This window comes from Myxocyprinus asiaticus, chromosome 15 (genome assembly GCF_019703515.2).
Source record: "Myxocyprinus asiaticus isolate MX2 ecotype Aquarium Trade chromosome 15, UBuf_Myxa_2, whole genome shotgun sequence".
In the NCBI taxonomy this organism is placed as follows: domain Eukaryota; kingdom Metazoa; phylum Chordata; class Actinopteri; order Cypriniformes; family Catostomidae; genus Myxocyprinus; species Myxocyprinus asiaticus.
Window position 1 is genome coordinate 5,196,376 of NC_059358.1, and position 72,089 is coordinate 5,268,464.

General features: G+C 39.1%; 1 pseudogene; it reads left to right on the forward strand.

The window, feature by feature from the left end:
* Positions 1-17,251: 17,251 nt before the first annotated feature.
* On the forward strand, positions 17,252-55,103 carry LOC127453245 (eukaryotic translation initiation factor 3 subunit H-like; annotated as a pseudogene).
* Positions 55,104-72,089: the final 16,986 nt, after the last annotated feature.

Consider the following 72,089-nt stretch of genomic DNA (forward strand, 5'->3'; position numbering starts at 1 on the left):
TCAAAGGTATAGCCACAAGATGTAAACAATATGAATGCTGACATGATTTTATTCTTTGTAAAGTTATCCAATATTGCAACTTTGTTGCCATGATGACGTAAAGCCATATATCCTAAAACGACAGCAAAACCCCTGATTTAAACAATTTTACAGCTCAAATAATACACAAGTTTTAACAGAAGAATACATTTGAAGCTTATAATTTTATAAAAGCACTTACATTTCTACCTTTAAACCCTAAAAAAAAAAAATTTAAACCCTTAAAAAATTCACTTCCATTGTAAGATCCTCACTGTAACCTCGATTTTTTCTTCTTTTTTTTTTTTTTTTAAAGAAAAGGGAGGGACAAGCTTAACTTGTTCTGAGCTCTGAATATTCCTTGAAGTCAGAAAAATTCTATTATTGAAATTTTCATATTTAAGATTTAAGATTAAGTATCAAATATATTCTAAGTTACTAAAATATTTCGTTGGCTGAAAGGAATTTATGAAACAAATATAGACCCATTAAAAATCTTTTAAATTCATACGATAGCTTTGTGTGTGGAACAGACTGAAATGTAAGTTATTACTGAAAATCTTGATGTCAACCCTAGCTCTTTTTTTGCACAATCATAAGACAAGTAGCAGTGTCCGATTCATACAGGTGCATCTCAATAAATTAGAATGTCGTGGAAAAGTTCATTTATTTCAGTAATTCAACTCAAATTGTGAAACTTGTGTATTAAATAAATTCAATGCACACAGACTGAAGTAGTTTAAGTCTTTGCTTCTTTTAATTGTGATGATTTTGGCTCACATTTAACAAAAACCCACCAATTCACTATCTCAAAAAATTAGAATATGGTGGCATGCCAATCAGCTAATCAACTCAAAACACCTGCAAAGGTTTCCTGAGCCTTCAAAATAGTCTCTCAGTTTGGTTCACTAGGCTACACAATCATGGGGAAGACTGCTGATCTGACAGTTGTCCAGAAGACAATCATTGACACCCTTCACAAGGAGGGTAAGCCACAAACATTCATTGCCAAAGAAGCTGGCTGTTCACAGAGTGCTGTATCCAAGTATGTTAACAGAAAGTTGAGTGGAAGGAAAAAGTGTGGAAGAAAAAGATGCACAACCAACCGAGAGAACCGCAGCCTTATGATTGTCAAGCAAAATCGATTCAAGAATTTGGGTGAACTTCACAAGGAATGGACTGAGGCTGGGGTCAAGGCATCAAGAGCCACCACACACAGACGTGTCAAGGAATTTGGCTACAGTTGTCGTATTCTTCTTGTTAAGCCACTCCTGAACCACAGACAACGTCAGAGGCGTCTTACCTGGGCTAAGGAGAAGAAGAACTGGACTGTTGCCCAGTGGTCCAAAGTCCTCTTTTCAGATGAGAGCAAGTTTTGTATTTCATTTGGAAACCAAGGTCCTAGAGTCTGGAGGAAGGGTGGAGAAGCTCATAGCCGAAGTTGCTTGAAGTCCAGTGTTAAGTTTCCACAGTCTGTGATGATTTGGGGTGCAATGTCATCTGCTGGTGTTGGTCCATTGTGTTTTTTGAAAACCAAAGTCACTGCACCCGTTTACCAAGAAATTTTGGAGCACTTCATGCTTCCTTCTGCTGAAAGATGCTGATTTCATTTTCCAGCAGGATTTGGTACCTGGCCACACTGCCAAAAGCACCAAAAGTTGGTTAAATGACCATGGTGTTGGTGTGCTTGCCAGGCCAGCAAACTCACCAGACCTGAATCCCATAGAGAATCTATGGGGTATTGTCAAGAGGAAAATGAGAAACAAGAGACCAAAAAATGCAGATGAGCTGAAGGCCACTGTCAAAGAAACCTGGGCTTCCATACCACCTCAGCAGTGCCACAAACTGATCACCTCCATGTCACGCCGAATTGAGGCAGTAATTAAAGCAAAAGGAGCCCCTACCAAGTATTGAGTACATATACAGTAAATGAACGTACTTTCCAGAAGGCCAACAATTCACTAAAAATGTTTTTTTTTATTGGTCTTATGATGTATTCTAATTTTTTGAGATAGTGAATTGGTGGGTTTTTGTTAAATGTGAGCCAAAATCATCACAATTAAAAGAACCAAAGACTTAAACTACTTCAGTCTGTGTGCATTGAATTTATTTAATACACGAGTTTCACAATTTGAGTTGAATTACTGAAATAAATGAACTTTTGCACGACATTCTAATTTATTGAGATGCACCTGTAAATGAATCACTCTTTTGTGTGAAATAATTTATCTAGTTCACAAAACTTTCACCAGTCAGATGGATCAGTTTCTAGAAATCACTAACTCAATCCAGTTATTTAAGGGGAAGATGATCAGTAAATACTGATTTAAGTTTTGCAAAAGTTATCTTTTGTCTTCAGAATACTTCGAAGTGATATGAGCTACTTTGGTTATTTTCTTTCTTTTTTGTATTTTTGTATTTATTTATTTATTTATTTGTCATTTTAGATCTTGACACCTCCAGTGTCCATTCACTTTCATTACATGGAACAGATGGTCTTGAGAAATTCTTGATTCTTCCATATAATCTTTTGTGTTCTACAAAAAAAAAAAAAAAAAAGTCAGACAAACCGTTTTGCCATGTCATGAGGCTGAGTAAATAAATACATTTTTATTTTAGTTTGACGTGTGGAAAATGTAGTTGAATAAAAATTGCGTTGGAGCTATACTGTATGTATTCTAGCCTAAGGTTCAGTCTATCAGTCCTGGCCAATAATAAGCAATCGATTTTCAAGACAAAACTTTTATGAATTACAATGTGTGGCTGAGCTGTCTGTCACCTGAGAACTTGGTGAATGTAAAAGAGTGCAATTCCAGACACCAGTTATTGCTCTTATATTTGACGGGCCTGTTTGCTGAAGGGAATTCATGGTTGCCCTGACACTAAGAAATCAGGCCCTTTGAAAGGCAATAAATTATTCTGCTGCCTGACACAAGCTCTTATTTCCTGTGTCAGTCTACATAGAAGGGCTAATGGTGGATTTCGTCAGGGGAAGAAATTTTCCGGCACAGTCACTGACAAATCAAATGTCGCTGTGCGTCCAGGTAATGACGTCTTTGCCCGCCACTCAGCTTGTGTTTTACACTCAGGGTTTGTCAGCGGAACCCAGTGTATCAGGATATTAATGTTTCTTTCTAAAGGTAGTACAACAGAGTTAAACTACATAAAGTTTGTAGACAAACTTTGATGTTGGCTTGAAAAGCTTGGCCTGTACGTTTAAAGTAGTTTTAATAATTTGAAGGTTTTACAGGTCAGTCAGACAGACAGAAAGAAAGAGTTTGAAAGATTGAAAGCTAGCTTGTTTTAGCAAGTAGCTGGGTGTTGCTAGCTTGTCCCTAGGCATTGCTAGCATGTTGTTATGCATTGATAGCATGTTTTAGCAAAAATGTGTCTCAAGACACCTTCATTCTGCTCTGTTCGTTGCGCTGTCTTTTTAGTGTAAGAATGCGTTCGGCCTGAACAGCCCTTTAGTCATCTCAGATGGCCTCTTTTACATGCATCTTTTTTTTTTTAACCCAAGTTATTTTTAAGAATGTAGCATTCCACGATTCTGTCCGTGTTCTGAGAACACATCAGACAAATCACAGGATGCTACTCAAGTGCTTGTCACACACAGAAGTCTTTATATTATACACTTGCAATGAGGACTGTTTTAGCTAGAGCAACAATGGCATGCAACAGTCTGCAATCCTTGCTTTGTGCATTCACCCAGCTAAATGAGACTTCAGCTTGTTGAAGATCAAGGGAAAGAATAATCGTTGTGAAATAGCCACGTTCAAAAGGCATTTAGACTGCTCAAAGGGAGAGTTTTGAGGGAGCGCCCTCGATCTGGAGTGTTTTCTACATTAGTTTTGCAGTGTTGACAGCATAAAAAGAAGTGGTCAAACTGTGACTGGTATTAAAGGGTTAGTTCACCCAAAAAATTTAAATTCACTAATTTACTTACCCTCTTGATATTCCAGGTTTGTATGACCCTAACCCTAACCCACATTTGAAGAAGAATATCTTAGCTCACTAGGTCCTTAAAGCGCAAGTGGATGGTGATCCGACTTTTGAAGCTCCAAAAAGGACAGACAGTCAGCATAAACGTCATCGATACGACTCCAGCAGTTAAATGAATGTCTTATAAAGCGATACAATTGATTTTAGTGTAAAAAAGATATAGATTTATGTACTTTTAAACTATAAACCATCTCTTCCGATCAGCAGCAGTATGCACGCATAACACAGTCATGTTGGCAAGTTCACGTGAGAACTGATACATGTACGACACACATGGAAGAGCAACACTGTTTACAGGTGAGTAGGAGGAACACTGTACAGGAGCTTCATTGGTTTTGTTTTAGGTCTGTATTTGTATCTGTTTGTTTACTCACAATGGTGCATATGCGTGCTTATCCAGGATGTCTAAACCGAGAGAGGAACATGAGATTACGTGACATGCCAACGCGAATTCGTCACACGAGAGACCACGTGAACTCAGCATTCTCGTAAATGTGTATACAGCTCGTGACTGGAAGCGATGAGTTATAGTTAAAAAGTAATTAAAATGTATCATTTATCTTAGAAGACATTAATTCTACCACTTGAGTAGTATGGATGACGTTTATGCTGACTGATTTTTTGGAGCTTCAAAGGTCTGATCACCATCCACTTGCATTTTAAGGAACTACTGAGCTGAGATATTTTTCTGTTTTTCTTCAAATGTGTTTAGCAGAAGAAAGAAAGTCATACACACCAGGGATATCATGAGGGTGACTAAATAATACGAGAATTTTCATTTTTGACAATAGCATATGGATGACTTTTAAGCTAGCACACATAGATTAAAAGCCACAAAATTCTATTTTGGGGGTCTTTAAAATAAATTCCACTTAGTTTGATCATTTTGTTATTTTATGCGAAGATATTTGTGCATTTTTGATTGTCGGTTTAAATGTCCAATTAACTTTTAGGGCCACTGTATTTATAAACAATGTATTCATTGTTGCAATGCATATTCAGTGTTTCATTTATTTCCTTTTACACTGGAGAGTATTGTAAAAATTCCATAAAACTGGCCTCTTGTCCTCACCTCATTTAGTATGGCTATTTTTACAGGGTTTCATATCAAGGAAGTGTCATTGTGAAGCTTCCATGGGAATACAAATTGCACCTTGTGCTGAATGTATTGCCTCACAGTACCTATCAGATTTTACAGGGCTGTAGGGATTGTTTACTTTATTGACAGAATTTTCTTTCCTCTGAAAGCAGGGATGAAAGAGTTTGAGTGTGTGTGTGTTTATTTTGAGGACAGAACATTTGAATCGCTTGTTTGGCTTCAATTTAGTTCTTTAAAATGTCGCCACCTCGTGCATTCACTTCGAGGAAACCAAGCAAGAGTTTCAGAACAAATTGCATCTGAGTGTCTCATTCATATTCAGTGTTGCCTGTCAGAAGCTAGCAATGATAAATTTACTTGTTAGGCCTTGTAGACATGCATGAATTTGCCAACTGCAAACGGTAATGTGGAATTCATTCCACACACACAGCTCAGGGACTTAACTGTGGATACGTAAGCTGCCAGTCACCTGTCAGCAAAAAAATATGACTAAAATGGGCGTGGAATAGCAAAAATGAAAGCACCGCCAGCACAATGTTTTGCATGATTAGAAAAAGTGCCCTTCTCTGGGGAATATCATCACTTGTCATTGAGTGCTGAGAGCACTAGTGGAGCATGTAAGAGAGATGGAAAAGAGGTCTTACACTTTTATTACACTTTTAAGCTGGGTCTATAGTGCAAGGGCAAAAATGAGTACAAAATTAGTACATTTTTGCCGAAAGTGTCATAGAGGCACCACAAAATGATGTGGTTGCTTCAGCAATTGCATTTTTCATCTCGCTTTTGCTTTTATGACACTAAGGGTGCTTTCACACTTGGTTTGATTGCTTGGACCAAACCCGAGTTCGGAAAACAGCGTTCACATCATCCAAATGAACTGAACTTTAATGCCATTCGAGTTCGCTTGAAAAGGTGTACTGCTCATGTGAACTCTTGTACGGTTCATAGATTAAAAACACGATCGTACCAAATCGTGTAAGTAAACCGCTTTTGAGGACGTACAGTATAATCCGCGTCTTTGCAGGCTGCCGATCGCAAATATTATGGTATAAGGCATTTTTGTCTCCAAAAAACAATTCCATCTAGAGAGCAGCTCACGTTCTTCCATGCATCCGCGGGCTTGCGACAGACAAACATTCATCACATTATTGCACATTCAATACATCTCTGAAACGAACTCGGGTTCGGTTTAAAAGTTGTCTCTGCATATTAAGCTGGGATAGGAGAAAGTATTTTAACACAGAGAAAGTTACATACTTCAGCTTTAAATTTCATGGTATCTGGCTGTTTAAAGGTGTTCCCCATAACATGATAAATAGCCAGTGGCAGAGCTTGCTTTTTACATTAGTGCATGGTTTCCATTTAGTGATATTGGGAACCAGTTCCTAACATTATAGAAATGTTGATTTAGGTTTAATTTTTAATAGCCATTAACAAACATTCCCAGATATTACAGTGTGGTGTTTTTGTTACAACCTATAAAGAACGTGTTGTAATGGTTATATCTTTATAGCCATATATTTTCATAATGTTCCCAGAATGTTCCCTGGAACGAAAAATTGTTAGGTGTTAGGTGTAATCTCCAGAAATTAGTTAAACTCAGAATTTCGGGAAATGGCCTGAAATTGTCCATCAAATATTGATTTTTATTTTTCTATTTACATTTATCTAATTGTCCCTAAATAATATCACTAAATGTTATCACTGTATATTCCAAAGCCTTGTGTGCTAGTTGGCCATGGCCACAACACCCACTGAAGCTCCACTGTAGCATACAACACACTGGAAAGCGAGTACATGCTTTCAGGTTAAAGTTTTGTATAAGACTGGAGGGGCAGTGCTTACATGTTCATGGACACACTGTATGTTCAGCCTGTGATGATCAATGGCATTTGCTTTATTTCGTTTAAAGTGTTGGATATTGGCCTATTTAATTCCTCGTTAAAATACAGTAAATGACTGTCTCTATGTTTCTAAAAGTGCATGTGCGAGAGTGTGTCGTTTTGTCAAAGTGTGTGCATATCTATAAGACTGTGTGTGTATATGACTACAAAGTCTGGCTAATTCAGATGAGGGGCTGTGCCAGTTATCACACAGGAACACAGCCAGAGTGAGTGTATGCATGTTTTTGTTTCTGACTGTCTGTATTTTAATGAACTCTGCCTATCGCTGCAGTGCTGCACGCTACAGTAGCTCTTCACACAGGACAAGTGTGACATCAACCTCACCACCACCACCCTACAGATTACACACCACTCACACACATCCATATATTAACATTATCTTTGAAATATCACACAGCTCATACATGCATTAAACATACACACCCCAGAAATGAAAGCATCTGGCTCGTCAGCGCTGATTAAGGTTCAACTTTACCCGTACAACTGGAGATGTGCATGGTGATGTTCTCAAAAGCTGTACATGACGGTTAAAAGAGAAGTGGACAAATAGTGGTCAAATAAACACATAATATTACGTTACAAATACATACAGTGTAGAGGTCGACGATATATCGGATTTACTGATTAATCGGGGCCTATAGTTAAATTTTTTATCTCTCGGCTGTCTGAAAAAATCAACTCCGATAGTTTACGATAGTTATTTTTGGTTTCATTTCTCCATGGCTGGCGCTGGAGGGTTCAACAGTCTGAATTCCTTTTATCTACAGTATAACAGCGCCCTCTAGAGGTTAAATAAAAAACAATCACATTAGCTGTTTGAATGGTCAGAACAGTGTTCCAAAGTCAAGGATGTAAACTGCGTTCCATTCCACTTGTGAATTTGTGCATATTCGTTGAGTTTTAGTTTTTTTCTGGGATAGAGGTGCATCCAATTTGTTCCAGTCAGATTATAAACATGTGCGCTCCGAAGAGGTTTTGTGTGTGTGCGTTGTGGAAGTCAGGACCAGATCTGTAGGAATCCTCCGTAGAAACGTAGAATATTGCCCAGCAGATTTGAAGGTAATCACATTCCCGAAATGCAGGCAGAGACGAGGAATCCTCCATTGAAGATTTGTGAGCGCAGAGAACAATCGTACAGCAAGCTGGAAGGTAACCACACTCCCGACACATGGGCAGAGATGGGCAACCAAACAGATACACGAGACAGGACCAACTAGGCAGACAGAGTGAGGTAAATTACTTCACATCAGACAATGATCTAGCAAAGATACTGAGAACACGAAGGGTTTAAGTAGAGAGTGAATTAGAGGAGAACCAGGTGTTGCTAGCATGCTAATTAGTGCCATGATCAGTGTTCCCCTGGGAACAATCAATGTTCCCATGGAAACACTGATCATGCATGCCTGCTTCGCCTGCAAAACTTGAGGGAGAGAAAATAACAAAACACACAGAATAAACCTACAAACTCATCGGAACAAAAAACTGGTTTTATTTTAGAGACGTGAAAAACGGGGTGGATGCGTTTGAGGTATGGTGGTAATTTGAGACGGACCACCACCAGCCTAATGACCTTGGCGATGGGAAACGGCCCAATAAACTTGTCCCCTTACTTAAAGCAGTATGGGGATTTAAGCATTTTCATATGTTTCAGTGTGGGCAAGCAACTGTCACTTGGCATGTCACATACTGCACAATAGAGGGGGTATAGTGCAGGGGTGGGCAAAGTTTTTTGGTACAGGAGCTACATTGGGCTTTAAGTAGTACATGGGGGGCCACATTGTATTCCTTTTGAAATATAATGTTCTGCATAGATTTAGTTCTTGTATCTTTTAAGCCCAGAATTAATTGTGTTCTCATTCTGATGCATGATGCACAATTTTCTGAAGTGTATTTGTGACGATGGGAATATTCTGCCTTAAGTATTGCTCTATAAAAGTTTTTACTTTTATATCAGGCATTAGAAAAACTTGAAAAAGGCTGAGCATAATTATAAATTATTTTATCATCTCTACTTCCCTGGTAATTTATTTTTCAAATTAACACACTCTTTACATCAGGGATTGGTATCATTAAAAAATGTACAATATTATTACATATTATTATTAAAAATGTCGCTGGTTTATTGTAATACATTAATACATTAAAAGCTACTTAAGTTATCCAGCCAAGAGCAGTGAGTGGTTTTCTCATTTTCTTGTTATTGTTGTTTGATTAATGACATACTAGACAGCAGCAGGTCTATTAGCTTACATTCACACTTCAAGTTCGACATTTTGATACAAATTTGCATTTTGTCCCACTGTTTACGTTCACTTTAGACATAACTGAATGTTAAGGGCAGTTTGTCAGAATTATGAAGTGCATTTGACCCAGTATTGCATATTACGCAGTCTGCATTGGGCACCAACTCCCTAGGGAAACACCATCTTACCCGAGGGAGGCACCAGAAACTCCACCGCGATTTTATTTGATGGAAGTCATGAGACTCTCCATAGCCAATCGTGTTGATAGATAAAAATAAAATCAGGACAGGGGTGTAGCGAACACAGATGGAGGGAAAATAACGGAGTGTAAGTGCAGTTACAGCCCTTAAAATGTACTTAAGTAAAAGTATACAATTTTTAAACTACTCAAAGTACAAAACTACTCGGTTACAGTGACAAGTATTTGTAATTCATTACTTTACACCCCTGCCTGCAACCAACTAGCAAATACGTTTGAGTATGTGATGTAAGTAAAGCCTGTTTGCTATTTTAAAAATAAAAAAGATGCATAACTGTCATTAAAATAATGTCACAATGGAAAAAAGACTTAATGGCCCTAAAAATATGCTTCATTTTCTATATCCAAAATATAATTTCTCTTTTTTCTTACAGTTTTAGTAGGCCTGTCAAGATTATTATGTTATCGACTTATCGTACGATATATGGACCTGACCTCGATCATTTTTGCTGACCTCGATATTGTCCATTGTGTTTACATGTGTGTTTGTTTACATAAGAATGAATGTCACCAACATTTTAGCCAGTCGCGCTGCTTCTGTCCACTTGTCTGCTCTCTGTGTCGGAGGCGGGACTCAGGCAGCTCCTCCATACACACAGAGCGGACAGCGACAGGTGAAGACACATTACTCAGGTTAATAGGTGTTTTAATAGGCGTTTTTCCCGATGACTGCATAATTCCAGCCAGAAATTTGGAAGAATAAGTGGACTTGGTTTCAAAGCTGCATTCCACAGCTCCGGTGTGGGAACATTTTGGCTTTAAGCCGAATGAGAGAGGAGAGCCCATTAACGTGAACGAGCCGGTATGTAGACTTTGTTTAAATACAGTGGCAACTGTAGCAAATTAGCTCAAAAGGGAAATATGAATGTGAATGAAACCGGAACAGAACAGGGGAATGAAGCTATGAAAAGAGTCATTTAACCATCTGAAAGAACCATCAGTTTCTTACTTCAAAGCACCTTTGTTAACAAAGGGGTTCACAGCTTATACTAAACCTCTGTTTAGTTAGTTAATTGTATGATACTTGCAATGCCTTGGCTGTTGAGAGAGTGCCTGGATGCAGTCTCAGGAGAAAGACTTGATGGTTCCTTGAGTCGATGGTGTTGAAGTTGCAATCAATTTCTTTCGCGTTGAATGAAGAAATGATGATGAACTTGCGGAGTTAGTTTGACTCTGTTATGGGCGAGGAAGTTACACATGGCTTGATGTGTTGAGGCCTGCCGGCCCGCGACCTCACGTTCGGACTGGGTGTTTCCGGTCCCACACGAACAGCAACCAGGAGAAGAAGGAAGAGCGAGGGAGGTCACTCCGACAGTGACCTTTAACTTCTGAGGGAGGTCACTCCTCTCAAGTTTGGCTTGACCAATGAGAAAGGTGCGATTTTTCCAGCAAGAAAAGTTCCTTTGTTTGGAAGCTGACTCATTTGCATGATTGGAGTAAGCTGGCAGTTTGTGCCCCTTTATGCTCTGATTAATATAACAAGCATACAATGCATGCTATAAGGAGGTGATATACACCAATGTGCAGGGCATAACACAAGGATTAATTTGACAGGAAACATGATACCAATAATTTTACATTATCTAGTGGTTCTGTCATAAAGCATGCATAAAACGGTATACAGTACAAAAGACACTATACGAGACAGTAATAATCATACACACAGTGTCTTGGGGATATACATGTTCATTTAAAGAAGAACAGTTTGTCTATAAATTAATGAAGAAAAGTCTGTTTTATGGGCTTTATGTGTCTTTCCTGTGGGGGAATGGAGTGAGTTATTCTCCCCACATTCCTTGCTTTTGCATGTGGCTACCTTCCCCCACCTGGAATGTCTCTGAGGTCTACTAGTTGCTGGACCAGTGTCAGCAAGGGGGAGTAAAAGCTGATAATGATCAGTGGGAGAGCAGACATCTCGGAGTCTGCTTGGGCCTACTTGGACCTTTGCTTGTTACGGTCTTGTGACGTCTGTTGGATTATTCATTAAATAATGAATAATTGTGTGTCTGATTGGTCCAGATGCTACACAACGAAAAGTGGCAATACAACTAACCTAAAAGCTCATCTAAAACATAACCATCCCATCCTGTTCTACTTGTTACTTATATCTAACTTATAGCTAATATGTTGTTACTTTGCACTTTTTGTTAACAAAGGTCCTAACCATTGAGAAACTGGATTGGCAGTATATTGCCTGTTAAGGAATGAATGACTCTCTATACCCCTGTGCCAAATGTTTAATATTTAGTGCAATTTTTGTTAATGGAGCCCGAGAGTCCATTTTATTTATTGTTTTGGTTGTGTGTGTGGGGTTTTTTTTTGTTTGTTTTTTTATCCCCTTTTCTCCTCAATTTTGGAATGCCCACTACTTCCTCATGGTGGTGCGGTTGCTCACCTCAATCCAGGTGGCGGAGGACAATTCTCAGTTGCCTCTGCTTCTGAGACCATCAATCCACACATCTTATCAGGTGGCTTGCTGTGCATGACACCGCGGAGACTCCCAGCACGTGGAGGCTCATGCTACTCTCCACAGTCCACGCACAACTTACCACGCGCCCCATTGAGAACGAGAACCACTTAATCGCAACCACGAGGAGGTTACCCCATGTGACTCTACCCTCCCTAGCAACCGGGCCAATTTGGTTGCTTAGAAGACCTGGCTGGAGTCACTCAGCACACCCTGGATTTGAACTCGCAACTCCAGGGGTGGTAGTCAGCGTCAATACACGCTGAGCTACCCAGGCCCCTGGTTGTGTGGTTTTATATTATTTATGTTTTATTTATTTAGGATATAATTTTTTTTTTTTTTTTTTTTTTTTGACATTCCAATCCCAATGTCTGAATATTCTTAAGAATTAAAAGTCCATTGCTCTTTGAATGGGTGTACTTGCATTATTATGCTATTATATTATAATTATATCAGTGGCATAAAATGGTCTTAAAATGACAATAATATGGTTTATCGCAATTATTTCTAGGAAAATATATCATCCAACAAAAGTAGTTATCATGACAGGACTAGGTTTTAGAGTAAAATAGGATCAGGACATTTTCTTGACAGGTTTTGTGAGAATCACTCAACTGCCTTTTGGTTTGTAATGTCCACTTTTTACAATTTAGTCAATTCTTAATGGATGAAATTAAGTTGCGTCCTAAATGTTTTTTCTCGATGAGTAGCGTGTTTTACTCAGAAATACGTCCGATTATGGCAGTAAAATGGGTTGCAAAGTACTTTTCACATTAACTTTGAAGGGAAGTCTATTTTTTGCTTTATTGTGATTGCAAATCAGGGTTTGTTTGGGTTTGAACATTTTGGCACATATGTTTTCCCACATGAGATTGATTGCCGAAGTAGGTACACATCAAACATGTCCATCTCCTGAGGGAAATATTAAGGTCAAAGGAGTCTAATCTGATTTGTTTTTACTAAGCCAAGACCAATTTTAGAGTTGTGTTTGCCCTTTGTCACACACAAGTTCTGATAGAGGCCTAATCCCCTTGATATTTGTGGAGATTTTGTTTGTCTGGTGAAATATTATGTCTGTGGAGGGTTTATTTCTCTTGTTGTCTGATTTGCAGACACTTGTTGTTGGTTATGACATTGCATGACAGAGTGCTGGTCAAGACGACATCGAATACACCTGTTGGAGTGTCTTGCTAAATCATATAGATCTGGTCTGTACTAGGGATGTGCACGAGTAATCGTTCTGCACCAGCTACTCGAGTATTAAAAACACATCTCGAATATTGAAAATTAATTTTTCAGCATTTGCCTGCTGTGAGCAGTGCTGAATTACACTGTTCAAAGAAACCAATATTGATGGTATTAGTTTAACGCACGTATATAAACTATTGAGTCTACGTAAAGGCTATGACATTTTTTTTCTATTTGCCGGTGATCAGAGATTAAACACACATACACACATACTGATCTGATAAGCTTCAGTTTCTTGTACCGCTTCATTTATTGCCCTCATAAAAGTAGATATTCGTCTGTTGATTTTCATGACTCTACTAATACAAATAGAGTACAATTTAATGAGAATCAAAATAATAAAAGTAATGCCATACTTGGCTTTACAATTGAGCACAGACACCATGATTTCTCCTTCTCTCATCCAAAACCTCTACGACACTTATCCACAGCACCCCCAGTGGACTTGACTGTAACTGCGATATCTGGTAAAGAGATTCAGTTGCAAAGTACAGTATAATTCAGCGCAGGAAAATGTGCAAAGGAAAATCAATTTGCGATATTGAAGTAGTGTATTTTAGTCAAGTAACTGGTGCAGAACGAGTACTCAATTACTCTTGCATGTCCTTAACGGAAATTCATAACACAACGCAAAGCAGCAACTTTCTTTCAGGACAGTTACTCAGTATGTTTACATGCACTTTTAAAAAAATAAATTCAGTCAGACTGAAACAGTAATTAAAATGTCATGTAAACAGTCTGATTTTTGCAAAGTTGGACTAACAGACCTAGATAATGTGATTGTAGTTTTCTTCCAGGATAACCTTGTACATGGCTTGATCATCACCGATCCTCCACCTGGTCGTCTAAAGGTTACATGGAGACCTGGAGTGGCCTTTAAGCCACAGTGTCTCACACCCACTGTGCAATTTGGTGAAGGATCAGTGATGATCTGAGGGTGCTTCAGCATGGCTGGAATCGGGCAGATTCGTCTTTGTGAAGGACGCATGAATCAAGCCACATACAAGGTTATCCTAGAAGAAAATTTGCTTCCTTCTGCTCTGACAATGTTCCCCAACTCTGAGGATTGTTTTTTTTTTCAGCAGGACAATGTTCCATGCCACACAGCCAGGTCAATCAAGGTGTGGATGGAGAACCACTGGATCAAAACCCTGTGATGGCCAGCCCAATCTCCAGACCTGAACCCAATTGAAAACCCCTGGAATGTGATCAAGAGGAAGATGGATGCTTGAATTTTTGAGCCAGGAGTGGCATAAAGTCTCCCAACATCAATGTGAAAGACTGGTAGTAAGCATGCCAAGACGCATGAAAACTGTGATTGAAAATCAGGGTTATTTCACCAAATATTGATTTCTGAACTCTTCTTAAGTTAAAACATTAGTATTGTGTTGTTTAAAAATTAATATGAACTTGTTTTCTTTGCATTATTCGAGGTCTGAAAACACTGCATCTTTTTTGTTATTTTGACCAGTTGTCATTTTCTGCAAATAAATGCTCTAAAGTCTAAATGACAATATTTTTATTTGGAATTTGGGAGAAATCTTGTCAGAACTTTAAAGAATAAAACAAAAATGTTCATTTTACTCAAGTACATACCTATGAATAGGAAATCCAGAGAAACTAATAATTTTGAAGTGGTCTCTTAATTTCTTCAGAGCTGTATATACAGTATATATATATATATATATATATATATATATATATATATATATATAGACGTGATCATGATAAGTAGCAATGTTCGATTTGTGAATGAATCACCGTTCAGAGCGCAGGGTCAGCCATGATATGGCGCCCCTGGTCAGTAACCCAGAGTCTTAACCGCTGAGCCACCACTGCCCTGGTTGATTATCAGTGAATAAAGACATACATTTCGCTTTGTTCCTCACATAAAGCTATCATATGATGGTAGGGGGCATGAATGTGGTGCTCGAGCCATAGGGACTACTTCTATTGTGCTTTTTTGTCATTTTTTGGAGCTTGACTGTCCTCATTCACTTTCACTCTATAGAAAAAGGCAGCCAGGATTTTCTACAAAAAATTCACCTTTTGTGTTTCACGAAAGAAAAAGTCATACTGATTTGGAATGTAATGCAGGTGAATAAATAATGACAGAATTTTTATTTTTGAGTGAAGGATCCCTTTAACTGTTCCAAGTCGATATGTGGCGGTCTCCCAGTAGGGTTTATTTATAAGCAGGTGTGTTGGAGTTCTCTGCGAGAGGAGTCGAGTTGAGGTGTGGAGTCTTGACTTCGTTTGTTCACGCTGATTTATCTCGTTCTCCCCTCACCTGTAGATGTGACGCTACCACTCCACTCGGGGAAAATGAGCTGTCCCAGTGTGAATCGTCATTAAAGTTCACTGCTGTCCCCCTCTGCTCTCTGCATTCTGACGCGCTAACATCTCACCTCATAATCTGCTGCCCCTTTCCTCTCTCTTTACCTGTCTGACTGTGCCAGATCACTCGAGTAAACATGCCAAGGCCTGAATTTTATACAGGAAGTGGAAATCAAATTTGTATTGAGACTTAACAGAGTAGGACGTAGAATCCTATTTACTCCAGAGGAGGTTTGCTGTGGTTTATCATTCATTGTGTTTGCTAAGGCAAGTGTCACTATTATTATTGCTCATAGTTTAAGTTAGGGATTTAAACAAACCCTTTTCCCTAAATATTAAAAGTGATTTAATTTTTTCCAATGTTAAAATTATTTCTCATATCCCAGCTCAATATGTATTGTAGAGACAACTGCAAGGAAGCCATTGATAGGTTAGTTTAGCCGAAGAGTGTAAACACTGTGATGTTTGTTTGAGCAGGCAGACATGTCAACTTCTAGCTCAACCAATGGCGTGAGGTTGGGGCGGGACTATCTGTTTGGCCAACCAAAGGTAAACAGGGAAGTGTTTGTGAAACCTGTTTGAAATGTCAGTATTTTTGATGTTACGTTTGATACTGTTAGTGCTGAAATTGCACATTTTGAACTTTTGTTGAACCCAAAACCTGCCTTTTGAATGAAAATATTTTTTCCACTAATTTTAGGCACAATATGAAGCAGGATTATAAAATGGCGTCGGCAGCAACAATATGATAAAAGACACCAATGATTAATAAATAGTGACATATATTAAAAGATTTATTACGTTATTAATATTAATAATAATCCTTCAAGTTACATAGGTATTTAAACGAACTGTAGGGCTTTTAAGGTTAACAAGTTTTTGTTTGTAAAATTTTAAACTGTAGGCCAATAGATATATTTTATTATTTATTCACCTTATTTTGTCATCAGATCACTGTTTGCTTAGGAATTGTGCTTTATAATTAATATATTATATATAATAATATCAATTTACTAAGAGGTACAAAGTCAGTTATATTGTTGTAATAATTTCCTTTGAACATTGATTGGATGTGTTGAACAGACAAATTTTAAATAAAATAAAAAGATTTAATAAATATAACGGCGATTCATGGGAAGAAAGGTTATATTGCATTTCTAAATTATTTTTGCACTTCAGTTTTTGCAGTTCTAAACAAAAGAACACACATTTACATATTATGATAGAACATTAAAATTCAAATGCACACTGACATGCTTGACTTTTTCGTATTTCATTTATTTGGTAGGTATTTATTTAAATATATTATATATATAAATATTTAAATAATAGTAGGATGGAGAAGATGCATCTATTCCATCACATCCCATTCAAAATTCCCCTTTTAGTGTTCTTCTTACTATCCATTTGGTCAAATGAATGTGCGCTAGCATCTGGACTTTTTCAGGGCACTCAAGTTGAATCTCCCCAAACCATCGAGTTTTTCCCAGCACTTCACTCCTACACACTCCCATGCGGCACCAGCTGCGAACCTTTTGTTTAATGAACGGCCCTGGAGATGTCAAACTTTCTGTGCCCATTACAGTCATTCCTTATAGAGTAAAAATAGAAACTCACACGCCTCTCTCTCTCACTCACTCTCTCTCTTTCCCTCTCTCTCTCTCTCTCTTTCAGTTCAATATCAAATGGAGATGATGAGGAGTCTTCGACATGTAAACATTGATCATCTCCATGTCGGCTGGTATTAGTCCACATATTTCGGCTCTTTTGTGAGTTGAGCCCTGCTGGATTCCCAGTTCAGCTACCAGCATGCCATTGAGTAGTCTGTCGTGCTCATTTATGTTGAATATAATTGATTAATAATTCCACCTTTACAGCGAGCTCACAGGCTATGGAATCAGTAGAAATGCATCTAGGATTTTATCATGTTGCCTCAAAACTCATATGACTTTCTTCTGCGAAACATAAAAAAAAGATATTTAGAAGGATGTGTGGTGTGTTTTTGTTCATAAAATGTAAGTTAATGGGGTAACAAGGTGGTAAGGATTTAAATTTTAGTCGGTTTTTCACCTAAAGCAATTGTATTTCTTAATAAGACATGGATTAAACCACTCAAGTCCTTTATGTCCTTTTTGGAGCTTGAATGTTTTGGACCCCATTGACTTGCGTTGTATAAAAATAAAAACCATCACACTTCAAAATATTTAGGGTCCAATCACTGAAAGTTTCTTCTACAGTCACCAAACTTCATGTATTGTTCTTATCAAGCCAGACAACTTTCAAAATTACAGTCATTAGCTCCGCCCAACAGGAAGGCGGCCATTTTGGATTGAATGTGCATTTTTTGAAAATTGCAGGCCCTGAACTTTTGAATACTCCTCCTAGGGGATTCATGTGATTGTCACCAAATTTAGGCAATATTATGCCAATACATTGAAGATGCTAAATTGCAAACAGATTTTTGCTATATCAAATGGTGTTGCCATGGCGAGGCAATAAATTAAGGGCAAAAATGTGAAACAGGAAGTTCCTTATATCTTCTGTGTGCATTGTATGATTTTGATGAAAATTCAGCTGTATGTTTGGTAATGAGGGCTGATCACATTGATGTGGCTATTATGGGTCACAGTCATAGTGCCACCAACTGGCAGCAGGAAGTATGGCTCTTTAACAGACTTTGAAATAGCCCTCTTGTGTTTACATTAATTGATTCAAAATTATTTAGAATAATGTCAAGACACTGCTAAGTAAAATTTTAAAGGAATATTTGATATCTTAAATACTGTTGCCATGGCAACACATTAATTGTTATTATTCCTTTCTTCCTATATGTGGGTGTTTTTGAGGCACTTGGCATGCTTAAAATGTAATGAAGTTTTGCACACACATCAGAGTTGTTGGCCATTAGGTCTGGGCAAACGTTCATGCATGGGCGTGTGGGGGGAGGCTCTGTAGCACCCTTTTAAAATGGGTGTGTAAGACGGCCTCTGTAGCACCCCCATTTTCACCTGCAGTCACCGAAATTGGTACATAAATAGTTCTCATAAAGCCGGACAACTGTCATAATTATAGTCATTAGATCTGCCCAACAGGAAGTCAGCTATTTTAGATTTTTTTGAATATTGCAGTCTCTGAACTTTTAAATACTTCTCCTAGGTGATTCATGAGACCGATTTTATGTTGGGATGCACCAATGCATTGGCCGCTGATATTTATCGGCCAGTTATTGACCTGATTAAAACCAGCAGCATACTGGTTATAAGCATGAAAACAGCGATATGAAAAACTAACGGTTTATTTATAATTATTTATCAACACACTTTGTTAAATTCTGTGAATTCAAATGCACATTCCAGAAATAATGATGAAAAATGTAAAAGGGTTGGCACTCCTAAAAACATGTAATATTTCATTTTTATTCTTTCTCGTTCTCACATTAATGAGGACAAACCGGCTTTCCAGACAGTTGTGAAAGTGGCACTTACCTATACATGATGAGGGAAACCATCCAAAACGCTTTGACTCACTTTGACTACTGAGACAATGTTATGATATCCATTAGTGATTGTTACGGGTAAGGATGGGCAAGGAGGAGGCAGGACAGTCAACATAACTTTAATGACATAAAAGAACTGAACATAATAGGGATGCACCATATCGACTCCGATACTGAAGCTTTTAGACTGATCGGGTATCGGTCTGACGAGCCCGATCCAAATCCGATGCTGTGTGTTAGTCATGTTCGTTACTGTCAAGCTCAAAAAATGACATAAAAGAACCATAAAAGTAGTTTATATGACTCGTGCATTTTATTCAAAGCCACTTGAAGACGTGCGATAGCTCTGTGAATCACAAAAGGCTGTTTAATAAGTAAATATATAAAATGCACACGCAGCTCCAGCGCGTCAGTGAATGGCGCTGCTCTGTTTGCACACGCGCAGCTATTTTTAGCCTTCACGCAGTGTGCAATATTTGAGCACTACTCATGAACGACATCTCAGATGTAGATGCTCAATAGTTCGTTTCACTTATGATATGCATTTAGAATGGCACTGGAGGTGCATTTTACCAGAATTTGAATAAGAAGCGAATTAAACTACTGTGAACTTGCCTACAAGCAGACACACTTACAGGACTTCTTGGAGAGTTCAGAATGTCAAAGCGTGAGGGTTTAAAAGTTAAATGTGCACGATTGAGATATATTACTATATATTACTATTATAATATATTATTATTTGTTTACAAATGATAATAATATTTAAGTTGAATGGGTTCCAAAAAATAACTGTGAATGAAAAGTGAGTTGATATCTTACAACTAAACTGAACAAAAAAGAGATCTGAATCCTACATTCCAGGTACAAGTTGAAAAAAAGCCATGCCCTCCTCCTCGTCACAGTGATGTTAAACGTACTGGTACAAATTTGACCTGTTTGAGGAAAAAAATAATGCACAGTCAATCAAATTAAAATCACAACATGTCCTAGTGTGATTATTAAACCGCGAAAGGAAGCAATCTTAGTCTGCATGAGCTGTGTGCTGTAAAGTGAATGTGTGAAGCAGACCGCTCATAACTCCAAACTCCACAGAATCATGAGCGCTGTGTGTTAAGATGATAGAGCAGAGCACTAATGCACTGTGAAGCGCTGCATATGTAGACTATATATTTACTGTATATTTTACACACACACACACACACACACACACAAATTAACTTGTAAAATGACAACATTATGTACTCTATATTGCCGTATGACATTATATTTCTATATTACTCTATGTAGCTATATTTGTTGTTAGGATTGGTGATGCGTACTGAAAAATTATAATTTGCAGGGTCAAATACACTAAGAAGTGGTCCAGGAACTATTACCACTGTGCCCTTGTTGTGAACTATGCATCTAACCTCAGGTTGCTCTACTGTCCCTGTAATGGGTGTAATGTCAGGCACTTTGGATATAAACATTGGCTGAATGACAACTTTCTGTACTTGCATACTTCACATAAATATGAATGTGAACATATATTTAATATCATAACTAATGAAAACTTAATACAATCAATGTATTACAAAATTAATACCAGTGTTAATTGCATTTAATTCCATAGGAAACATATGGGTCATACAGGACGCACATATACATTCTAGGGGTAGTGGTGCGGGCCATGACATCTGTTGCAGGGCTCCCTGTTCTTCTATTGTAATCTTTTCTATTTGCAAAAGTAATGTTTGGGAGTCTAACATTTATATTTCCTGTTGACACACTAAAGCTGAAGATATAAATAACCATCTTACGACAAATGCTTTTGTGAATCATCTTATGTGCCTAAGACTTTTGCACAGTACTGTATGTGTTCTAGGGTTAAATATAACTTATCTTTGCAATCAGCTTCTTTATTTTGAATGTCGATCAAATGTTCTGGCTTGAAAATGTCCGCCCATGACTGCAGCTGGTCAAATGTTTGGAAGGACATTTTTAGAAGTGCGCAGGACCCTCTGTAGGGCCGATGAGAGTGACAGCACTGATAAGACTCTTAAGAACACTTCCGAAGTCTTTTAACAACCCTCTGACAAGCACATTATTTCAAAGTAACTCGGTTACTAAAAGTGATGGCAAGCTTTTTTGGCTCTCTCATCTTGATTATGAAAACTGACAGCACCTGCAGTCCATGATTTCTTTCTTGAAAAGGGGAAAAAGGCTGTGCTGCGTGACCTGTCCCTCGGACCTGATTATCTGCAGAGTGAATATAAATGTCTTGTAGCTGCTGAACGGAGGGACGAGGGAACGGTTGTTTTGTGATGTTTAACTCTGTGACCTTTATGATATTCTAATGAGCCTTATTGTTCCCATTACAAGTGAACCATCAACTGCCTGGGCATTTTAGAGCGAAGACTATAGGCTTTTTATTTTTAAAGGAATTCTATATCTGTTTTTGTGATTTTATTAAATGTTGAACTGTATCTCACCTATTAAAAATGTTTCATGGTAGCCAGTAGCCATAGGTTTCACCAAAAATACCAACTAGGTATCGGCAAGAGTATTCTGAATTTGTATAGACAAGATCATGAAATTCTGGCTGACGATTAATTCTCATTTAAATAATTGTGAATGATTTAATTCTCTGTTTTGTTTATGTTTTTAATAGTGTATGCTCAGTACACATTTAAGTGAGTTATTGACATTGAATTTGGAATCATACAACAAATGAATGATTTTTTTAATACATTTTTCTAAAGAAATGTTGCACAGGGTTTGACTTTTCATTTGCACTTTTATTTTTTGGACCTGAAAAAGACCACACTATTAGTTATATTTTGGCAAAATTGTTGAAAATTAAAATATTCAACATATCTTTTTTGTTTTTTACATGAAACTTGGAATATTGCACAAGGGTACTATGGCATTCATTATAATAGTTTAAAAACGGTATTTATATTTGTATAAATTATTATACAAATATTTATTATTATTATTATTATTATTATATTTCCATATAAATTTAATTACTTTCATGTTTTTAAGACTGTTGGTTTAAACCCACAAGCATTTTTTTTTTATCTAAATCCATGCAGATTTAAATACACAAGCAAACATTATTTTCACATTTTTTGCATATAATTATAATTAATTTATATATATTTTTTTAGAGTTTTATTTAATTATCACACATTATACATTTGCACATATACAGTGGTGTGAAAAAGTGTTTGCCCCCTTCCTGATTTCTTATTTTTTTGCATGTTTGTCACACTTAAATGTTTCAGATCATCAAACAAGTTTAAATATTAGTCACAGATAACACAAGTAAACACAAAATGCAGTTTTTAAATGAAGGTTGTTATTATTAAGGGAAAACAAAATCCAAACCTACATGGCCCTGTGTGAAAAAGTGATTGCCCCCTAAACCTAATAACTGGTTGGGCCACCCTTAGCAGCAACAACTGCAATCAAGCGTTTGCGATAACTTGCAATGAGTTTTTACAGCGCTGTGGAGGAATTTTGGCCCACTCATCTTTGCAGAATTGTTGTAATTCAGCCACATTGGAGGGTTTTCGAGCATGAACTGCCTTTTTAAGGTCAAGCCACAGCATCTCAATAGGATTCAGGTCAGGACTTTGACTAGGCCACTCCAAAGTCTTCATTTTGTTTTTCTTCAGCCATTCAGAGGTGGACTTGCTGGTGTGTTTTGGATCATTGTCCTGCTGCAGAACCCAAGTTCGCTTCAGCTTGAGGTCACGAACAGATGGCCGGACATTCTCCTTCAGGATTTTTTGGTAGACAGCAGAATTCATGGTTCCATTTATCACAGCAAGTCTTCCAGGTCCTGAAGCAGCAAAACAGCCCCAGACCATCACACTACCACCACCATATTTTACTGTTGGTATGATGTTCTTTTTCTGAAATGCGGTGTTACATTTACACCAGATGTAATGGGACACACACCTTCCAAAAAGTTCAACTTTTGTCTCGTCAGTCCACAGAGTATTTTCCCAAAAGTCTTGGGGATCATCAAGATGTTTTCTGGCAAAAATGAGACGAGCCTTAATGTTCTTTTTGCTCAGCAGTGGTTTTTGTCTTGGAACTCTGCCATGCAGGCCATTTTTGCCCAGTCTCTTTCTTATGGTGGAGTCATGAACACTGACCTTAAATGAGGCAAGTGAGGCCTGCAGTTCTTTGGATGTTGTTGTGGGGTCTTTTGTGACCTCTTTGATGAGTCGTCGCTGCGCTCTTGGGGTAATTTTGGTCGGCCGGCCACTCCTGGGAAGGTTCACCACTGTTCCATGTTTTCGCCATTTGTGGATAATGGCTCTCACTGTGGTTCTCTGGAGTCCCAAAGCTTTAGAAATGGCTTTATAACCTTTTCCAGACTGATAGATCTCAATTACTTTCTTTCTCATTTGTTCCTGAATTTCTTTGGATCTCGGCATGATGTCTAGCTTTTGAAGATCTTTTGGTCTACTTCACTTTGTCAGGCAGATCCTATTTAAGTGATTTCTTGATTGAGAACAGGTGTGGCAGTAAGCAGGCCTGGGTGTGGCTAGAGAAATTGAACTCAGGTGTGATAAACCACAGTTAAGTGATGTTTTAACAGGTGGGGCAAACACTTTTTCACACAGGGCCATGTAGGTTTGGATTTTGTTTTCCCTTAATAATAACAACCTTCATTTAAAAACTGTATTTTGTGTTTACTTGTGTTATCTTTGACTAATATTTAAACTTGTTTGATGATCTGAAACATTTAAGTGTGACAAACATGCAAAAAAATAAGAAATCAGGAAGGGGGCAAACACTTTTTCACACCACTGTACAGTGAAATTCTTTTTTTTCACATATCCCAGCTAAGTTGGGGTCAGAGTGCAGGGTCAGCTATGATATGGTGCCCCTGGAGCAGATAGGGTCAAGAGCCTTGCTCAAGGGCCCAACAGTGGTATCTTGGCAGTGCTGGGGCTTGAACCCCTGACCTTCTGATCAGTAACCCAGAGCCATAACCGCTGAGCCACCACTGCATATCAACATGTCTTCTTCTTTTTTTATTTTTTTTTTTTTTATTTCATTTATTTAAATAATAATAATAATAATAATAATAATTTTTAGATCCCATAAAGACTGCACAGGACTCTCTGTGCCTCCTACAAGTTAACCCCCAGAATAATGGAGATCTGTAAGGAGAAAAACTTCTCTACAGCAGGGTATGATACATCTTATTTTATCTGTTTAATGTTTATTGCTGGAAAATCAGGTCTTTATACATGTCCCAAATTTGGGAAACAGGGCTGCAAAATCAGAAAATAGAAAAGTTGATATAATATTTAATTTAAACTCCTGAGGTTAATGATCAACATTTCATGAAGATTAAGCACCTCCATTCAAAAAAGAAAAAGCCTTGATTTTTAAGAGTTTCAGCCTTTAATTTGGAAAGTGCCTTGTTCACTACCTGTTCTTGTCACTATAAATCTTTACTAATGAGAACCTTCCCCAACACTCACAAAGAGAAATCCTTTCCTCTATCAAGCAGCTGTTAGTGAGGGGCTTTTATTTGTCATGATGGGATGTCTTTGAAGCAGCAGACAGCACTGTCTGCCAAACAAACAAATGCACAAAGTTTACAACCTCCCTGGCTTCTTGGCAGATGGTAATTGCTTTTAAATTGCCGCTAGACATGCATCTAATGGGAGAATGTATCAGCAAAGCAGTGATGTTTGAGCATTAAGGAGGAAAAATTCAAACTGCTCACAGAAAGTCTTTCACTCTTTCAGGACTGAAGCGCTCTAGGGATGCCTGCAGGTTAAGAAGGTTTCTCAGACGCTTAAAAGGCGTTCCCTTAGCCTGTTTTGACCTAGTGTCATGCAGCATTTGACGGCACGCCCGCAGACTGTTCACTGATCATCTGATGCATATTGAACACTTAAATAGCAAGAGCTGGCTGAAATCACCAGTTCCAATCTGATTGGCTGGTGCTACACAACATAGGATTTTTGATCAGTCCACCTGGAAACAAAGTTTTGAAAAATTACTTGTGTCATGCACAAAGCAGTTGTCCTAAATGACTTGCCAAAACTATAGTTTGCTACTTTTAAATCTGTGGAGTGGTTAAAAAATTAGTTTTATTGACTTCAACCTAAGTGTATGTAAACTTCTGACTTCAACTGTATATACAGTGCATCTGGAAAGTATTCACAGCGCTTCACTTTTTCCACATTTTGTTATGTTACAGCCTTATTCCAAAATGGATTGAATTCAATATTTTCCTCAAAATTCTACAAACAATACTCCATAATGACAATGTGAAAGAAGTTCGTTTGAAATCTTATAAAAAAAAAAAAAAACGAAAAAAAAAAAAAATGTATCACATGTACATAAGTATTCACAGCCTTTGTCATGACACTCAAAATTGAGCTCAGGTGCATCCTGTTTCCACTGATCATCCTTGAGATGTTTCTTCAACTTGATTGGAGTCCACCTGTGGTAAATTCAGTTGATTGGACATGATTTGGAAAGGCACACACCTGTCTATATAAGGTGCCACAGTTAACAGTGCATGTCAGAGCACAAACCAAGCCATGAAGTCCAAGGAATTGTCTGTAGACCTCCGAGACAGGATTGTATCGAGGCACAGATCTGGGGAAGGGTACAGAAAAATTTCTGCAGCATTGAAGGTCCCAATGAGCACAGTGGCCTCCATCATCCGTAAATGGAAGAAGTTTGGAACCACCAGGACTCTTCCTAGAGCTGGCCGCCTGGCCAAACTGAGTGATCGGGGAGAAGGGCCTTAGTCAGGAGGTGACCAAGAACCCGATGGTCACTCTGACAGAGCTCCAGCATTTCTCTGTGGAGAGAGGAGAACCTTCCAGAAGAACAACCATCTCTGCAGCACTCCACCAATCAGGCCTGTATGGTAGAGGGGCCAGACGGAAGCCACTCCTCAGTAAAAGGCACATGACAGCCCGCCTGGAGTTTGCCAAAAGGTACCTGAAGGACTCTCAGACCATGAGAAACAAAGATTGAACTCTTTGGCCCGAATGGCAAGCGTCATGCCTGGAAGAAACCAGGCACCGCTCATCACCTGGCCAATACCATCCCTACAGTGAAGCATGGTGGTGGCAGCATCATGCTGTGGGGATGTTTTTCAGCGGCAGGAACTGGGAGACTAGTCAGGATCGAGGGGAAGATGAATGCAGCAATGTACAGAGACATCCTTGATGAAAACCTGCTCTAGAGTGCTCTGGACCTCAGACTGGGGTGACGGTTCATCTTCCAACAGGACAACGACCCTAAGCACACAGCCAAGATAACAAAGGAGTGGCTACGGGACAACTCTGTGAATGTCCTTGAGCCAGAGCCCAGACCTGAACCCGATTGAACATCTCTGGAGAGATCTGAAAATGGCTGTGCATCGATGCTCCCCATCCAACCTGATGGAGCTTGAGAGGTCCTGCAAAGAAGAATGGGAGAAACTGCCCAAAAATAGGTGTGCCAAGCTTGTAGCATCATACTCTAAAAGACTTGAGGCTGTAATTGGTGCCAAAGGTGCTTCAACAAAGTATTGAGCAAAGGCTGTGAATACTTATGTACATGTGATTTTTTTTTATTTATTTTTTTTTAATTTTTTTTAATAAATTTGCAAAGATTTCAAACAAACTTGCATTGTCATTATGGGGTATTGTTTGTAGAATTGAGGAAAATAATGAATTTAATCCATTTTGGAATAAGGCTGTAACATAACAAAATGTGGAAAAAGTGAAGCGCTGTGAATACTTTCCGGATGCACTATATATACTGTATATTATTTTATTTGTCTAGTACTAACAATGTCCAACAGTGTTTGTACATTCATCATGGGAGATTTGTCATCTTTGTTATCTGAAAGTCATGAAAATTCCCACCAGTGTCATTTCCAGCACATCTCAAATTTTGTATTGTGTTTTATAGTGTTCTTTGGTTGGAATGTTTTTTTTTTTTACATTTTTAAATGTTGTTGAAATAAAATGGCCAATGCTTTTGTCTTAATTTATATATCCTAAATACACACAAGTAAATAGTAATTTCACGTTTTTGTATCATTTGGCAAAATTACAGCTTGATTGGAAATGACTCCCAATAAAAATATTCATATCACAAGTGATATTTACCTTATTTTGTATTTGTATTTATTTATTTTTTTTGTTTTCTTCAAACATCCCTTGTCCGATATTTCATCTCAAGCTTGCTCTTCACTGACACTTTCATAAAATTGGTTAACAAATACACCAACTTTTGAAAAAAACGTTATTTGGGGCAAAACTGAGGGACATCTGTAATTTTTTACACAATGAATATTGAACTGGTTTTGTTTATTTCACTATTTGTTTATAATATAGTTTTAAACATAATAATAAAAAATATTTTTACTTTTATAATGGATTTTCATAGAATGATATTGAAAGTCTGGGGCAAGGCTAAAAGATTTTAAAAGCACCAAACAATAAATAATCAGGGCCTGGTAAAACATTTCCAGTTCAGTTTAGATGTGACCTTCATAGAACATATATTCAGCGTTTTTATATTCAACGTTTTAATAAAAATCAACCCCTGGGACTTGAAATTGTCTGAAGTTGAAGAAACCCAAATACAGATTATTTTACAGACATAACTCAGAAAACAAAGCACAATTATACAGTTTTGATAAGTGCCTCAAACAAAACTCTTGAGTTAATTGCAAATATTTCAGGCCACTAACCTGGCTAACTTTGGCAAAGCCATTGATTAGTGGCTCTTTGAAAAGTGCTCACTGTATCAACCCTGGAACCTTTGTAAATATCTGGGCCAAGACTTTTTGTGACCTCATCATCTTCCTGTGGCCCCAAGCTGACAGGACATGCCATTCAATACTGCTTCTTGAATATTCAGCGAATTAAAGAGAGGGAGACTATTGATTATGAAAATAAGCCCCTAATTGTGTTGGTAACAAAGGGGGGTTGGTCATTGTCAAACATTAATACAGATTTCTTTGCCGGATTGATACAGAATATCAATGTAATGCTGTGATTGAATGTGGGCGAATCTCACAAAACCTGTCAAGAACATGTCCAGGTCATTTTTCTCCTTAAAATAAAAAAAAAATAAAATAAAAAAATATTGGTAATATTTAAATTGTAAACTATGTATTAGTCTTTATTTAATTTTATTTATTTAAATTGTAATGTATTTATACATTTTTAAGTTGTTAAGCATTTATTACTTTTTATTTACATTGTAAAGTATTTATTTAAATGTTATCAGTTAATTAATTATTACTTAGTAGTATTTGTCGATTTAAAATTAATTGATGCTGATTTTAGTTAAAAAAAAAAAAATCCTTCCAGACAGAATGATTTCCGTTGCTGTATTATGGAAATGAGAATAAGCTTTAAAAAAAAAAAAGACTAGAAGCACACCATAAAAGTAGTCAATACAGTACGTGCTATGTTCTAAGTCTTCTGAAGCCGTACGATAGCTTTGTGTGAGGATCAAACATTATGACATTTTAGTCATTATTCATTTAAAATCTTGCCATCCACTGTACTTTTAAATGAAAAATTGTGCGAAATGCAGATACAATGAAAACCATTTTATTTGTAACTCTGAAATTCTCCACTTCTACAGGCTAAAGAAAGCCAATATCAACTTCGAGCACATGTTTGAGGAGGTCCCCATCGTCATCAAGAACTCTCATCTTGTAAACGTTCTCATGTGGGAACTTCAGGAGAAGAGTTCAGTGGCTGACAAATATGAGCTGCTAAATATGTCAAGCAGGTCAGTATCACCCCTGACCCTGCGCTCTCTGCCCAGCATGCCCATTACAGCTGAAGTTGTATTGGGTCAAAATGCATGGAGGTGTATTGGGAAAATCTTTTGTAATTTGCTGATTCAACTTGTCAATCTGTATCTTTTTAGCCTCTCTACCATGCTTTAACCAGGCATGTTGACTGAGAAAATGCAATACATGCTGACATGCCCTGACAGCACAGTTTAATCCTGACCCCTGAAATGCGGCTTGCATGTTGCTTGTACTCAAAGCAATAAGAAAACTGCCATAAAAACCAGCCTTCTGTGAGCACAGAAATGTTCCGAATGCAAAGTTGTGATTTTATGCCTGCATTTATTCAATCCTGTTGTTTAGTTGCTTTCAGGCAACCAAATGCAAACTTCATACTTCAGATATAGATGCATACTTTGCTTCTTGTATATCCTCTTGCCCCATTATAACCCAAAGCAGTGGTTTTTAACTGGTTTCTTGTCAACCAGAGATCGCCAGCTCAATTTTTATTTGTATTTTTTACTGGTGAAAGATAAAAATAAATGATGATGAAAGCTAACATATGAAATGCCATGGATCAATATTTACTGAGTAATCCATTATTTTGTAGAGAGGGGTCAATATGATAATTTCCGCCTGTTATTTTGTGCAAGAAAGGTAGCAGCATCATTATTTTTACACAAAGAAAGGTAGGTCCATTACTCAAATAAGATGTATTCAGCATTATATGCCAATGGTGTCCAAAAATGGGGAAACATATTTTGTGTTGTTTTTCCAAAGTTGTAGCTCCTATAATTCCATAAGTATTAAAGATATCTTAAATGTCTTTTTAGATTCTAGTTCAGAACAAGCATTTCTTTTTGTATATTCATTCCGGAGATATGGGGCTCTCAATGTGGCTCCATATATAAATTGTTAAATCGTACCCATTTTCAATGGTCAAAGCTTGTTTTTTCCCCCAACAAAACAAAGGTCTGAAGTCCAAATAATGTTGAAACTAGAAATGTACAGTTATTTATTCACATAAAAAAGTCAAGTCAAAGTTATGTCAAAAAGTCCAGTGATAGTCTATTAAGCATTTAGCATAGCTTTTTTTCCTACTTTCCATGACCCCATCAGAGCAGATGTGAGACCCATTTTCAGTTCTCAACCCACCAGCTGAGAACCGCTGACCTAAAATGAATTTTTTGGTAGGGTTGGTCAATCAGCAATGGGTTTAAATGGGGCAGGACATTGTGTTCTTCTGCAAATATTCTCCTCTTCTAAATTGATTCAACTAATCCAGTTAGATTCCACTAAATTGTCTCACAGATAGAAACAAGACCATTTCCACGAACAGAAAATGTGTTCCTAGAAATGAGTCTCATTACAGTTGAAAAGTGTTATTTTTTATTAATATGAGTAGCTTCAAGGACAGTCTATAAAAGTGTTGAATTTAGTGGAAAGTTAAGAGTCTTTAAAGGGACGAATTACACAGTTGCAATATTTATTTCCCCTTGTGGAAATCCACTTATAGTAGTCAAGGTTTCTTGCACTAAAGATTTTTTTTTTTTCCTGTTTTAGTTTTACACAACTCTCTCTGAACCTTTGAATTAAACAGGATTTTTTTCTACTGTTTCTTTAAGAGTTTTGCATTATCTGAATAACAGAATAGGGCCCATTGTACAAAGGGGCCTCTGTTTGTTCCTGCTTAATCCTAACCAAATGGAGCCTGTAAGGCTGAGGAGCCTGCCAGGAACAACATACATCACCTTTCTCCCATCACGCAGAATAGGCATTGATATGTAAAATTGGGCAGTCATATGTTAATGAGCTCATAGTTGTCATATCATTGATGTCATTAGAGTATGTCTTCTTTAGGGTTGAGTGACGTATTGAGTATTCTCAATATATTCATAATGATTTTGCGGTTGATATTGCTTATAAATTAAGCAACACTTGCAATGAATGCAATGCATTTTTTTCCCTCTAATTTTCCTTTCGACCATGTGATTAGTTCGTGAGAATAAAATATGCAATAATAATAGCTAGTAGTAGGCCTACTGCGAGACATATGTTCAAATTGTATCTCTGATTGAAAGTTCAGTTGAAAAAACAGTGTTAGAGTTGGTAAATTCAAATTATTTTATAATTTGTTTGCTTAATCTTTTAAAAATGATTACAGAATTTTTTGCAAGGAAGGATAACCGCTGAACCGGCGACAGGGTCATGGGTGCCCAAGGCTCATTGATGCGCGTGAGGAGCGAAGGCTAGCCCGTCTGAAACCAAGGCTAACCTATATAGCTGAAAAACTTAATGCTGGCCATGATAGAAAGGTGTCAGACACACAGTGCATCGTAGCTTGCTGCGTAGCAGCGTGCCTATGCTGACCCCTGTCCACCGCCAAAAGCCCCTGCAAATGGGCTTGTGAGCATCAGAACTGGACCATGGAGCAGTGGAAGAAGGTGGCCTGGTCTGATGAATCCCATTTTCTTTTAGATCATGTGGATGATGTGCATGTGCTTTGTTTACCTGGGGAAGAGATGGCAACAGGATGCACTATGGGAAGAAGTCAGGCGGATGCAGTGTGATGCTCTGGGCAATGTTCTGCTGGGAAACCTTGGGTTCTGGCATTTATGTGGATGTTACTTCGACACATACCACCTACCTAAAGATTGTTGCAGACCACGTACACCCCTTCATGGCAACGATATTCCCTGACAGTGGCCTCTTTCAGCAGGATAATGCGCCCTGCCACACTGCAAAAATTGTTCAGGAATGATTTGAAGAACATAAAGTGTTCAAGGTGTTGACTTGGCCTCCAAATTCCCCAGATCTCAATCCGACTGTGCAACAATGGGATGTACTGGACCAACAAGTCTGATCCATGGAGGCCCCATCTCACAACTTACAGGACTTAAAGGATTTTCTGCTGCAAACGTCTTGGTGCCAGATGTGGTGTTGTTGCTATTGGTTGTTAAGGAGGCGCTTGGAGATGACGACAGAAAGGAATGCGACGAAGTGCCAGAGTGAGAGCACATGTATAGCTATGTTGTTGCTGCCAAGAGTTATCAGTAAACACGTTTATACAGTTTGAATCCGGCGTCTTATTTTGAAAACACGACATGGTGTCAGAAGTGCTGTAGTTAGACATGTTACCTACATTAGTTTGTGAGTGAAGCCCAGATATAGGGGGAAGAAATATCGAGTGAAACGAAAGGCGTAGATAATGCGGTCACTGCACCGAGAGCAGTGGGATCCAGTGCTATGTTCAGCATACGGCTGCTGGAGCCGTTCGACTTTTCAAAACCGCAAGAATGGGTAAAATGGATCCGGAGGTTTGAACGATTTCGACTGGCGAGCAACCTGCATGAAAATTCTGACGAAAACCAGGTGAATACCTTTATTTACTGTATGGGAGACGAAGCAGATGATGTCCTCCATGGTTTACCATTGACTGATGCTGAAAAGACAAGGTATTCAAAACAGGCTTTGAAACACACTTCATTGGAAAGAGAAATGTGATATGAATGTGCATGATTCAATATGCGCAAACAAGACGACAACTAGACTGCTGATACGTTTGTGACAGCTTGGTATGATTTAGCAGAACATTGCAACTATTTAGCTCTACACGATGAGTTGAGATACAAATGCATTCCATTTAAGATTGACACAGGTGCTGATGTCACTGTCATTCCAAAAGCTGTGTTTGAGTATATTTTCAGAAATGACTTACCTGCCCTCAGGGATGCAACAAGGCCACTGCTGGGACCAGGGCAGGTTCCCTTAGATGTTGCTGGGGCCACCAGCTTGCTGCTAAAGAGAGGTGAAAAACAGTCTGAGGAGGATGTGTATGTAATCGGTAATCTTCACACTGCAATCCTGCTATCAAAAAGCTTGGGTTAATTGCACGGCTAGATAGCATTGATAGAGACACTTAAGAGGAATTACTCAAAACTGTGCAGCGGCCTGGGAGAGGTACGTCAGCGATATACTATTAATCTTAAACCAGAGGCTATTCCGTTCTCATTAAAAACCCCCAGACAAGTCCCTTTGCCACTGATGAGAGGAGCTGTGTCATATGGAGACATTAGGGGTAATCAGCAGGGTTGAGGAACCAACAGACTGGTGTGCTGGCATTGTGGTTGTCCCCAAAAAGTCAGGTGCTGACCTCACCAAGCTAAACGAGTCAGTATGCTGTGAAAAGTACATCCTGCCGTCGGTAGAGCAGACATTAGGAATGCTGGCCAGAGTGCAGATTTTCAATAAGTTGGATGCTAATATGGGATTCTGGCAGATACCACTAACAGAGGATTCTGCACGGTACACAACATTTATAACCCCATTTGGGTGTTCTTCAAATGGCTTCCCTTTGGAATAGCCTCCGCTCCAGAGCACTTTCAAAATAGAATGGCTATAGATGTCACAGATGGGCTGGAAGGCACTGTGTGCCACATGGATGTTCTAGTGTGGGGGAGAACACCGGAGGAACACGACATCCATCTTCATGCTGTGCTGGAGAAAATACAAAAGGCAGGCATTATTCTCAATATTGAGAAATGTGAGTTGTCAAAATAGAAAGTGAACTTTTTAGGCCACATTATCTCTGCTGATGTTATCAGCCCCGACCCAATGAAAACAGCAGCCAGCAGGAACCTGATGGAGCCCTCAAATGTGAGTGAATTGAGGAGCTTTCTGGGGATGGTTAATCAGCTAGGGAAGTTCATTCCCCAGTTGGCAGACAAAGATAAAGCTCTCTGCGACCTGCTGTCGGAAAAGAACTGCTGGATCTGGGGCAGTGAGCAGGCCAAGGCTTTTTAAGCTCTGAAAGATGCGCTGTCATCTCCCCCTGTTCTGGCCATGTATGATCCCAATAGAGACTGTAAAGTGTCAGCGTACACATCATCTTATGGGCTGGGAGCAGTCTTTATGCAGAGGTGGCAGGCGGAGTGGAAGCCAGTAGCCTATGGGTCTCAATCTCTCACCTTAACAGAGCAAAGGTATGTGTAAGTGGAAAAGGAGGCCTTGGGTCTCATGTGGGCATGTGAAAGATTCAGGGATTTTCTCATAGGAAAACACTTTGTATTGGAAACTGACCATAAGCCATTACTGAATCTCCTGGGGTCACAAGCACTTGACGCTCTTCCTCCATGTATTCAGAGGTTAAAAATAAGACTGATGCATTACTCCTACTCTATTGTTCATGTGCCAGGAAAGAGTTTGTGGACAGCTGACACCCTGTCTTGAGCTCCTGAAAAGCAGTGTGAGTCCCATGAAGAGAGAGAGTTCTTAGAGGACACTAACATAAATGTTGAATCTGTCATGTGATTTGCCAGTGAGCACAACTTACCTGGGACAGTTAAGAGAAGAGTTAAAAAGTGACAATGTGTGTTCCAGTGTCATGAGACTGTGCAAGGATGGGTGGACGGAGCACAGCAGCAGTGACCCTGTGCTGAAACAATACTGGGTGGAACGTGCTCTTCTAACTGTGCATGAGGACCTTCTTCTGAGAGACACAAGGCTGGTAATACCGGCCACCATGAGAAATTATGTTCTTATCACGCTGCATGAAGGGCACCTAGGACTCGTGAAATGCAGAGAACGGGCACGACAGTCTGTATGGTGGCCAGGTTTAAGTCATCAGTTGAACGAAATGGTGCTTAAATGCGGAGCATGCATCAAAGAGAGACAAAACCATAAAGAACCACTTATGCCCACCCAGTTTTTTGACAGGCCCTGGCAAAAAGTTAGGGGCAGATTTATTCATGTTGAACACCAAAACATATCTGCTTGTGGTAGATTACTACTCTAGATATGTAGAGATTGCTCAGTTGTCACCCACCAAGTCCACTGATGTCATTGTCCACATGAAGTCTATATTCGCACACTACGGGTTCCAGAGACACTGGTCACAGACAACGGGTCACAATTCTCTGGGCAGTCTTTTGCATTCTTTGCTGCATCATATGGATTTACACACATTACCAGCAGCCCTAAGTTTACCCAGAGCAATGGGGAGGCTGAATGTACAGTCCAGACAGTAAAAACTCTCAAGAAATCCAATGACCCTTACCTCGCTCTCTTAGCGTACAGAGCTACCCCCTTGTGGGTACAGTCTGGCTCAGCTTCTCAGCCTGGAGAACAAGTCTGGATGCCTGATGCAAAAGCACCTGGAATGGTCATAGGCAGTCACTCCACCCCACGGTCCTACCTTGTAGATATGCAGCATGGGACTGTGAGACGTAATCATCACCATCTGTTACCTATGCAAGCATCACCTGAGGAAAACAACAATGTAACACAAGTGCAGTAATCTGATTCTATTCCTGAGCCACACCCTGTTTATCAGGAGCTGGAGAGGCAGAACATATCAGATTTACCATCCACTCCTAGAACTAAGTCTGGGAAACGTGTTGTGACACCTGTAAGACTGAACTTGTGAATCAAAATGAGGTCAGAGGAGAATGGCCAGACTGGTCCAAGCTGACAGGAAGGTGACAGTAACCCAAATAATAATTCCTTATATTTATATAGCTTTTCTAGGCACTCAAAGCACTTTACATAGTATAGGGGGAATCTACTTAACCACCACCAGTTAAATAACCACATGTTACAACAGTGCTGTGCAGAAAAACACTGAGGCAGATGGGCTACAGCAGCAGAAGACCATGTCGGGTTCCACTTCTGTCAGCCAAGAACAGAAAGCTGAGGCTGCAGGTGTAATAATAAAAACCTAATAAAGTGGTCGGTGAGTGTATTCGGGGATACGTCCCTTTTAACGGACATAGCAGACAGAAAAACTGCATTTTCAGTCCCTTATGCATCTCCAGCAGTCACAGCTGGTCGGGTTGTCCTCAGAATCAGACTAATTGATAAACTAAATACTTGGGATGTGAGCAGGTGTTGTAGTCTTTAATGCTTTGAGCCAGCACAATCTTTGCCATTTCGAGTAAGTCTTTCATTTGTAATTCTGAGAATGCCGGGAGCTGGTGTGTTTAATAGGCCCTGCTGGTGAAATCGCTCAGCGTGCACATAATCATAATGTATTCAGTGTGTAAATTGGGTCTTCCTGTGTACAGAGATGCCCTTTCCTTTCTTAGCAAATACCAATAGGTCTAAAGGGCAAATGTGTCACTTCAAAAAAACACAGGCTGAAAGCATGTAATGATGAATGTTAAAATGTTGTCTTTAGTGGGAGGATATAACGTGTTTTCTTTCATGGTATATCCTTCTAAAAAACAAAAAAACAAAACAAAAAGGCAACTCGGAAGGTATTATAATCATGCCGCATACCTTTTGGAACAGCCTTTGCATTGGTAACTTATCTTCAAATGCAGCCTACAGGGGGCTCATTAGGTTTTGGAACCAAGCCGGTATTTTAGGAGATCATTTAGGAGGTTTTAGATATTTGGTGACCCTCAAAAAAAATGCCACATGCTACAATTAGAAGTCTCCCTGAACCATGTAAATTCAGCACAGACAGTCACCCTTATCAGCTTGATCATAATTCTGTCATCCTGGGTGTTTCATTTAGGATGAGTTCGCAATGGAGCAATTATGCTTTAATGTGCAGCCAAGCGTTTATTACACAAAACTTTGTTTGACTAAACTGTCTGTCAATCTGTTGCCATAGTAACCACCTGGAAAAGCTTTCAACTGCTGATGGATCGCATGGATGACATGAGCCAATAAATCGTGAAGTATAATACGTACTCCTGTAACTTCAGCAAGCAACAACAGCAGAAGCAGCAGGTATATACACTTTCTCTATGTTCATATGTGTTTAACTATAATAAATAGTTAGTTTTTCCTTTAAGAAGTGTGTGCATGGCACTAACTCACACCATGGCATGTGTATTGCTTAGTAGTACTGATCCATACCATAAACAGCAGACGTCCCTCTGTGCCCGAGATAAAACTGGTCAGTAGGTAGTTATTTAGTGTTGATGCAGGCTGTCTGATTTAAAAGCCTAACCCCTTTCAAATTAATTTTTTTATCCAATTCTCCAGGCTGATGAATTGGCCAAAAATGCACTTGACATTTTCAGGTTTTTGCTTCGCTGGCATTTTGTAAAGAAGTTCTAAGAACTACCTGAATATAGCACATCACAAACAAGAAGAACATGAAATAGCATAGGAAGGGTCTGAATTCATTTGTCTGGACTTGTTCATCTGACCTCTTGCAAGTACAACAGGATCATTTGAAGAGAGGCCACCCTTGAAATCAGATATCCACATCCCTATTTTTCATTTTCATGTTGTCACGCCATGAATATGATAGAACTGGTTGGAATGGGTGCACATTTGTCAAGGTTTGGTCCTATTCTTGTTGTCTCTACCCAAGAGGTTTGTTCTTCTGTGGTTGAAATTCTAAGGCTATAGTGCCAGAATAATCAGCGATGGCCCTCAGTATCTAACTCAACTAACAGACATCAATTAAAGAGCACCTATTATGGTTTTTCAAATATTACCTTTCATGTAGTGTGTTATATAGCTGTTTGTGAATGTAAAAAAGTCTGCAAAGTTTCAGAAATCAAAGTGCACGACAAATGGTGTTATTGACTCCAAAAAGAAAGAACCGATTCTGAACACCTGAAGCGAGTCGTTAGTAATTCCAGACATCCTGTACTAACCTACGTAATTTGGTAACAAAAAACCCGCCTCTGGTCTTCATTGGCTGCTTGCAAACAGCTTTGAGCTGCCCTCAAACACTACACTAAGCGGTAGACCAATCACAACAGACTGGGACATCTGACCAATCAGAGCAGAGTAGGCTCTCTGAAAGTTTAGAATGAATTTGAATCATTGAAGGAGTCGTTTTTGACACTGGGAAAAAAGGTAATGCTGCAATTTAAATTGTGAGCAAATTAAAGTGTTTTTTGACCTTGGATGCATGTAAATCTATTGTATGAGACCTTTAAAACAAAATTAGGCACGTTTAACAACCATAATAGGTGCTTAAGGAAAGAGAACATACAGAAGCTTAATGGGAAATTTAACACATGGATACATACAAAAGGCTTTTAAGGTTTAGTTCACCCATCATTTTCTCACCCTAATATTGTTTCAGACTTGTCTCACTTTCTCTCTTCTATAAAGCACAACATATTTTGAAGAATCTCCAAACTGCTCTTTTCCACTAAGTAGGCCTCATTCATTCATTCACAGTAGGCCTCAACTTTCTGACAGATTTACAAGCAGAATTCCAAAAATTATTGAAAAGACATTCGCAAAGACAAACTGCATCTTCCCTCAACCTATATGGCTGTAGAGCTGAGGAGGGCGGGGCCGGGCTGGAATGAGACACACCCGGTCCCCAATCAGCCTGATGGGGCGCGCGAGGGATAAAGGCGGCCGGGGACGACAGTTCGAGAGTGGGAGAATTACAGACAGCTGTGCTGTGTTTTTAGTTGTGTGTTTTTGGTTGGGTTTTTGGGTTAATAAATTATTATTTAAGTTGTCAAGCCGGTTCTCGCCTCCTCCTTTCCTCTAAACCCCCTTACACTGGTGCCGAAACCCGGGAAGGAGGAGGGATTCCCGTCGCAGAGTCCTCGACACTGCCGTCCACCCAGGGGAGCGCCGCTGCCATCCGACAGGGGACGGAGTAGCCCGACTACCCGGACGCGGGGAACGGCCGCCGTCCACGAGGCGAGTGGGGACGGGACTCCCCGACCGCCTGGAGCGAGGGAGCCGCTGCCAGGGGCGGAGGAGTACCCTGCCGTCCCCCGTGAACGCGGAGGGGTCGAGAGAAGACCGCCGTCCGCGGGGGGAGGAGGGAAGCGACTCCCCGACCGCCTGGAGTGATAGGGCCGCTGCCAGGGGCGGAGGAGAGTCCCCACGGGACGCCGGGAACGCGGAGGGGCGTTCTGTCCGCTGGGGGTCGGAGGTCTGACTCCGGTCCGCCCGGGGAGGAGCGGCTGCAGTCCGCCTGAGAGGGTGGAGTAGTGATCGAGGACCACGCGACGGCGCATCAGAGAACCGGTGAGTTTCTTTTTCTCTCTCTCCTCTCTCTCTCTCTGCCGCTCCGTGTTGGCCTTTCCCTCGCCATTTTGTGTTGTTGTTTTTTCTCCTCCCAGGTCGAGGAAGGTGGGGAGGACCCGCCGGCAGTCGGGGCATAAGGCACGCCCCCCCACCCGGAGAGGAAGGGTGGGGGGGGATGTACGTCATGCCGGGGGCTCCCTGGCCTGAGGCAACGCCGGGAGGAGTGTAGAGCTGAGGAGGGCGGGGCCGGGCTGGAATGAGACACACTCGGTCCCCAATCAGCCTGATGGGGCGCGCGAGGGATAAAGGCGGCCGGGGATGACAGTTCGAGAGAGAGAGAATTACAGACAGCTGTGCTGTGTTTTTAGTTGTGTGTTTTTGGTTGGGTTTTTGGGTTAATAAATTATTATTTAAGTTGTCAAGCCGGTTCTTGCCTCCTCCTTTCCTCTAAACCCTTACACTGGCCCATGATGTTTCTGCTGCAAATAAGAGAGAATAATCAATATTTTCAAGTACATGAAAAAAAATAAAAAATAAATTTGAATTTAAAGAAAAAAAAAAAAAAGAATAATTTATGACAGTTTTTGATTTTTCCTCTTTCTCTCCCAATTTGGAATGCCCAATTCCCAATGTGCTCCCAAGTCCTCATGGTTGTGTAATGATTTGCCTCAGTCCGGGTGGCAGAGGACGAATCCCAGCTGCCTCTGCGTCCGAGACCGTCAACCTGTGCATCTTATCACGTGGCTTGTTGAGCGCGTTGCCACAGAGACATAGCGCGTGTGGATGCTTCCCGCCATCCACCACGGCAACTACGCTCAACTCACCACGTGCCCCACTGAGAACGAACCACATTATGGCAACCATGAGGAGGTTACCCCATGTGACTCCACCCTCCCCAGCAACCGGGCCAACCCGGTTGCCCAAGAGACCTGGCTGAAGTCACCCAGCACGCCCTGGGTTTTGAACCAGTGAACACCAGGGGTGGCAGCCAGCGTATTTTACCACTGAGCTACCCAGGTCCCCATTTATGACAGTTTTTCAAATCAAATCAAATCAAATCACTTTACTGTCACACAGCCATATACACAAGTGCAATGGTGTGTGAAATTCTTGGGTGCAGTTCCGATCAACATAGCAGTTGTGACAGTGATGAGACATAGGTGAGACATATACCAATTTACAATAACATCAAATTAACACAGCACAATTTAAACGTCTGATATACATATAATTACACACAACAATATACAAATAATAACAACATACACTGTACAGTATACAATATGCACAATATAGATACACATTATTAAATAAAAATAAAAAAATATATAAAAAAGTATATATAGAATGTACAGTAGGTTGTATTGTACTGTATTAACATTCAGGCTGTCGGTTGATAGTAAGTTAATATAATATAATAATAATATAATTTATGACTGTCCGGTGTGAGATATAAGAGTAAGAGTAGTAGTAATAATAAAGTGCAGTGCTGATGTATTTTGATCGTGGGAGATCAAGAGTTCAGAAGTCTGATTGCTTGGGGGAAGAAGCTGTCATGGAGACGGCTGGTGCAGGTCCTGATGCTGCGATACCGCCTGCCTGATGGTAGCAGTGAGAACAGCCCATGGCTCAGGTGGCTGGAGTCTCTGATGATCCTCCGCCTGGTATATATTTCCTGGAGGGAGGGAAGCTCACCTCCGATGATGTGTCTGGCAGTTCGCACCACCCTTTGCAGTGCTTTGCGGTTGTGGGCGGTGCTATTGCCGTACCAAGCGGAGATGCAGCCAGTCAGGATGCTCTCTACAGTGCAGGTGTAGAACCGTGTGAGGATGTGGCAGTTCATTCCAAACTTCCTCATCCGTCTCAGGAAGAAGAGGCGCTGATGGGCCTTCTTCACAACGACTTCAGTGTGGATGGACCATGTGAGTTCCTCAGTGATGTGGACACCCAGGAACTTGAAGCTGCTGACTCTCTCCACTGGTGCTCCATTGATGGTGATGGGACTGTGTTCTCTGTCTTTTCTTCTGAAGTCCACCACAAGCTCCTTTGTCTTACTGACGTTGAGGGAGAGGTTGTGCTCCTGACACCAGTGTGTCAGAATGTGCACCTCCTCTCTGTAGGCTGTTTCATCATTGTCAGTGATCAGACCTACCACCGTCGTGTCATCAGCAAACTTAATGATGGCACTGAAGCTATGTGTTGCCACACAGTCATGTGTGTGCAAGGAATACAAGAGTGGGCTGAGAACACAGCCCTGTGGGGCTCCAGTGTTGTGGGTCAGTGATGAGGAGATGTTGCTGCCTATTCTAACCACCCGGCATCTGCTTGACAGGAAGTCCAGGATCCAGCTGCACAGCGAGCTGTTTAAGCCCAGAGCCCGGAGTTTCTCATCTAGCTTGGAGGGCACTATGATGTTGAATGCTGAGCTGTAGTCTACAAACAGCATTCTCACATGTGTTCTTTTTTCCAGGTGGGAGAGAGCAGTGTGTATTGTAGATGCAATGGCATCATCAGTGGAGCGGTTGTTGCGGTAAGCAAACTGCACTGGGTCAAGAGAGAGAGGCAGCACAGAGCAGATGTAATCTCTGATTAGTCTCTCAAAGCATTTGCTGATGATGGGGGTCAGAGCAACAGGACGCCAGTCATTTAAGCAAATTATTTTTGATTGCTTTGGAACAGGCACAATGGTGGATGTTTTAAAGCATGTGGGGACTACAGACAAAGAGAGGGAAAGGTTGAAAATGTCTGTAAAAACACCAGCCAGCTGGTTCGCGCACGCTCTGATGACGGGCCCGCGGCTTTGCGAATATTCACCCATCAGAAGGATTGGGTTATATCCGCTACAGAGACGGAGAGTGAACTAACCTCTGTAGCTTCGGCTGCGAGAGCTCTCTCCGCGAGGGCGGTGTTATTTCCCTCAAAACAAGCATAAAAAGTATTTAGCTCATCCGGGAGAGAGGCAGCGGTGTTCATGGCGGACTCCCTTTAAAGTCCATGATGATGTAAATTCCCTGCTACAAGCTTCTAGAGTTGGTGGTGTTAAACTGTCCTTCAATCTTGTTCCTGTACTGACGTTTTGCTGTTCTGATCGTAGGGCATAACTGGCTTGTTTATGCTCCTCCGCGTTCCCGGAATTAAAAGCGGAGGTCCGCACATTAAGTGCCGCGTGAACATCGCTATTTATCCATGGTTTCTGGTTCGGATAGATCCGTATTGTTCTGGTCAGAACCACGTCCTCCACGCACTTTTTGATGAAACACATTACGCTATCAGCGTAAAGCTAGATGTCGTCATCAGAGGCGGACCGGAACATCTCCCAGTCCGTGTGATCAAAACAGTCCTGTAGCATAGAGTCTGATTGGTCCGACCAGCACTGGATCGTTCTGAGGGTGGGTGCTTCCTGTTTCAGTTTCTGCCTGTAAGCGGGCAGAAGCAGAATGGATGAGTGGTCCGATTTGCCAAATGGTGGGCGGGGGAGGGATTTGTAGCCATCCCGGAAGGGAGAGTAGCAATGGTCCAAAACCCGGTCCCCTCGTGTGTTGAAACTAATGTGCTGGTGGTATTTTGGTGCGACTGATTTGAAACTGGGTTTATTAAAGTCCCCGGTCACAATGAACGTGGTCTCAGGGTGCGCGGTTTCCTGCTCACTTATAATCCCGTACAGTTCCTTGAGTGCCCGGTCTGTGTCGGCTTGTGGGGGAATGTACACAGCTATGATAATGACCGCTGTGAATTCCCTCAGTAGCCAGAATGGTCGACACAGAAGCATGAGAAATTCCAGATCAGGAGAGCAGAAAGACTTGATAGAATGAACGTTCCTCTGATCACACTAGGATTTGTTGATCATAAAACATACACCACCACCTCTGCTTTTACCTGAGAGGTCTTTCGCTCTGTCGGTGCACGGAGAACCCCGCGGGTTCAATGGCTGAGTCTGGAATCTCCGCAGACATCCAAGTTTCCATAAGGCAGATAATGCAGCAGTCCCTCGTCTCTCGTTGGAAAGAGATCCGCGCTTTCAGCTCGCAGAGCTTGTTATCCAGAGACTGAACATTTGCCAGTAGAATAGTGGGTAGCAGGGGTCGATTTGCACAGCGTCTTACTCTGATGAGAACGCCGGCTCTGTTTCCCCTTTTCTTTTTGCATTTCCGCGTCCGGACTGCCCAGACAAAGGGTTCCGCTTGCGTGTTTGTAAACAGCGGGTCGGCATTGAGGAATCTGAAGTCCGGTTTACGGTGTGAAATTGCTGAACCAATGTCCAAAAGTGTTTGTCTGTCGTAGACAATAAGGCAGACAACATCCAAGACAAAAAAACATAAGAATTGTGAACAAAACAAACAAAACACTACTATGTTGTGTCAGAGCTCGCAACGCAGCAGCCATACTCGGCGCCATCTTGAGTCCAGTTTTTGGCAGTTTTTGGCAATTTTGAGGGTAGTTTTTAAGGTTTCACTTATTCAATTATTAGTATGTTTTCTTCTATCGAAAGGCAGTCTGCCTTGAAAGCACATGAAATATCCTGATGTGTTGTACGCACAATTTACACGTGGTCAGGAGCAGGTGAAATGTTTTTTGCACCAATGAACATTTATATGAATACAAAAACTTTCGTGAATGCGACAGTTTACACAAAAATGGCTTTACGAATGATTTGCACAAAAATTTGTGCTGCTCATGTTTCATGAATTGAGGCTTAATGTATACAGTTAATAGAAGCTGTCAAGATCCAACAAAAGGCAAACAAGAACCATAAAAGTACCATAAAGTAGTCCATACAACTCATTTGCTATATTTCAACTCTTCTGAAACTGTATGATGTGAGAAACAGACCGAATTTGAAATTGTTAGTCACTGAAAATCTTCCCATCCACTGTAGCTCTCAAATCTCATTTGTGTTTGTTCAAATATGGCATATAAAGACACATTGTGCCAGGTTTGGCATCAATAACGGCAAAGTCCACTAATTTAATTATTTTTTTATCTGCTGCCATCTCTTCCACTCTGTCCATATGATTAAAAGAAAATGTGATTCATCAGACCAGGCCACCTTCTTCCATTGCTCCATGGTCCAGTTCTGATGCTCTCATGCCCATTGTAGGTGCTTTCGGTGGTGGACAGGGGTCAGCACGGGCACTCTGACCAGTCTGCGGCTATGCAGCCTCATACGCAGCAAGCTGCGATGCACTGTGTGTTCTGACACCTTTCTATCATGGCCAGCTTTACGTTTTTCAGCAATTTGTGCTACAGTAGCTCTTCTGTGGGATCGGACAAGACGGGCTAGCCTTCGCTCCCCATGTGCATCAGTCAGCCTTGGGCGCCCATGACCCTGTTGCCGGTTCACCGGTTGTCCATCCTTGGACCACTTTTGGTAGCTACTAACCACTGCATACCGAGAACAGCCCACAAGACCTACCATTTTGGAGATGCTCTGACCCAGTCATCTAGCCATCACAATTTGGCTTTTGTCAAAGTTGCTCCTTACGCTTGCCCATTTTTCCTGCTTCCAACACATGAAATTCAAGAACTGACTGTTCACTTGCTGCCTAATATATCCCACCCCTTGACAGATGCCATTGTAATGAGATAATCAATGTTATTTACTTCACCCGTTAGTGGTTTTAAAGATCCGTGTATTTCTAAAATATTATTTATGTAGATTACATGTGATTACATGTGAATAGAAAATATTTGCATTTCTCTGACAGCTGAATGAGCCACAATGAACAAGGAGAAAATATTGACATTTGAATTTGTTGAGAAACTAAATCTTTTTGTTTTAGAAAGTAACCTAAAAGTAAATCAATTTGTAACATGATTACTATTCAATGAAGTAATCAGTAAAGTAATCTGATTGCAATTTTTAGAGAAACAATTCTGTAGTGTGTATATAGTGGATTACTTAAGAATAACTTACCCTACACTGATTTTGGAGCACCAGTTGGAATATGCAAAAGCGAATTACATTTTAGAGCTAGGGCAAATCATAAAACTCCGTCTCATTTTCGGGGGGGGAAAAACTTTTTCAGTTTAACTTAAATATGGTTTCAGAACACTTGGACTACAGCGCATGAGTCATTTAGACTATTTTTATGGTGCTTATGTCATTTTCAGAGCTCAACAGCATCCATCCCCATTCACTTTTATTGTTTAGAAATCTGGGACAATCCTGCTAAACATCTCACTTTGAATTTCACATAAAGAAGTCATTACGGTTTGGAGGGTGAGTAGATGACAGAATTGTAATTTTAGTCATCAGCTCTCACCATTTTCATTACCATTTTTGCAACATTACAATCATCCAGAACAAAGCGTACTCTCCACTGAGCATTTGTCCAGTGGGACTTCAGTGTTTATTAGAATATTAGCACTTTCTGTTTGACAGAAAGGTTGAGCCTTTCAAAAGAAATTTAAAGGGTGCTTTCAAACAGCGCCACAAATGAGGTCAGACCCCAGCAGCCTGGGCACGATCAGGTCACCACAATGGCCCCTATATCAACCGTGCTGAAATCTGCCATAATTACTAGTCATCGATCATATCCTACCCGTCTCAGCCTCTGCACAGCGCCGCGTATGTCGGTCCCCACGTGGACCATATAAACCAAATGACCCGCATCCATCATCATTTAATATCAGAGAGAATTGCCACTGTGTTGGCAGTTTGCGTTCCTAAATCATTTGCCTAATTTCAACAAAAATGGCCAGTATCCTCAATGGTGACACAAGGCGCACCAACTAAAATAGGATATGAATTTCTCTTTTACAGGAGTATACTATATTTTAAAATTTGATGTTGTTCCAAACCCATATTGACTTTCTTTCCTCTGTTATTAAAAATAAAATAAAAAATCATTTGGAACTACATGAGGGTGAGTAAATGTTGGCACAGCTTGCATTTTTGTGTGTGCTATGCCTTTAAGTCACACTTAAAAATATGTGAATGTCATTGCATTAGATTGCAAACTATCAAACTGAAGTGGCATCTGCAAACCAATGATGCTATACAAACACTGAATATGGTGACCAATATGGCCTAGAAATGCATCTGTATTCGTGCAACATGAATTGCTGCTGCAATGACACCTGAACTCACCAGCCATGAATATCTTTCTTTCCATTAGAAGTCTCCAGTTCTCTGTCCATCTCACCCTTTTGGAAACCTAGTGTCTTGTTGTTGCGGACCAGGTTGTGGAGTTCCTCCATGATATTTTGATTGAATTTTTTACCTTGTTTGGCTCAGAGTTTTCTCCTTTTCTGCATCCTCTTGTCAGGAGTGTAAAGTACACAAATAAATTTACTTTATTACTATTTGTGAAGGGATAGTTCACCCAAAAATGTTTTTTTTTCCTTCCATGCAAGACTAAAGGAGATGTTAGGCAGTTGGAGAGCCTCGGTCACTGTGCACTTACATTGAAGCTTTTTTTCCATAGAATAAAAGTGAATGGTGACTGAGGCTGTCAGTCCCTAAAATTCTACCTAATATCCAGGGTTATTATAGTTTTGGATTTTCTATATTGTTTTTATTTACATTAAATTTCTAATTACAGTTTAGTTTTCACTCTTTGATATCTCAGGTGTGTATGACTTTTTTCAGCGGAACACATTTGAATAAAAACAGAAAAATATCTCAGCTCAGTAGGTCCTTAAAATGCAAGTGGATGGTGATCCGAATTTGTAGCTCCAACAATCACAGACACGCAGCATAAATGTCATCCATACGTCTCCAGCGGTTAAATTAATGTCTTCTAAAAGCGATGGTTACTTTTGGTGTGAAAAAGATCAATATTTAAGTACTTTAAATCATCGCTTCTGTTCAGCAGCGGTAAGCGTGTGTGACGCAATTGCATTGGCACGTGAGACACATGGAAGAGCAGCACGGTTTACAACTGAATAGGAGGAACACTGTACAGCGTGTGCTTTCTAGAGGTGAACATCACTGGACTTCCTGTTCCTGGACTTCCGGTTGCTGACGGCACGTTGCACGAGTGTTTGTAGCCTGCTAGCCTGCTTAGCATTGCTTATTTTCATACGTTCGTAGCTTTATCCTTTGTCATTTTACCGCGTGTTTCGGGTTTTTCCGCTTTTCTACGGTTTCATCTGTGTGCATTTTACCTGTTGCTGCTGGCGCCTAGCTCGAGTCTGTTTGTAGCCTGCTAGCTTTTTTTAACATCGCTAATCTGTTTTCAGCTTTTAATCCTTAACATCTGCCATTTTTCAGCACGCATCTGGTTTCCCCCCACATTATTCTCTTATCGCGATTAAACTTCATGCATTTTACAGCTCACACCCGTTTATATTATCGCATCAATCTCAAAGCACCGCCTATGAAGAACGACCATAACAAACAATTGTGTGAGGGATTCACATCGATCTCAAACCCTCACTGCTCAGCAACAAACAACCACCAATCAGTTCAGTCCACTCATGTTATTTCTTCCTGCATTGCATGTCACATGTTTACAATAGCTTCTTCCATCAGCAGTGAGGGATTCACATGTGATAAATGTAAGGAATTAGTCAGGCTGATGGAGAAGGTTAAGGAGTTAGAGACATGAATCCGAACGCTAGTGGAGGTCAGTGAGAAAGAGAAGACGGTAGATACCGTTTCGGATGCGGGCAGTACAGAGAGCAACACACACACTTTGGTTCTGGCTGTAGAGCCCCCGCAGCAGGGCGTTTGGGTGACGTCTCGGCGGCATACTCGCTCAGCAAAGCGACACCACTCTCCCGTTTCTGTTAGGGTTTCCAATCGATTCTCCCCACTCAGTGATGCACCCACTGAGAATCATGTTGAAAGAGCCCTTGTTATTGGTGATTCTATTGTAAGAAACGTGAAAATGGAGACTACAGCCACTACTGTGAAATGCATTTCGGGTGCCAGAGCATCTGACATCAGATCAAATTTACAAGTGCTGGCTAATGCTAAACGTAGATTTTCTAAAATTGTTATTCATGCTGGCACTAATGATGTCCAGCTTCGCCAGTTGGAAATCACTAGAGATAATGTTATAGAGGTGTGTGAATTTGCAAAAACTATGTCAGACACTGTAATATGCTCTGGCCCCCTCCCTGCTCATCATGGTGACGAGGTTTATAGTAGATTAGTGTCACTGAATGGCTGGATGTCTGAGTGGTGTCTGGAGGACAGAATAGGATTTATAGACAATTGGAAGAGTTTTTGGGGTAGACCTAACCTGCTAAAGAGAGACGGACTCCATCCCTCCAAGGAAGGTGCCGCTCTCATCTCTAGTAATTTGGCTCATATTCTTAATGATAGTATTTGACTAACTGGGGTCAGGAAGCAGACAAACTGGTTAATCCGAACATCTGTTAGCTGCCTTGAGATGTCACACAGGTCACAAACTACAAAACACAGAGACTGTGTCACCTAGATATCACAGAGACGGTGTCTGTTCCCTGAACTACCAAACACAAAACACACTATATCATTTAGAAAAAATGTGATTAAGGTCAAACATGCAAAATATATATATATATATATATATATATATATTTTTTAACACCGTATGAAAGTAGGGCTACTAAACATTAGATCTCTTTCTACCAAAGCACTAATTGTAAATGAAATTACAGATCATAGTTTGGATGTGCTCTGTTTGACTGAAACCTGGCTTAAACCAGATGAATATTAGTTTAAATTAATCTACTCCCCCAGGTTATTGTTATAAAAATGAGCCTCTTCTGAAGGGTTGAGGAGGAGGTGTTGTTACAATTTACAGTGAAGTTTTTGGTGAGATAAATTTAAGTCTTTTGAACTAATAATGCTTAATGTGACACCATCATAAATATATATATATAAAAAAAATAATAAATTAAAAAAAAGCTCTCGTCTTTTACCCTTGCTACAGTATATAGATCACCCGGGCCTCATTCTGATTTCCTTGGTGAATTTGCACATTTTTTTATCAGATCTTGTAGTTACTGTAGATAGAGCTTTAATTGTTGGTGACTTCAACTATAGAAATTCTGCCGCAGAGCGATGACATCTCGGATCATTACCTCGTCTCTTGTATGCTGCGATCAGCTAATATTACTCAATCTACACCATGCTATCATTCAGGTAGAACTATTCTTTCGACCATTAAAGATAGATCTGGAAGACTATTAGTGAAGCTATCTCATACACTCAGTAAACCCCAAAGCCTAGAAGAACTTTATGAAATAATAGAAAATATAAATACAGTCTTCTCTAGCACTCTTGATAGTGTCGCCCCCCTTCGATTAAAGAAAATGAAAGAAAAAAGCCCTACAATGATTACACACATGCTCTCAAGAGCAGCTCGGAAAATGGAGTGCAAGTGGAAGAATACAAAATTAGAGGTATTTCGCGGTGCATGGAAGGGTAGTGTCTGTAGCTACAGACAGGCACTAAAAGCTGCCAGGTCAGCATATTTTAGCAAACTCATAGAAAATAACCACAACAATCCTAGGTGTTTATTCAGTACTGTGGCTAAATTGGTTAGGAATAAAGCCTCAACAGAACCAGATATTCTGTCGCAGCACAAGAGTAATGACTTCATGAATTTCTTTACTGATAAAATTGAAATAATAAAACTGGAATTATGCAATCATCTGTCACAGTACCTCAGAAAACGGTATCCCATAATTTTCCTCATGTGCAACTTCAATCCTTCACTGTCATAGGTCATGAGGAGCTAACAAAACTTAGCGAAACATCAAAAGCCACAACATGTTAGATCCAATACCAACCAAGCTCTTAAAAGAGGTATTCCCTTTAATCTCAGAACCTCTTCTTAATATTATTAACTCCTCGCTATCCTAAGGACATGTCCCAAGAAACTTTAATATGGCAGTTATCAAACCGCTGAAGCCACAACTTGATCCTGGAGAACTGGCCAATTATATAGACCGATTTCAAATCTCCCGTTTATGTCGAAAATACTAGAAAAGGGTAGTATACTCCCAAATATGTTCATGTCTACAGAGAAATAGTATATATGAACAATTTCAGTCAGGATTTAGGCCTCACAGTACAGAGACTGCACTTATCAGTTACAAATGACTTGCTCTTTTCATCTGATCGTGGCTGCATTTCACTTCTAGTCATTTTAGATCTTAGTGCTGCATTCGACGCGATAGATCACAACATACTCTTGAATAGGCTAGAGAATTATGTTTTGCACAAATAGACTGCTACCACTTTGTCTATGTAAATGAGGAATTGTCAAACCAAACAAAAGTATGGAGTGCCACAGGGATCAGTTTTAGGGCCTCTGCTTTTCTCCTTGTATATGCTTCCCCTGGGAGATATTATCAGGAATCGTGGAATAAGTTTCCACTGTTATGCCGACGATACCCATCTTTATATTTCTTCAAAACCTGGTGAGATTTCACAATTCTCCAAATTAGCAGAGTGTATCAATGAAATAAAAGATTAGATGGCCAGAAATTTCCTTCTACTCAATTCCAACAAAACAGAGGTACTAATTATTGGACCAAAAACCTCTAAAAACAAGCCTCTAAAATATAATTTGACTCTCGATGAATGTACTGTTACATCGTCTTCAACAGCGAAGAACTTAGGTGTTATATTTGATACCAGTCTGTCCTTTGAAAATCAAATTACCAACGTTTGTAGAACAGCATTCTTCCACCTAAGAAATATTGCTAAATTACGACACATGCTCTCTGTTGCTGATGCCGAAAAACTAATTCATGCATTCATGACCTCAAGAATAGATTATTGTAATGCATTACTGGGAGGATGTCCAGCAATATCAATAAATAAACTTCAATTGGTTCAAAATGCAGCAGCCAGAGTGATGACTAGAACCAAGAAATATGATCATATTAGCCTCATTTTATCGTCGTTACATTGGCTACCTGTTTAAAATTACAAATTTTAAAATTTTGTTAACTACGTACAGAGCTTTGAATGGTCTAGCTCCGCAGTACTTAAGTGACCTTCTACCATGCTATATTCCATAACGATCGCAAAATTCTGGCCTGTTAATAGTTCCTAGAATATCAAAATCCACAAAAGGAGGTAGATCCTTTTCATATTTGGCTCCTAAACTATGGAATAGTCTCCCTAACACTGTTCGAGATGCAGACACACTCACTCAGTTTAAGTCTAGACTAAAGACTCATCTATTTAGTCAGGCATACACCTAATTTATCCTTCAACTCACAATTAGGCTGCTTTAGTTAGGTCTGCCGGAACCAGAAACATTAATCGTGATCTATAACTCTGCAATAAATTGAATGGCATCTATGCTAATATTATTCTATTTGTTTCCCTGTCTCAACCTCCGGACTCCTATCCTGAGGTCACCAGAACTGGCTGGATCCGGCTGAAGCCATTCCTGCTTTGTGTAGGACTCCACCGCTACGTGTTGCCAGGTTGAACTGCGATGCACCTAACTGATCTCTGCCTACATCACCTCGGTCTAATGATGGACTACACTCTTGAAATGGAATACATAAACTATCAATTAACTGCCAACAAAACCCTTCATCAGCCAACTAACAAGGACAATTGCATCTATGTGAACTTCTGCAGTTAATCCAGGATGGACTTCAAAGACATCAGTCATTAATCTTACAGTTCATTCAAAATCTTTGTTTAAACACCGACCCTTAACACTTAGTTTAATCATTTTAAACCATGACTTGCACACACACACATATATATATGTAATATTGGCATTATATTCATGATGTTAGCCAGAGGGGAACTGGCCCCCACTGTGAGCCTGGTTTCTCCCAAGGTTATTTTTCTCCATTAACCAACAACTTATGGAATTTTGTGTTCCTTGCCACAGTTGCCTTCGGCTTGCTCACTGGGGTTATAAATACAATTATTATTTAATTACATTTTTAAATAATTCACAATCGTATTTTACCAAACTACACAATGATAACTCCAAGACATTATAGATATTACGGTTTCATTTTCTGTTAATGCATGATCTTCTGTAAAGCTGCTTTGAAACGATGTGTGTTGTGAAAGGCGCTAACAAATAAAAATGACTTGACTTGTACAGAAGCTTAATTAGTTTTGGTTTAGATCTGTATCTGTTTGTTTACTCACAATGGTGCGTTTGTGTGCTTATCCTGGATATCTCAACAGAGAAAAACCTGAGATTATGTCCATAACATGCCAGCGTGAATTCGCCACACAAGAGACCGTGTGATCTCAGCCCTCTCCTAAATGCGTATACAGCTGGTGACCGAAAGCAATGAGTTATAGTTAAAAAGTTCTTAAATATTGTTCTTTTTTGCACCAAAAGTGATCGAGTTGTTTTAGAAGACATTAATTTAACTGCTGGAGTTGTATGGATGAGGTTTATGCTGACTGTCTGTGATTTTTGGAGCTTCAAAGGTCTGATCACCATCCACTTGAATTTGAAGGAACTACTGAGCGGGATATTTTTCTATAAATGTGTTCTGCAGAAGAAAGAAAGTCATACACACCAGGGATATCATAAGGGTGATTAAATGAGAGAATTTTCATTATGGGGTGAACTATCCCTTTAAGAAGAAAAAAAAAATCCACTTCACTTTTTACGGTTACGCTTTTGACACAGAACTCATTCTTAAAAGGATAGTTCACCCAGAAATGAAAATCATATACTCACCCTCACGTTGTTCCAAACCTGTTTAACTTTGTTCCATGGAACACAAAAGGTAGAATTTTACCCTCCGTCTGTAACGATGCTGGCAAAGACAATGATGAAGGCGATGATGATGAAGTGACGAACCCAAGTGCAGTTTATTTTCCAAACGTGGAATCCCAAAACCCTTACTATAAACGTGAACCAAACATAAACATGAACTTGATTTGACTAAAACAAGATTTGGCGTGGCGTGGCGTGGCCAAAACAACAAAGTTACATTCAACATACCTGACACTACACAATGGCAAACATGAGGGCTTAAATAAAAGGACATGGGTAACAGGTAAACAAGACAACCAATCACAAGACTAAACTATAAACAAGATAACAAGACTAAATGAACTTAAACCAATGAAAAGACAAGACTAATAACAAAGTAATCAAACAATGAACCAATGAAAACAAGACACATGAACAGGGGAAACACATGACAAGATCACATGAGGGAACAGGAAATCACATGACATGACAGGAACTAAACTTGAAAATAAAATGCATTAACATGACACCGTCACCATTCACTTTCATTGCATCTCTTTTCCATACAAATAAAGTGAATGGTGACAGAGTTTATGTTTGACTTTTTCCATGTTTTTGAATCAATACTTTGAATTTTTAGTAGATTTATAATTTGACAAAGTACCCAAACTTAAGTATAATGTCTCTGTATTTTCTTATGACAAAGTCGTTAACGGAAGAAGACATCACTAAGACATTTAAAGCCCCTCAGTCTCCTCCCTGCATGGACTCGCTCCTCACCGTAGGTATCTGAGGGGTCAAGAGCCACCATTACGCCCCAGTTAAATGCCTTTACTGTCTTTCTGCACAGTCTGCAGAATATTAGACATTTATGGTCCTCTGTCTGAAAGAATTGATCCATAAACTGAACAATTTAGCACTGAATGGATCAGTTGAAATGCACCTTAACTGCAGGTCTTAAATCTTTACACCGTGTCCTTTTCTACAGAAATGATTATGATGGATTGTTAGTTAGACTTGCCCACTTTTATCTGACAACCGTCATCTTTGAATCGGTTGATTAAATAGCTTACTAGCACTGTAAATAGATTAATCTAAGTTAATATCTATTTTTTGGCATTAATACGATTAATCTTTGAATTCTGAAGTTTGCCTGTACTTTTCCTTTCAGAATGAAGTTTTACTGCAGTTAAATCCTCTTTTAAGGAAGAAAACATTTTTGCCACTTGTCCACAGCAGTCCCATTGTGACCTTCTCATTAACATTTATTTACGAATAGGGGTAAGCGATATGAGCAAAAATTTGTATTGCTATATTTTTTTAATTCTAGGTTGATAACAATATACATCAAGACATAACATTTTTATGTAAAGTGATTTAAAAACAATAATAATAATAATTTGTAAAAATGTCCAAGTAATTAGAACCAGAGGTTGCATTAACCAGGATTTTTATTATTATTATTATTATTTTATTTACAGAATAATTAAAAGTTTTTTATTTTGTGCGAGTGAGATCCAGAGATAAATGACTAAACATAAATGTAACTAATGATGGATACAAATAATATCCATCATTAGAAATAATATAATGATATTGATTACCACAAAAATTAATTTCTACTCGTATCTCCGTTTCTTTAAAAAAGCAAGAATCGAAGTTACAGTGAGGTACTTACAATAGAAGTGAATGTGGCCAATTTTTGGAGGGTTTAAAGGCAGAAACGTGAAGATTATAATTTTATAAAAGCACTTACATTAATTCTTCTATGTATTATTTGAGCTGTAAAGTTGTTTAAATCATAATTTTTACAGTCATTTTAGGGTTTCAGGTTTTGTTGACATTACATCAATGAAGTTGTAAAATTGGCTATAACTTTACACATGCATATTGTTTGTCTTGTGGCTATACTTTTGAAACAGTGAGTGTTTTAATGTTTATGGATTGGCCCTATTCACTTCCATTGTAAGTGGATCATAATAACCCAGATTTTGCTTTTTTAAAAGAACAGGGGGAACTAATCAAAAATAATTTTTGTGGTAATCAGTATTATGCCTTAAATGCTGTCTATTGAGCTTAACTTGAATTGATCCCAAAATATTCCTTTAATTATTGTCAGGATGCGTCTATTTAGTCTCATCTTCATTATCGTTGGTGTAATCATAAAAACCCTTCGTCAAAAAACTTTTTCGTCAGTAATGTTGTTAAGTCAACCCTAGTTACATACATTTTTTGCTTGGAAGTGATCGACAGTGTCCGAAATTAAATTATTGCCACACCTACACTGCCATACAAAGGCAAAACGCAGTAACTACGCCAACACTGAAACTGACAAAAAAGGCCTTAAACTTGTTCAATTGTCCAGCCAAATGCTGATTATCAAATTTTCACACTATTTTCTCTAAATCCAAGTAAGCATCTTTTGACAAAATGTGTAGTTACGGTGTTTTGCCTTTGCATGGCAGAACACTGTAACTTGAAAGCCTTGTAAAATAATCAATCACTTGTTCTTGTTACTGTATATGCACTGTATTTGTTTCTTCTTCAAAAGGACAAATCAACAACTACTGTCAGAATATTAAGGAGTTCATGTCACAGAATCTCGGCAAACTGTTCATGGCTGAAGCTTTGCAGGACCACAGCAGCTAGAGTGATTTCAAAGAGAGACCAGGTGAAGATACGACCAAAACATCTGCCTTTTTCATCTCTAAAGAGCAAAAGAAAATATATTCATGAGGTGCTTTGGGGAATCCTGTACAGATTTTTGTAATTTTTACTTGACGTGGCCAGGTTGTGCTGGTCTTGTTTATGAGTTCTCTTTGATTTTTATTCATTTTATTCATTAAGTTGCAGCACAACTGGCAGCGAGTCCCGCTGTTTGATTACGGTGATGTTCATAGACTGAAAAACAGACACACTCGCAGAGTTTAAAATGGATTGGTAATTTTTCTGTTTTTGAAATACAGTGCCTCAAACATTTTGGTTAGGAATTTGTTTCTAAACTCTAAACCTAAGCTTTAAAATTCTGCTGTTAATTTAGCCCAAACCACTTAACGTATAGCCTTGATTCAAACTTTTTTGTAGACAGCCTCCTGTAAAAAAACCAAAAAAAAAACAAAAAACAGCTTAGTCTTGTTTATTTGCTAATTTTATCTGGTCTCCCAGAATGGTCTGGTTTGCAGGTTTAAGAGGGATTTTAGATTTTTTCTGACTGGGAGACCAGATAAGACTAGCAAATCACCTTAGACTGGTTTAAGCTGTTTTTAAGCCGTTTTTGCTGCCTTGCAAGCACTGCTATTTCCTACAAGAAATGCTAAACTATTTTGACTTTTATTACCTCTGTGCACAGGCTTGTAGAATCTCTAATGCTTTCATACTGGATCTGTTTACTAAATGCCTCTGGTTTGGGGTTTTAATGAGGCTGTCGGATCGGCTGTAATCACAAATAATTATGTGCTCTTTGAACAGCGTACATCAGTGCCGTTATTTCTCATGTTGTGCCACAGCAGGTTACCGACTGGAACCCACTGCGGCACACAACGGTTAAATGCCGCCTTTGATACAGAAAGATTTTCATGTTATTTCTAATAAAAAAAGAATGATTATGTGTGAGTAAAGGTCATTGGAAGGAAGAGGTGTGTGCTATCGATTAGTTTTGTAAGTTTTCTACATTGAATTGCATGAACTGTTTCAATACCTAATTCTGTTCTAAGACCTAGTGAGCTGCATACCTAGACAGCATTTTAAAGGGATAGTTCCCCCAAAAATGAAAATTCTCTCATCATTTACTCACCCTCATGCCGGCCAGATGTGTATGACTTTCTCCTGAAGAACACAGATGAAGATTTTTAGAAGAATATCTCAGCTCTGTTGGTCCATACAATGAAAGTGAATGGTGACCAGAACTTTGAAGCTCCAAAAAGCACATAAAGGTTGCATAAAAGTAATCCATACGACTCCAGTGGTTTAATCCATGATGTAACTCTATTTTTCACTATAAACCTTGACATCAGCAATCTCCTTTGCGATCATAATTTCAACCACAATTTCACTTCCTATAGTACCATCTAGCGCTTTGCGTATGCGTCAAGCACTAGGAAGTGTAATTGAGCTTGAAATCATGATCGTGCCTAGAGACTGCAATAACAAGATATACAGTGAAAAAGGTGTTACATTTTGGTCTGTTCTCATCCAAAACTGATTCGATCGCTTCAGAAGACATGGAATAAACCACTGCAGTCGTATGGACTACTTTTATGCTCCCTTTATTTTCTTTTTTGGAGGTTCAAAGCTTTGGTCACCATTCACTTGCATTGAATGGACCTACAGAGCTAAGATATTGTTCTAAAAAATGTTATTTGTGTTCTGCAGAAGAAAGAAAGTCCTACACATCTGGGATGGCATGAGGGTGAGAATTTTCATCTTTTGGGTGAACTATTCCTAAGGTGTCATGAGCACACTCCGAGGGCTTGCTGTATCTGTCTGTCTGTGGAAATATTGATCTATCTAAATTTCTATATATAGGAATTTCTATAAATCAAAATATATAGCTAGCTATTGAAATATCTTTTTAAAGTATGTAATAAAATATCTATTGACATATCAATCAAAAGATCTATCAAAATATCTATCTAGCTATTGAAATAGATATTTAGCCATCTATTGAAAATTTTGTCTATCGAAATATCTACCTACCTACCTATCATCTGTCTTCATATCTTGTCTCTCTAGCTTTCTGTACCTGTCTCTCAGACTGTTAATGCTGCATAAATGCTTAATGCTTGATAACCTTCAACATGGCTTTTCAAAACTTCCAGGCAAGGATTTGTCAAGCCAAGTTTCAAAGTTCGTCTTCAAAAATGTTTTTTTTTTTTTTATAGTACCAGTTATGATGCTGCCTGGGGCAGCTGTGTATGTTGACAGAAAGGCAGCTCATCAGGTTTTGGATCAGAACTATCAGAACTATGGTCTGTTCATCGTTTTTTGTTTTTTAGATGAACCGGCTTCTCTTGCCTGCTGAATCATCATGATCTAGTTTTGCCATTTTTTTTTTTTTTTACGTACTGTATGTATTGATGAGGATGTGATGTCCTTTGCTTCTGAAAACAACAGCTGAAGTGGAGTTGTATAAATTCTAAAAACAGCAGAATACAAGAGAACTTTGTGTTCCTTAGAAGTTTATGAAGATCTGTGTTGTTCTGCTAGCTTAAAAGGCCTCATAACTCTCTATGTGGATGAATTAGTTTTTCATAAAAATAATAATAATAATAAAAAAATCTTTGCCTCAGAGATGAATGCAGATATCTAAAAAGAGTGAATACAGATATCTAAAAACTGCAGGTCACTACCGTGTCTGCAGAGTCACTGCAATACATACATTTAACTTTCAACATTCTTAGGTTTACAGAATCCTCCCTTGTTCATATACTCACATACTCAAAACATGCATGTAACCAAGTGAACTTAATTAAACTGAGTTGTTTCAATAGAAAAAAAAAGTTTACTTTAATCCATTTGTGTTTGGACAACATAAATGTTTTTGGTTTGTTTAACTGAAACTGGGCAGGGGGTTTCTAGATGGGACTTGATGGGGTGAGTCAATGTTAAAATGAAGTGTAATTTTGTGTGTTTTTGTACGAGATGAAGATAAAGGGGGATACTTGTTAGTGTTTAATGTTTTGTTATGTTGAGATTTAGAAGACGTTGGAGTTTTGGGGGTTTTACCATTACAGTGAAGCTTGAGCCTAGGATGAGAACAGGTACAAGATATTTATTGCTCTCTTCATTAAGTGGTTACTGTGCACACCACTGCATAGTCACCAAGCTGCACTCTCTAATGCTTTACACCAGCTTGTATTTAGCATGCTTACATTCACTGTCACTAGCTAGTGCAGATAAATTAAAGATATTAATATGAGTTACTTTGACATGTTTAAAATTGTTGGGTTTACCTACTTCAATTACATTTCCTCTACACAAAGTATTTGTGTTAAGATTACAAAGTAATTCTAAGTTAATAAAACTAATTTCAAACACGTTGAACCACTGTCCATAATTAAAGTTTAGCCATTTTTTTTTTTTTTTTTTTTTTTAAGTGTAGACATAGAATATTCTGAAACATATTTCATATTTAATACTATTTAATTTAATATTTGGTTACGTCCTTGTTTTTAACCCCATATTTAAAGTATGTGGCGCCTTTTTTAGTCAATTTCGTTGGCATTTCTATCACTTATGGTGGCATTTGTGCTTTAAAACCTAGTTAAAATAACTCTTTTGCTGACAGCTTGAGTTAATCACAGGTTTTTAGGGGCCCTGAGATGAAATCTGGTGAAATAGGCACCCCTCATGCCTGTTTTACTGCAAACTACTGAAATATGCCACATTGATTAAAAACAGCAGCTGCTTGCTGTGCTGTTCAAATCAGGTTGTCAGTAATGATGGACAATACTCCGGCTTAATAAAATGAAACAGGTTATCTCGCCGTTAAGTCATGGCTCTTTTTCCCTCTGAAATTGCCATGGCAACTGCAGATTCGCCATGCACAGGCGGGTGGGAGATGAGAAGAGACCACCACCCCTCCACATAAAAGTAATCTTGTAAATCCTGAAAACCTAAAGAAAATATTGATTTAGCAAAAGTGTGGGTGGAGGAGATGAATGGAGGATTTGCGTGATGAGGGAAAAAACGCAACGTTGCAGACTAAGACGAGAGAAATACAGTGAGTTGTAAGATATACATTGTAAGGCTGCAAGTACGGCTGTGTTTTTTTCTCTCCGGCACAGATTGTGAATTTTAAACAGTTTCATAATGACACCGTGAAGCAAAGGCAGTTTTTGAGGCAGACCTTCTTGGGTACCTCTACCATTCAAATACAGCTTAAATACACCGCATAGTTTTATCTTAAACGGCTGTCATAGGCATGTCCTGCCCTGTGACATGTTTGAACAGTCGTCTGCGGTCTGTCAGGGTCTTTGAGACGATTTATGTCAGAAAGAGAGCAATTTTTTCTCCCCTGCTGCTGAATGCTTCGTAAATAAAGCACAATCCGCTTAATGCAGACTGACCACAACTGCCTGGAATAATTCTGATGAGTGACTTCTTTTTCTGTGTCCAGAGTGATGAGCTCTGTCTATTATTAGAGGCGTAACTGACCCCACTCCAGCAACCACTTAAAAATCACAGAACATGCCAAACAAACACTGGACATTCCTGTAACACATGACTGGGTCTAAGGGGGCCTAAGCAGGGCATTGCCCCCGTAGATATTAATTGTGCAACCCCCCAACCCTACCCAGTTGGACGACAAAACGATCAAGGGGGACCCGGGTCAGATGAAGAGGAAACCTATTGCTCACCCTAAAAAAATCAACCCACACCCACCCCGGCCCTGCTGTAATGTTAGCACGTGGGTCCCTAATTCTTTAGGAGCATTCTGTTTTTTTGAGGAACGTTCTCTCAATTTTAGATAAACAAGTTTCAGCAAATCTTACATTTTAAATTAATCCTCAATATTATGTGTAATGATCTTAAGATATACTTTATTGTCCTTTTGCAAGGAAATTTGTCTTGGACTCAAAAGCCACAGTGATACACAACAAATACCAAAACAATACTAAACAATGGCAATTAATGCAATCATAAAAAATAAAAACAGGTAATCCAATCTTTATATCTTGCTATATAGAGTAAGATATGGAGACCCTTTTCTCCCCAATCTGGAATGCCCAATTTCCAATGTGCTCTAAGTTCTCGTGGTGGTGTAGTGACTCGCCTCAATCCGGGTGGCAGAGGACAAATCTCAGTTGCCTCCGCGTCTGAGAACGTCAATCTGCGCATCTTATCACGTGGCTTGTTGAGCGCTTTACCGCGGAGACCTAGCGCGTGTGGAGGCTCACACTATTCTCCACAGTATCCACGCAAAACTCAACGAGAACCACATTATAGCGACCACGAATAGGTTAACCCAACATGACTCTACCCACCCTAGCAACCGGGCCAGTAGGTTGCTTAGGAAGCCTGACTGGAGTCACTCAGCACACCCTGGATTCGAACTTTCGACTCCAGGTGTGGTAGTCAGCGTCTTTACTTGCTGAGCTACCCAGGCCCCGACTATTTCGAATATTAATAGATACTGGTACAAAAGATTTTTTGTAATGGTTACTTTTACACAGTGGGACTCTATAACACTTCCCCGATGGTAATAATTGATACATTGTAGATAAAACATGACTTGAATCAGCCACTATTCTTTGAGCATTCCTAAAAACCAACTGCTCATATATGGATTGAAGGGATGTAGATTCCTTCACGCCCATAATTTTCATAGCAGTTTTTACAAGACGATCAAGCTGTGATTTTAACTGAACTGAAAGATTCCCATACCAAGCTTGCATCCCGTAATTTAACAGACTACCCAGAACTAAAACGATTAGTCATTTCAAGTTGATGGAATTTTCTTATGAAACTGAAATGCATAAACCTTAATGTAATTTTTTGGAGTGCAGAATATTCTGGAAACCCTAAAGTTGGGAAGGTTGTTTGCAAATAAATAAATAAAATAAAATAAAATAAATAAATAACTTCTTCAGAATACATGGCTAATTCTGAATGGCTGCAAAGGAAAAATATGCTGTGTGGAACCCGTGGTACAGTTACAGTGTCTACCAGCAGGGGCTAACGGGTCAGGCTAACAAACCATACCGTGACCCAGTTTAAACAAGCATTGTCTGATTTCGTCACTTGAAAAATGACAGTGTGTATAGTCAGTGCTAAAGATTGAATTTCAAATCATTTCAAATAGTTTGAACAATCATCTTTTAGATGTCACTCAAGAGATCGCCTTTTTGTTCAGAGATATCAAGTAGGAATCCCACATCCGCCTTTAGATGGAACGGAGCATGAGACTTCCCTAATGATGAGATTATGGGTGGCATTGGTGTCAAGTCGAATTGCAAGTCGTGGGTGCAAATGTACAAGAAATCTCTGAGCTTGCTGAGACACTAAAGGCTTGATGTTTTTTTTTTTTTTCAAACAGGGAGGATTGATCATCCGAGACCACTTGCACATTGTTTCTATCAGAGTGTGAGCGTTTGACCCAGACTGCATTTTCTCGATGCCTGCAGGTGATTTAGACAAATGCTTTCAGCGCTTGCTAACCTTGAGTTTTGAGAAACACGTTGAAGGTTCAGAGGCCAATAAATTCTCTCAAAGTGTCAGCATTTTCACATTGCTTACCTCAGGAAGTGAGGAATAAATTCTCACCCATTTCTGCAAGCTGAAATCACTGCTTTTTTCCCCATGTGGCCTTCACTAAGTGGTCAGAGCTTTTCTGCATGGTGATTTTTGCTCATGTGTGCTTATTTGTGTCTTTCCACTTTCAAATAAGAAAAGCTACATTTAAATGGTCTTTTAAGTCTTTATTGCCGTTCATGAATAAGCTGTTTGCTGCAATGTCCTGTCACACTGGAAACAAATAAACTGAACATGAAAATCAGATCATGCTGCCTGTAGGAATATTTAGTGCCGAATGAGTGGACCATATGGCTCTTGTTCAGAAATAAGCTGCCAAACAAGTCTTTTATGAAGTTGAGCACAGTCTAATGATCTGATTACACAGCACCGAATTACATTGATTAAGAAGCCAGATATTCTTCCACTGACTGAAGCTTGTACTTGGAGTTGGGAACAAACCACTACCACTAAATTTTAATCCTTGAATAAAGTATTAAACTTTGTGCTACAGACACAGACTTTGTGCTACAGAGATGTGCTGTGTTTTTTCTTAATGATTAGATTTATGAGTTTTTGCCTGGCAGATGATAAAACGAGGGGAAACAATTCCATATAGTTACATTAAAGAAGGGACTCGAACCATCTCTAAGGACAAGAATATCGTAGAGACTTTAGTGTTGGCATATTTGTCTTGGGCCAGTAAGTAACCACCTAGCAACCACTAGGAATACTCTAGTCTAGCAACGTGTTAAAAACCACTCTGAACAACTTAGCAAAAGCAGCAATGCCCTAGCAACCACCAACAACACCTCTCAAATTATTTTTAGTGTTTAGGTAGGTAGTACGTGTCAAAGTAACATCCACGTGAATGCCAGGACCCAAGGTATCCCAGCAGAACATTGCCCAGAGCATCACACTGCCTCCACCGGCCTGCCTTTTCCCCCATAGTGCATCCTGTTGCCATCTCTTCCCCAGGTAAATGATGCACACGCACCCGGCCATCCACAATATCTAAAAGAAAATGTGATTCATCAGACAAGGCCACCTTCTTCCACTGCTCCAAGGTACAGTCCTGACACTCACGTGCCCAGTTTCGGTTTTGTAGGCACTTTTGGTGGTGGTCAGAGGTCAGCATGGGCACTCTGACCGGTCTGCGATGTTCTGACACCTTTCTATCATGGCCATCAGTAAGTTTTTCAGCAATTTATGCTACAGTAGCTCTTTTGTGGGATCGGACCAGACAGGCTAGCCTTCGCTCCGCATGCATATCAATGAGCCTTGGGCACCCATGATCCTGTTGCCGGTTCACCGGTTGTCCTTCCTTCGACCACTTTTGGTAGGTACTAACCACTGCATACCGGGAACAACCAACAACACCTGCTGTTTTGGAGATGCTCTGACCCAGTCATCTAGCCATCACAATTTTCCCCTTGTCAAAGTCGCTCAGATCCTTATGCTTGCCCATTTTCCTGCTTCCAACACATGAAATTCAAGAACAGACTGTTTACTTGCCTAATATATCCCACCCCTTGACAGGTGTCATTGTAATGAGATAATTGATGTTATTCACTTCACCTGTCAGTGGTTTTAAAGTTGTGGCTGATCAGAGTGTATATATATATATATATATATATATAAATATATTCGTATTGTGGGTTGTTAACAAATAAGGTTGTCCAAAATTATAAAATGAGAAAACTTTTTAAAATCTAGTTTAAAACACACATCAAGTTATTAGAAATGTTATGTATACAATGATCAGCTACAACATTAAAACCACCTGTCTAATATTGTGTAGGTCCCCCTTGTGCCGTCAAAACAGCGCCAACCCCGCATCTCAGAATAGCATTCTGAGATGATATTCTTCTCACCACAATTGTACAGAGTGGTTATCTGAGTTACCGTAGACTTTGTCAGTTCGAACCAGTCTGGCCATTCTCTGCTGACCTCTCTCATCAACAAGGCATTTCTGTCCACAGAACGGCTGTTTTTGGCACCATTCTGAGTAAATTCTAGGGACTGTTGTGTGTGAAAATCCCAGGAGATCAGCAGTTACAGAAATACTCAAACCAGCCCATCTGGCACCAACAATCATGCCACGGTCCAAATCACTGAGATCACATTTTTCCCCATTCTGATGGTTGATGTGAACATTAACTGAACCCCTGACCCGTATCTGCAAGATTTTATACACTGCACTGCTGCCACACGATTGCTGATAATTGCATGGATGATTGTTGGTGCCAGACGAGCTGGTTTGAATATTTCTGTTACTGTAAAAAAACAAAAACACAAGCAAAAAAAATTCTGAAAAAAAACAACAAAAAAAACGTATATATATATTTGTACAAATATAATTCTTTTTTCTGTCGAAAGGGGTCATCTCTTTTGTTTTTGTGTGTGTATTTAAATAATTGTTTTATGTCAATTGCATTTTTTTTTTTTTTTTTTTTTTTTGAGTAACTTAAAAGATCCAGACTAAAGAATGAGTGTCACATAATTTACCCATGCACCATTTTATTACATTTTTTTTGGTGGACATCCATAGTATATAAATAGATTTTTATCTGAATACAGTAATCATTCAGTACCATGGAACTGTCATCTGATAGCATTACTGTACAATGGTACCACCACAGTACTTCTTAAGGATCTCTCTGTGTCTCTCACCGTCTTTTAGCACCAATGGTTAGACATTGAAGATTTCAATGCAAGTAATAATTTATCTATGATCAACACCTATTCAACTCTGTATGAAACAAGGAATATATTCACACCAGGCTCATGACTCACACCAAATTATTCAAGAGATATAAACAAATATAACAATGTCATGGTGGTGTTCACATATTTCAAATTTCATTTCAATACACCAAAGCATTCAAACGGCCAGTTTGGCGTCCTCGCCTTCATATCTGTTGATGCGTTACACAAGAACGGTTAGGTATGAACAGGCACATGAACAAATCCATATGTCACACAGTAAATGAATAGATAACTTCTATAACCTGTTTGAAGTAGATGTGAGCCAAATTTGCAAATATGACTTTGCTTACAAGCGGACTTGAAGGTGGAAATCAACCAATCAGAGTTGAGTTTGTCATATCGGAAGGGCTTTCCTCTTTCGTGTGTAATTTAGCTTGACAGTCGGGTTCTGGAAGTAAAAATCCCATTCATTTTGTCCATAGGCAAATTGATTTTTAACAAAAACTTGGAAATCTTTTAAGAAAGATTTAGCATGAGCTCTGATGTTATTAATCGATGGCACATGCTTCTGTTGAAGCCATCAGTTCCTTTTATTTTAACTTAATTTTCCAAAAATCACTTTTAATAGCAAAATTTGTGCTGAATAACTACCCTACCCATGGTTCATGGTAGGGTCTCACAGTCGCTCTCCCTACACTCTCAAATTACTTATATATTTGTATGTCTGAATATTTTGCAATAAACTTCAAACCTATTGTTTATATACTTATAATCAACAACTTTAAATCAAAAGTTTCATATTTTTCCTTTGTTTTTCATTCACAATGCTTCATGGAATTGTTGTTCTTTCCCTCATTAAAGACATTAAGTACACAGTCTTGTACCTTCCTCTTTTTTCAGATTTTTTTTTTGCTCCAAATCAAAGTTTGTAATGTTGTGGTTCACCTGGAAGCTGGTTGGTTTTGTTCATGGCCTACAACTCTTTTATGAAATCCCTATGGAAACAAATTAATGGGAAAAATACTTCAAAACCAGGATGGCTGAAAAAGTGGGCAGGCACTGTTGCAATCTATACTTGTTAGGCTGACTGCAGGCATGATGTCTGAAACTACCTGAACTCTGCCATTGATGTTCTAAACCATAGAAGGCTGGTGAGATATTTATGGCGTAAGCATATTATCAGACCCACATTTCATACAGTGAGCGAATAGAATTCTAACAGGCCACACAGTGAAGTTGCAATCCATTAGACCCAATTATAAAAGCTTTAACAAGCAAATTAAAGTGTTTTCTTGTTTTTCTGTTCTTTAAAGTTGCATTGCATTCTTACATTCTTCTCCTTACATCTTACCCCAACTCTGAAACTTTCTTAAACTTTTGTACTATTCCACACCACGGTACATCTACTGCATGTCCCTTTGCAGCATGACTCTGCACTCCCATAGGCTGTAGCAGGATCATTTTAATTGTACAAATGCTTTTCCCCTTCTGTTTACAGCAAAATTAAAGTGGGTTTTTCTGGTGTCTGGTCGGTAATGCTCCTGCATCACTTTTCTCAGTGATAAGTGTCTGATGGGACTCCCTGTTCCAGAATGGTAGTGCTTTTTTTTCCCCCTGCTGTGGACATATGTGTCCCCCTAATAGGTTTTGCTCCAAAACACCATTTTAAAGGGAGAGTTCACACAAAACTGAAAACTGTTATCACTTTACCCCCATTTTGCTCCAAAACAGTATGACTTTGTTTATTTTAATGAGCACTATGCACTTTCATTGCATCTTATCTCCATACAGTGAAAGTGACCCTGCCTGACATCACAGTTTGTGTCCCACGGAAGAAAGAAAATCATGCGTATTTTAAACAACATGAGGGTGATATTTGTTACTAACGAAAAATAGTTAGACGTTACCCCCAACACTGCAAGTCTGGTGAGCTATGCACTTTATATGAATGGTCTACACAGTGATGAGCCATAACAACTGAATACGGTCATTCAGCCGGCCTTAACTCTGTTTAGAAGGATATAATGTGCTGGAACCAATTATTTGCCCTTTTTGTTGGCTCAAGGAAAGATTTATGAGTTCAATTTAAGGGTTGGATAATATTAATAATGACCAGACATGACACATAGTTCAATGGCATTATTTTGCTGGTTCTTTTTCATGTCTGTCAAAGTAATTTCATTAAATGGTTGCCATAGTGATAAAACAGAAATCAAGAGGGAATTTTTTATTTTGAAAATGTTCAGCCCATAATGTTGAGCTCACCCTGATGTGTCTGCTAGTTGCTCATAATACTAGTTCCAACACTAATCAAGTAGTTTTTGCAAACGTTTTGTTATATGACTCATGCATACTATTTGCTGGTGAATCAGTTTAATGGAATATTCAGGAAAAGTTAGTATCAATCAACAGCATTTGTGGCATAATATTGATTACCGCAAAAAATAATTTCCACTCGCATCTCGTTTATAAAAAAACAAACAGGAAGCCACTTACAATGGGGGGGGGGATGAAATATGTTAAGCTACAATACTCAGTTTCAAAAGTATGTACAGTACTGTGCAAAAGTCTTAGGCACACTTAGGCATGTTTCTCAACAGCATTTGTCTTAAGATGGTTATTGTATCTTCAGCTTTAGTGTTAATAGGAAATATAAATGTTAGGCTCCCAAATGTTACTTTTGCAAATAGAAAAGATTAGAATAGAAGAACAGGGAGCCCTGCAACAGATGTCATGGCCCCCACAAAGCCCCCCACTGAACATCATGTCAGTCTGAGATTACATAAAGAGACAGAAGCAATTGAGACAGCCTAAATAGATAGAAGAACTGTGGCGAATTCTCCAAGAAGCTTGAAACATCCTATCTGCCAACAACCAAGAAAACTGTGTCCAGGTGTACCTAGGAGAACTGGGGCTGTTTTAAGGCAGAGGTGGTCACACTGAATATTGATTTCGTTTTTTATGTTTACTGGACTTTGTATGACATTAAGTGATAAATGAAAACTATTTATGTCATTATTTTTTTAAGACATCCTCACTATACAACATTTTTCACAAGTGCCTAAAACTTTTGCACAGTACTGTAAATGTGATTTCCGTGTGATAAAATCACTTACTAACCTAAAGTGTGTAAAGTTATATCAGATACCGGGATAACAGGGATGCGTTGTCGTAAAAAATCTAATGTACAATGTTTACTTCTTGTGGCTATATTTTTGAAACAGTGTGTATTTTAGTGTTTATGGACTGGCCCCATTCACTTCCATTGTAAGTGCCTTACTGTAACCTTACTGTAATTTTTTAATAAAAGAGGAATGAGTCGAAATACTTTTTTGGGGAAACCAACATTATGCCACAAATGCTGTTAATTGAGCATAACTTGTATTGAACCCGGAATATTCCTTTAAGGGGTCATGACCTGAGGAATCAAATTGTCCTTGATCTTTTAACATATAGGAGGTCATTGTACTATAAAAACATGCTGTAAGTTTCATAACTCAAAACTTCCTCCTCACTGCAAAAAGAGCATTTGTTGAAACCAAGCTGCCAAAACGACTCGTTTTACCTTAATTTGCATCTGACTGCCTCCACAACAACACATCAACACCTACTTTACGTTTAATCACTTCTGTAGCCCCATCTAGTAGCAGTGAGCAGTGAGATGGCAAGGAGAGAGCAGAGAGCCAATCATAAGAATGGGCGTTAACTGTCAAGTCTTAAAGGAGAGTCAGAATGAAGGTGGAAAATGATCATGTTTTGCAAATATAATTTATGACTGTTTTTTTTTTGTGTGTGCAAAAAAACTTTATTTATATTAAAAGTGAACCTTAAGGAACATATTAAAATAATAAAAAATGTCATGACCCCATTTAAATTGGAGTTTTGTGGCTTTTAGTCCATGTCTGTTAGCTTCAAGGTCATCTAGTTACTTGTGTACTCAAAGTTGTTAGTTTTCATTCTGGAATTTCTAATGGGTTTTTAGGATCCCATTTTTATGGGTAAAATTAGGTATGTGGTTAATATTACTTGAAAAAGCTTTCATGTTTTGTTCCACAACACAGTCAACCCTCAAACATAAATTTTTTAATTGTTGTGTGTTTCAAAAAACAATGAAAGTGCTGATTGCATGTCATTTGTCAAGCAAATGTGAGTTTACGTGCTTGGCAAATGAAGTTTAACTTCTATAGTCTTTAGGCCAATCTTGCACTGTAATTCCATGTGGTATGTGGGCCAGACTCACTGCTGAAATGTGTCCAAATTCTGCCCAAAGCTATTTTTCTATCCAGGGTAAAGCAACTTGTTACCTGTTAAAGCACAAAACAGTTCAAAGTCTAAGGTCTGACTGTTTAATTTATGTTGTAAAACAAAACATAAAGGCATCTAATGTTAACCACAGACCTTATTTTACTCATACATCAAAAATACTATTCTAAAAACTAATTTCAAATTCCAATAGGAACCCATGGCTTAAAAATTCTAATTTTTCCCCCCAGTTTTAAGACTTTAAACTAAACAGCTTTTTACTTTTTTTATTATACATTTTTGTAATTTGTGTGCAGCCGTTTGACATTGTTTTGGGGAAGGCAGTTTTCTCTTTTTAGTTGGTCAAAGTCAAATTCGAGGTTTACAGAAATATGACAGATGATTTAATCAGCTCAGCTGGGCAGCCAATGCCAGAGTTCAATATAAGCAGGACCGAGGAAGGCATAAGGTGGAATAAAACAGGCCTTTGAGGTTTTGTGGCATTGACATAAAGCTGAAAGTCCATAAACCCCCAGTAATGTATGGAGCTCTCTCTATTGTATGACTGATAGTGATGGCAGACAGTCATTTCCAGCACACTGCAGGCGTCCAGCTGCCTGCATGAATCCCAGCCTGTGCGTTTCTGTGGTTTTATAGCCCGCCACATGTGTATGATTAGTGTTACTGCAGTCCGCAGAACAGCTGATGAAATATTGAGAGGTCGCATGTGGTCAAAAATCCAATTCTTTCTGTGAACACTGCCGTCGCCTCTACTGAGCTCGTTTGTGGATGAGGCCGACCATTTTATTGAGCTTGTTTGCGGTTGAGGCCGACCATTTTGAGGCACTGTTTTCAATGACCTTACCCTTACAAAAAAGTAGGCCTACAATAGAGGAATCAGATGGTAATATCATGGCGTTTTAATACCATTGTAGTGAATGATTATCACATTCATGTACCATGCTATTTCCATGGTACCTAAAATAATACCATGTTATTGCCATGCCTGAAAAACAAAAGTCCCCCAAAAAATGGAAAAACCATAGTACCAACCTAACCCTAACCCTTTTCAGTGAATGAAAAAGGATTCAAATTAACGTTTATCGGTTCATGTTTTTCTATAGCTCAACTGGTAGATTGTTGCACTCACAATGGGAACACATACTGATAAATGTTTAGCTTGAATGCACAAATATTTCCTGCAGCATTCTCGATGATTTTAAGCAACATGATCACACGGAAAGTCGACAATTTGTTTCTGAAAGTTCCGGTACACTAGGATCGGCCACATTATGCCGACTCACAGACAGGCACTATCTCCTATCAGACATTTTTGCATCATCTCTATCGTGTTTCCCTTCCCCTTTGGCATGACCGGAAACTGAATGTGTCAGCAGCGTGGGAGATTCAAGTTCAGAACCCACATTTAAAACAAGAAGTAATCACGTTCTCATAATCGGTATCAAGCGTTATTCCGAGGTTGCATTTTCTCCTCTAACATTACATTTTTACTCAACTGATGGTTAGCTTTAGGTTTGGGGTTTAGGTTGGGGGGGTTTAGTTTTATAAAGAATGCATTCATCTTCACTGTATAATACAGACTGTACAGCTGAAAACAACTCGCTTCACAACTCGCCTTTGGCGCACCTCCGTGGGCGTTTTACCTGGAATACACCCAACAACAGTTACCGTTTTCGCCACTGGGGGTAGTGTTTCACATTTCGGTAACCACAGACCGATTTTAGCTAAAGAAAAGTCAACCTACTGTTTACGATTTCACTGTGCGATCAGTCTCTTTAAACACTGAACTCTACGGTACAAAAATTAGCATGGTTTCCCTACAGTAAACATGCAGTAACCATATAACCATTTTTTGTGGTAGGAATTATGGTTTTAAAATCATAGCACATGTGCCACAAATGAACCATGGTGTTACTATGGTAAAAATAAAATGAAAATAAATTAGTCAATAAATATATAGATTGATTCATTATTAAAGAGACAGATAAATTGAGAGAGAGAGAGAGAGAGAGAGAGAGAGAGAGAGAGAGAGAGATTTATTATATATATATATTTTTTTATTTTGTAAAAATACAGTTTTATAATGAATATTATGGTTCATACACAGTTGCTGTAGTACATCTATTGTACATTTTGTGATTACTATGATTTTAATACAAATGCCATAGTTCAACTATAGTTACTATAGTAAAACCATGCACATCAATTGTGCATATAAGTTTTGGAGATTTTATTCACACCTTGGTGTTTCCATCCAGCAGTCTTTATGTGATATCCCAAAATGTGCATAAAATACATGGATGGAAATCCAGCTAATTAAAACTTAACCGGATTTACTTAGAAATGGTCATTAATTTACATAGAACTAAACCTAAACCTCAAATTGTAGTATGCGAATAAACTGCTTAATCATCTGCATTCAGTCAGATTTAATGAATTGAAAATTGTTTGTGTACCTGTTCCTGCGTGTGTAACTGGCATCTGTGGTGGTTCTAGCTTGTATGGCGCCCTAGGCAACCTGCTTCAACACGCCCCCAAAGTTGTATGGGTGCCTCGTGCCGCCCCCGCAAGATGCTGCCGCCCCCCCGCAAGATGCCGCCTTGGGCAACAGCACATGTCGCCCATGCCCAAATCTGGCTATCTTTTTTCAAGCAATGGGTAAGAAGTTCACTCCATTATTTTGTGCAGCTACATAAGCCAATATTGCAAACGATTAGCAATAGATTTATTGCATTTTCAAATAGTTTTCTCCTGAGATTTCAGTCTTTCCCTACTTAAGTTGTCAGGAGATGTACTGTCCTTGCATTCCCATTGCCTAGATAGAAAATATCCTCAGGATTGCCAAGAAAGCCACCAAGTGGACTGATTTGATTTTAAAGGGACTGTTATCCAGCAATGACGAACAGTGCTTGGATATTACTTTGCACAAATTCTTGCCAAAGTTGAATGCACCAGTGTGTTAAAAGTTTGAAAAAGTGTTTGTACTTTGTAGGATGAGGAAGAATGTTGCTTATCATGATGCAGACAAGCGTTTTAGATGCCAGACTTGAAAGGAGACAGTTACCCAGATAAACTCTCTCAAGTCTGAGCTCTGGGCCAAACAAGATATGCCTCTCAACACAAACCCAGCAGTGGGAATGTTATGTATTCCTTTTTTTTTTTTTTTACCATGTCTCTCCATAACCGACGGAGATATTTACTGTGAAAGGGAGAAGTCAAATGAGCAGGATGCTTAATCTCTATTAAAATCTTTATCATTGTATCTATATCATTTCATTGGTTTCATACACAAGGCAAAAATATAATAATATTTCCCTGGGAAAGCTAATCTCCAACGCTATTTAGCTGAGAGCTGATGGAGATTAACTAGACTATTACTCACAGAGTTAATTGAAAGTGAACTGTGCCATGTTTTGAAATCAGAAGAGGTGT